The sequence below is a fragment of the Rousettus aegyptiacus genome, unplaced genomic scaffold (assembly GCF_014176215.1).
Source record: "Rousettus aegyptiacus isolate mRouAeg1 unplaced genomic scaffold, mRouAeg1.p scaffold_m13_p_4, whole genome shotgun sequence".
NCBI classification, from domain to species: Eukaryota; Metazoa; Chordata; class Mammalia; order Chiroptera; family Pteropodidae; genus Rousettus; species Rousettus aegyptiacus.
In genome coordinates this window covers 43,624,940-43,697,028 of record NW_023416307.1, presented here as the reverse complement: position 1 = coordinate 43,697,028, position 72,089 = coordinate 43,624,940, and the positions used below count along the sequence as shown (strand labels likewise).

The window sequence follows — 72,089 nt, the reverse complement described above, 5'->3', positions numbered from 1 at the left end:
AAGGAGAATTAGAACTACTAATTTAGACTGCAGGAGAAGGTGTGTTTTCTGTAAACTGGTAAATTTCCAGAACCCTGGCCGTGTCCCATATCTTCATAATGAACCGGTGGTTTCGTGTGACAGTATTTACAGCTCTGAAAGCCAAAGTCTGTATTTCCCTTGAGATCTGGCTTGGTGCTTAGAGTGACTTTTCCCATCCAACTATTCAAGAAACCAGCTCTGTTCAGAGGCTAAGTCAATCCATGTTTCAAGAGCAGATCCTGGAAAAAAGCCTTTTAAATATTTCAAGGTAAGAGGTCAGAGAGACTTCTTGGATGAGCTATCATATGAGGACCCATGTGAGTTAATTCTTCAGGTGTCCTTTGTGCACATATTTTGTTCTATACCTTGTGCCAGGGCCTATGAAAGAAGCCAAAAAGAATCATACAAGGTTTCATCCCTCAAAGAGTTTACAGTCTTGTTGGGGACGTAAGTTCATGTTCATGAATAACTTCTATAGAATGCAGTTTCCACTCCACACCATAGAACTGCCACTGATAATATAGGCCAGGCAGGTTTAAAGGGAAATGAGAAAGATAGGTCACAGTTTTTGAGTGGTCCTGAATGAGAAAGAAATTTTCGAAACTTTGAGTATTTATACTTGGAAAATAAAAATAGCAAGGTGAGGTGGTAAGAAAGCATAGAGTGTGCAAGAAATCCCAGGGAGGAATCCAATTCAATGAGACTCACTGAGCCTGTGGAAGGGAGAAGTAAGAGATTAAAGAGGTGGGTTAGAGTTAAACAGAGTTAGATAGAGGTGGTTTAGAATTAGATAGAGAAGACTTTAAATAAACACCAGGCAGATGTAACAACTCTACACACAAAAATTTGACAGCCTGGATAATATGGACCTATTCCTCAAAAGCTACCACAACTTACCCAATATGACTAGATAATTTGAATAGTCCTGTAATTATTAAGGAAATTGCATTTGTAATTTAAAAGTTTATCAAAAAAGAAATCTCCAGTCCCAAATAGTTTTGCTCAAGAATTCTTCCAAATATTCAAAGAAGAGTTAACACCAATTTTGCATGTCTCCTGGAAAATGGGAGAAGGGGGAACAATCCCCAATTCATTTCATGAAGGTGGTATTGCCCTGATACTGAAACCAGATGAACACAGTACAAATAAAGGAAACTACAGATCAACATCTCCTATGAATACAGAAGCAATTGAAAAATGGAATGGAACAAAATAGAACAAAATATAAAATAGAATTCATCAATAAATAGAATTAAGCAACACGACAAATAGGGTTTATTCCAGAGATGCAAGGATAGCTTGATATTAAGAAATCAATTAATGTTAATCTATTACATTCAAGGTCTAAAGAAGAAAAAACACATGATCATATCAATAGATGCAGAACAATCATTTGACAAAATCCAACACTCATTCATGAGAAAAACTCTCAGAAACCTAGGATTAGAGGAAAATGTTCTCATTTTCATGAAGAGTATCTACGAAGGACTGAATCATTTCCTCTTTTAGATCAGTACTGAGGCAAGGATGTCCACTCTTATCTCTTTTATTCATAGAGTTGGAAGTTCTAGCCAATACAATAAGAAAAGAACATAGAAAAAATAAAGATCAGAAAGAAAGAAAGAAAATTGTCCCTATTTATAAATGATGTGTTTATATACATGGAAAATTATAAAGAATCTTTAAAAAGCACCTCTTAGAACTAATAAGTAAGCTCAGCAAGGTTGCAGGATACAAAATAAAAACAGAAAAAAAATCATTGTATTTCTATATATTATTAATGAGCACATAGACATTGAGATAAAAAACACAATACTACTTATTATTCAAAAAGTGAAATACTTAGATGTAAATGTAACAAAACATGTGCAGGACTTGTACACTGAAAAGTATTAAATGCTAAAGAAAAAAATCAAATAAATGGAGAGACGTACCATTTCTGTTCATTGATTGGAAAACTCAACATTGTTATATTAATTTTCCTTTTCTGCTATAAAAAATTACCCCAAACTTAATGGCTGAAAACAATGCAAATTAATTTTTTATAGTTTTGGACGTTTGAAATCTGACATAGGATCTATTATATCAATGTGTTGTAAGGGCTGGTTCTTTCTGGAGACTCTGAGGGGAGAATCTAATTCCGACCCTTTTCATCTTCTAGAAGCCACCTACATTCCTTGATTTATGGTCCCTTCTTTTATTTCAAAGCCAACAGTGTAGTACCTGACATCTATCTCTCTCTGACATCTACTGGTATTGTCACACGTCCCTTCCTCTGATTCTGACCTTCCTACCTCCTTTTCATAAGGACCTTGTGATTACATTGGATCTACTTGGATAAATCACAAGAACCTCTCCATCTCCAAGTCCTTAACTTAATAACATCAGTAAAGTCCCTTTACCATATAAAATAACACTTTCACAGTTTCCAGGGGTTAGAATGTAAAGTTCTTTGAGGGTTCATTATTCTGTCTTCTTCTCTTACTGATATATAGATTTATTCCAATTCCTCTTAGAATCACTATAAGACTTTTGGTAGGTATCAACAAGATCATTCTAAAATTTATATGGAAAGGCAAAGGAACTTGAATAGCTTTAAAAATTTTGAAAAAGAAGAATAAAGTGGAAGAATCTGTCCACCTAATTTGAAGACATATTATATAGCTACAGTAAGCAAGACTGTGTGGTATTTGCAGAGATATAGACACACAGATCAATAGAACAGAATAGAGAGCCCAGAAATAGACTCATACAAATATGCCCATCTGTTTTTGACAAAGGTGGAAAAATAATTCAACAGAGGAAATATAGCCTTTTCAACAAATGGTGCTGAAGTAATTGGCCATCCATAGGCAAAAAACAAACAAGCAAATAAACAGAAACAAATAAAGGAACAAACCTCAAACTAAGTCTCACACTTTATAGAAAAATTAACTCGAAACAGAAAATGGACTTAAATATAAAATGTGAAACCATAAAATTTTTAGGAAAAAAAAATGAGAAAACTCACTAAGAACTAAAACTAAGCAAAGAGTTCTTAGACTTGACACCAAAAGCACAATCCATAAAAGAAAACATAATAAATAAGAACTTATCACAGTTAGAAAACATTTGCCCATCAAAAGGGACTGTTAACAAGATGAAATGACAAACTACCAACTGGGAAGAAAATATTAGCAAATCACATAACTGACAAGGAACCAATATCTAGAACATATACAGGACTCTTAAAACTCAACGGTTAAAAAATAAACAATTCAATTTGAAATAAATAAAAGATGTGAAGAGACAGCCTACAAAGATTATGTACAGATGGCAAGTAAACACATAGAAAGGTAATCAACATCATAAGTAATCAGGGAAGTGTAAATTAAAAACACATGAGATATCACTATATATCTATCATTGTGGTCAAAATAACAATAACAAAAAAAATAGTGATAATACAAAGTGCTAACAGAAGTATAAAGAGAAATTGGTTCACTCATACATTGCTGGTGGAAATATAAAATGATAATCTCTCTGTAAAATAGTTTGGCAGTGTCTTTAAAGAACATGCAATGGCATACATTCCAACAACTACACTTCTGACCAGCCCAGTGAATTGAAGAAGTATGCTTACACACAATCCTGTACACAGTGTTTATAGCAAACTTATTCATAATAGCCCTAAAGTGGAAACAACTCAAATGTCCTTCAATGAATGAATAAATTGTGGTAATATATATATAGTAATAAAAAGAAACTAACTTGATAAACACCCAACCTGGTTGAATCTCCTGGTAAGAATTATCCTGATATGAAAAAGCTAATTCCAAAAGGTTAGATATGATATGATTCCAATTTATATTACATTCTCGAAATGACAAGATTTTAGAAATGGAAATCAGAATGGTGGTTGCCAGGGATTTAGGAAGGAGATAGGAGCAGGAAAGGACTTTCCTGTAAAAGGGCAACATGAGAGATCCTTGGGGTGATGGAAATATTCTCTATCTTTACTGTATTAACATCAATATATTGATTATGATATTGTATTATCATTTTACAAGATGTTAACATTGGATGAAAGGCATACAGGCTTTCTCTACATTATTTCTTACAATTACATAGGGATCTACAAGTATTTCACAATAAAAAGTTTAATTAAAAAATAATTCAGAGGAGACTAAAACTAGGATGATAATGGTGGTGGTAGGAGTGGTTTGACAGTGAGGTGGTGGAAAAAGGCATGAATGAGAAAAACAATTTAAAGAGCTATTTTAGCTATTCTTATTGCCCCACCCTGATCATGACATGTCTGGGTCGACAGGGGTTATTCCTGTATCTCTGAATGACAGCATCCCTTTTGTTTGCTTGATAAAAAGAATGGTGAGGGACTTCTCCACCTAGTGTCCATTTTTGACTTGGAGTATGTCCTATTCTGATCTATTTCAGTGACTTCTGGAGACCAAAGAGATAGAAAAGGCTTTGTGGGGCTGAACTACCCTCTCATGTGTCTCAGTATCAATATTTGAAGAAATCACAAAAACAAATTTTCTAAAACTCTCCAAGGCAGTAGGGAGACGATAGTAGAGGCAGGATGGGCATGAATTAAATGTGAGCTTGCCTATTAAGCCCATAGAATTAATAAATAACAAAAGGCGAGGGAATGTTGGCTTCCAGAATGAGTGTGAGATTATTCTGTCCACTCTTCTTCACACCATGTCCATGTCCACATGCACACTCCACCCACAGGGATGAGTCAGAGTTAGAACTAGTGTATTATAGACTACTGAGTTCAAGGAGGGAGCTGATACCTTGTATGCTCTGTCCCTGCTGCTTGAGAGAGGTCCTACTGGAAAGGTGACTGTTCCTGGGAAGGCCTGGGGGAAGAAAGCTCAGGAGGGTTTTGTTCTGCTTTCAGCCTGTAGCCTAAGCAAAGGAAGGCCTAATGCATCCTAGTGGCCCAGGTCAGCAGGAATCTAACTGAGGTCTGGGGCCCAGGTCCAAGCTTATGGTAGTAAGCGGCTCCTCACTCAGAGTTTGGCACTGCGTGGCTGCCTCAGGATGCGGCCATGGTGGTTGACTCGAGGGTTTGGATCCTGGATCCAGATTCCAGATGAGAGAGAGAGAGAGGGGCGAGGGGCGCTTAGTAACCTTAACCCCCTATTTATATACTTTTGTTATTTTTTTTTTATTTTTCATTTTACTCCTGTGTCATTTTATTTTAGTTTTGTCTTTTCTGTTTGTTTGATTTGGTTTTGGTTTTGAGTAAATGAGAGCAGATTCTCTAAGTCAGTTCCAAGTCTTTATAATGGCCTACATGATCTATCCTAAACCTCGGCTCCCTAATTCTCCCTCCATCGCCCTTTCTCCCTCTGGTTCAGCCACATCTGACTCCCTAGTGTTCCTCGCACGTGCCAGCAAAGTACCACCTCAGAGTCTTGGCGTTTGCTATTTCTTTTGCTGATGTGCCCCACCCCACATGTCCATGTGGCATGCTCTTTGAGTGTTGACTTAAATGTTACATTTTCAGGGAGATCATAGGTGAACATGCCATGTAAAATTTTCTCTTCCACCCCAACATTTATTATCCTCTTCTCTGCTCTTTTTTTATTCTTCAAAGCACATATAACTTTCTAACATACTCTGTATTTTACTTTTATCTCATTCACTGTCTGAGTTTCTCCATGAGAATGTAAACTTTATAAAAGCAAGGCGTTTTGTCTGTTTTGTTCATTATTTAACAAGTGTCTAGAACAGAACCTGGTATAGAGCAGGCAGTCAATTTCAATATTTAATGAATGAATGAAAAGAGGGAATGAATGAAATTCTTTCTGCTGCTAGGTAGGACATATATGTATATAACATATATTTTTTAATATTTTAAATTAAAAATACTATTAATAACCTAGTACTTATTAAATACATTTAAGATAAATATAGCTTTATATATTTATGTGTTTATGTATGTATGTATGTATGTATGTATCTATGAATTTATTAAAAGTCTGTGACTTTGAAAAAAAAAAACCTTGGGTTAGAGTTTAAAGAGTTAGGGTCAATTCTGGCTTCTTCGAAACAGATCTGACAGGGAAGAAGCATCTCATCTCCCTGCTTCAAATCTGCACTTGTGAAATAAGTATCATGTCCCCTGTGTATCTCACAGGATTATCATGAGAATCAAATAAAATATTGGACGGAGATGTGTAAAAACTAAAGGCAAATCACACGTACACTCAAATCTCCACAAAGATAAAACATTGTTAACATTCAGTTATTATAGAATGAAGGAATTTAGAAAGTGATCTTTGCCATCCTAATGGTGATGGAAACACATAATATGACAAGAGAGCTCTGAGTATTCTGTAGGACTCACTCTTCAGAAGATACTGCGAGGTTCTCTGAGAAACATCTTATGGAACCTGAGTGTTATTTGGGAGCTTATCTGGAGTGTTTCATGAGGGGAAAAGAGAACAGAGCCGGGCCGTGTCATGGAATATTCCTTCCTTTCTTCCATTCCCCTAAACCCTCTGCTGTTGCATATCTGGCTGTGTATTATTGACAGAGGAAATGCTGATTCATGGGTCTGAGTTACAGGAAACCTTATTTCCTGGTGAAGAAACAAGGCTGGTGGTGCTGCCAGCATGCTCCTCTGCCAGTTTCTGCCACATGCCTTTCTCCCGGGCCTGCACCCAGACTGACTGAGAAGGGGTAGGGCCAACTTGGGCTTAACCAATGAGGTCACTTTCCCTTGGAACTGAATTAAGCACAGGCTCCTCACTGTGCCTCTCTCGGCCCTTCAGCTGTGACCCCACGATACCTTTCCAGCTCATTTCCTACCACTCCCTTCTTGCACCCTGTGCTGTGGCCACACATGACTACTCCCAGTTTTCTGTGAACACCTTGTATTTTCCAGTCTCTATGCCTTGGCTCATGATGTCCCTGCCTGGAATGGCCTCTGACCCAGTATCGGCTCACTGAAATCCTACCCATGCTTCATTTCTGCTCAGCTACTGTCTGCTACGTGCAGCCTGCATTCCTTCTATTTACTTTTATTCTTTTTAGTATGGGTATTTTCAAATGTGCACACAAGTAAACAGTTGTATAATGAACTTCTATGTACTCACTTACCTCCCAGTCTCAACAATTACCTGCGTTCTCTTAAACAGCACTTAATACCTACTTCTTTGAGCTCCCCTAGTAGCTCTTATGTTCTGTGCTTAACCTATATTTACTGAATTGAATGAAAAGAAGGTGAATCAGTGCGTTTAGAATGCTCTGTTTACTCACTTCCTGCAATAGGGAAACTGAGGCCCTGGGAAGTGAAATGAAGTGCCTAATGTCAAAAGACAGGTAGTGGCAAGCTGAGATCAGATTCTTCTGAAGAGCTTCACAGTCTGATTGGAAGACGTGAATAACATACCCATAACAAGTACATACTACTGGATCTTAAGTACTGCAGGAGTTCAGGTTAAGTGATTTATAAATGCATGTTGTATGAATAAATTAATCTTTTCTCCAATTGATTAATAATATAACCTCTTAAGCTTGGCACAGAGCAGGCCCCTGTTCTCTCCATTCTAAAATCTGATATCAGCGTGCTAAAGATATTGGAGATATTTGACTTATACGGAGAGAAAAGCCATCTGATTATAAAAGCCAGCAAGAGTTAGTGAAATGTTTAAACTGATAAATATTTTAAAATATATTTTGTGTTATTACTACATGGAGTAGAAAGTAGCTATTCTGTATCTGAAGATCCTAACTGCTCCTGAGTTAATTTGGATTAGAAAGCAGGAAGAAACATTAAAAGAGACTTAAGCTGTGCGGTTTAGAATACTCGTGCATTAGATACTTTAGGAGGAAGGCATGAAGAGAATGTGTGGAAATATGAAGCAGGAAATAAAAGCCCATAGGGGAATAATGGGAAGATATCAGATTGGTCTAGATCTGGCCCGAACCTAGATTTTGGAAGTATAGCAAGAGGTCATCTGGATGTCTAGTCTGAGGGGCTCTGATTTTATTACGTCAAAATAAAAGGAGGGGCCTGGTCATCAGCCAAGAAGCTGTTGCCAGTGACATGGAAAATAGAAAGTATGTGTGAATTTTCTACATAAAATGAAGTTAAAACACAATTGGAGATGCTTTTCTCGAAAAAAATTTTTTGAATCAGATTCTTTCTAAGGGCTACATATTTCCTTAGTAATCACTATATTTCCATGGTAAGGCAAAATGAGCAGGAAGAAGAGAGATGCAGGGGCTCCGACCAGGCATCTACCAGGCAGGCACTTCATCCACACTGCCTCATTGGCCGTTAAAACGTTGGCAGCCGCAAGAACACCTAGGTCAAAGGAGGTTCTGAGCTTCACCAAAGTAATGGAAAGAAAGTGATTTGTAAGCTGTGAAGTGCCTCATTAAGGTCATGACCTCTGCCATTATTAGAAGCACACTTATCACAGTCTGATGACATAGGAGCTGCTGCCCTGAGGCAAGAGGGAAGAATAAGGGGGCAGGAAAGGGCTATTGAAATGTTGGGCTCACATTTCACATTTTAGTGCAGGTCAGAGACCTGTGTAAGGAGAACGTAGGGGAGAACTTCAGAACATATGCTCTTTCCTTACACTTGTCACTGTGTTTGTGTCCCTGTGAAGGTTATCATTAAAGGTGTCAAAACGAGAATGTGGCCTGTATGCTGGTTTTAGAGGCAGAAACTCGAGGGGTAGGTATATGGGAGGAAACAGGGTAGGGAGTAATTTTTTACATTCTATGTCATCTGGTGTTGTGAAGGAAGGAAAATGGGTAGAATTTATGAATCCTGTAGGGGAGAAAAGAGGATTTAAGTTTTAACTGACAGAAAGATGGGGTGTATTCTCATCTGGGCTGCGGGAGTCCTTTTAAATACAGGCAGGAACAAAATACTGCTGAAAAGAGACCCAGGATAGCCATCATCAATAGATAAGATTCCGCTGTAGGAGATAACGATTTGCACTTTGAAACCCATAAGAATACATTTCCTTATAAGGAAAAGTATCTTTCCTTCCACCCCACCATGCACATGCTTACCCATCCACCTGTTTATTTGCTTAAGGAGTCTTTCTTCAAGGGGATAAAAGGTAAATGTGGCCTGGCACTAAGTCAGCATTACAAACTCCAAATGTGGTCCTACGTAAATCTGAATTTAGCACCATCGAGGGGCAGGCCACTTGCTCAGGCCTCTTAGGTACATTAACTGGAACAGAATTTGAGCCATCAAAAAATTTACACCTTAGCAAACTTGCGTGGTTTAGAGCCTTCACAAAAAAAAAAAGAAAGAAAGGCAGGGCTTTCATTTTTTGCCCATAAAGGGATTACCTTCTTCCACACACTTTGCTACTGGACAACAGTATTTCTAAGCCAGAAGCAGGAGTGGTATAAAGGGCACAGTCATTTAGGGCCTGGAAGATTTCCATCAGAGAACTCAGGTGAAGGCCTCAGTCCCTGGAGCCTTCATCACCAAGAGGGAGCCGGGCAGGAAGAAAAGGCTCTGGCTGGGCTGAGCAGATCTCATTAGTGGTGGGGTTAATCCTGAGGTTAATGTATATTCGTTAGACTTTTTTGTTTCTTGGTGTCATGTTTCCATTCCTGAGCTGAGAGTTGTTCTGTAGACTTTCGCATGGATTTAGATGCATTCTCACTGAAATACAAGGCCAGTCTGTGTACATGAGACAACTTCTGAGGTCTTCTCTTAAAAGAGTGGCACTAGAATATTCAGGTCAGATCATCAGGCCCAGAGAAGGTAGAGAAAAAATGAAGAGTCTGCACTGGCGTGCTTGTAAATGTTTAACAAGTGAAAAGAGCCTTATTGTAGGGTTTGCTGATTTCTGTGGAGGAAATAATCCTTCTATAACTGATTTTAAGCAACCAACCTGACGGTCACTGAGCATGGAGTTGGGGAGAAATGCCAAGGACCAGCTCTCATGAGCTGGTAGGAGACGCTCCAGTGTACCATCAGCCGGCCGTCAGGACAGATGCAACCGAGCCTCTCAGAGGAGTAGGAGAAACTGGAACTCAGAGACCAGATGAGGCTGTTAGGTAAGTGTGGGTATGGGCAGGGTCAGCAGCACATGAGGATGGACAGGAGGTGATAGGCCAGGTGGAGTCAGCATCGAGCCAGCTATGATAGGTGATCATCCAAAGAAAAAGAGCTACTGATCACCCAGCAATACTGTGTGTCAAACTCTGTCTGCTTTGTCATTCATTCTCATAACATCTCTGTCAGGGTATTTTTATTCCTATTTTACAGATGAGGAAATTAAGGCCCAAAGAGATAAAATGGCTTGCCATGTAAGCAGTGGTGGATCGAGAATTCAAATCTGGAGTCTATTTCAGGCCAGAGGGAGGCTGGGAGCAAGTCCTGTCCTGGACATGCCAGACAGGATATGTGGTTGCTGGTGGCCAACTATAATTCCTGGGAGGGTTGGCAGCTCTGTAGAAATGAGTGTAGCAGTAGATTATAAAACCAGGAGTTCAGTATCAGGGACAGGATGAGTCACTGGATTTCTGTGCAAGGTCAGAAAAGGATGGCTTTGATAGTGGGTCATGGTGAAGGCCCTCAGCCCTGGAGTGGAGCCAAAAATTAAATTGTGAACTGTCTGTGTGTCAGCCAATCAGGGTATCAATCACCAAGTCCTTGTCTGGACTTCCGAGTAAGAACCTTATATAGAGTGAGTATGGATATCTATCTATGTTTTATATTAGTATGGGATCTACAGTGCTTCCAAACTGTAATATAGTCCATGAAAGCTAATTTAAAAACACAAATGTGTACTTAATAAATTACTTACAAACTGAGGCTATTGTATAACTATGTACCGTGTAAGGCAGAGGTCGCCAAACCTCAGGCCACAGACGGGTACTGGTTGGTGGCCTGTTAGGAACCAGGTCGCACAGCAGGAGGTGAGAGGCAGGTAAGCCAGTGAAGCTTCATCTGTGTTTGCAGCCGCTCCCCAGTGCTAGCATCACTGCTTCAGCTCCACCTCAGGTCATCAGGCGTTAGTCATAGGAACACTGGTCCCTGGTGTCAAAAATGTTGGAGACCACTAGTAAAGCTGGGTGGTCACTGTGGGGATGTACTCTAAGTTAGTGAAGTGTTGCAGAGGGATGTAAAAATATGTCCCAAAATTAGAAAGAAATGAAAGCCTAAGGATGAGATCCAGGAGAGAGGGAAGACTGGGAATTATGTTACAGAAAACCAGAGGAAGACGAACTTCCAGGTGGAAGGTCAAACTATATAAATGTCTAACCAATATACTGTATGCTTAAGACTAATAAGAGAATAAAATTGAAAAGAAAAAGAAGAAGAAGGTTCAGCTCTGGAAAGAGCTTAAAAGGCCTCCAGGGATTTAATGTGGGCCTGCCTGGAAAGGAAAGCCTGGGTGGAGGTGATAAGTTGCTGAGAAATCAAATTTAACTTCGCTGGTTTTTCTTATCTGTAGATAGTTTATGTTCTGATGTTCCTTTCCTGAGTAGGAAAGTTTAATTGTATCACTTAACTCTCAGTATTTGTGTGTTGAATTGCAGTGGCACAAGTCGGGAAAGTAGGCTATTAGGGAAAGATAAGCCAGTGGGAGATCGAAGGTGGGATGCTGTCATTGTGAGTAGCCTGTCTATGAAATCCAAGCCTCCCTTTTTACTCTTGGACACTAGCAGCTAAAGTATGTGCCATCTCATGGGTGACTTCATTTGCTGCCACCATCTTATGAGGTATATTCTATAATTACCCTCACTTTAAGGAAAGGTCACCCTGATAATGAGCGTCAGAAGGAGGTTTCGAACCTCGGCCATTCTTTAGAGCTGCGACCTCATTATTAGGGCGAACCATATGAAATGGTCTTTCTTTTAGATTTTTTTAGATTGAATATTGGTTAATTCCATAGAATGTTATTTCGACCCTCTAGGTACTGAGAGGGTCCTAGAAGTAAACAGATCTTGCTGTTCCAGTGAACAGACCCAATAATCAACATTAGCTGCACTATGATGTCCTGTCTATCTTGTCATATGTGATGCCAGCAGTGACTTTTTTCACAAACAAAGGTGGTGAACGTGTGAGATTTTCAAACTTGCGAAAGTTATTTGAATGGTTTCTCTTTGGGTAAGGGACAGCAGAGAGGGACCTAAAAAGAGATTGTCCGCTCTGGTGAGCTACTTGATGAGAACCAGCATTGTTTCGGGTAGTGTTGAATAAATGGTGAAGAAAGAACTTATGCTTGTGTAAGACTTCACACTAAGATTACATAATAATATGGCTCTCCCCTGCTGAGTACACCACTCACAAATTCAACCTCTTGGCACACGGTTAAAATTTTTGCACCAGAGCAAATGGTGCCGAGGTGAAAGAATCAGCATTTGCCCAAATTTTTCTTCCCCTGGCTGAGCCAGGTGACTTCAGGAGTGGTGCTTACACTCCCTAGGGCCTCTGTTAAGTGAGCTGACTTATTTTTTCCTGCTTTCTCTATAAATAGCTAGAAGGATCTAAACACCTCAGAGAAAGTAAGTTTCTGTGAGCTGAGCTTAGAAAGAAAGAAACAACAACATTGTTGAAAGTAGGAGACAAAAGGGTGAATCTTGTAGGAAAAAGAGGGAGGGAACATGGTGATTAGTTTGGAAATCTGGAATGTCTCTCACCATTAGTGGGATAGTGGATGGGTCAAAGGGGAGAGTGATAAAGCACTCCTGATACTTTGCCCAAATCTGGCCCAGTGCCTGAATATCTGCTGAAGCCACGTCCCCGGGGCCTCTGCGATCTGACTCAGGGCCTTCACCTGCTACAAAGCGTGATTGGTACCAATGCCCACCATCACAGCTGTGGGCTTCCTGCCCCTGCCTGCCCCCAGGGCCTCATTCAGTCTCATTCCTGCCCACCTCCTCCCCTTTCCCCTTTCAGGAACAACTGTGCATAATCCCCACTCCCCTTACTTCCCCCTTCCCCAACACTCCCACCTGCCCCTTCTGATTCTGTGCCAGCAGCTGGTCAGTGAGCAGTGCCAAATCAAACAGATGTGTGTGGTATTGGCCGGCACGTGTTACTAGGCTTTCTGTCCAAGCTGGACCCTGACCAGGGCTCTCTCTCAACTGGTTGAAGGCAGGGCATCCCCTCTCAGGGGCACTGCAGTATCTAAGCAGAGAAGTAGTCAAACAACATTGCCTCTGACCTTCTGTGTTTCTTCCTCCTCCTCCTCCTCCTCCTCCTCCTCCTCCTCCTCCTCCTCCTCCTCCTCCTCCTCCACCTCCTCCAGAAATTCTCTTTATTTCTCTTAGTTTAGCACCTCTTTCCCTTCTTTGTTGCTCGTCTTTTTTGTTTTGTTTTAATTCTTACTCATTAATTAAGTTCATGAACCTTTTAAGGATTACATTGAAAAAGAAGGCAATATACGATCTTTTAAAACAGGTTTTAAACTTCGGGTTCTTCCAGATTCATAAAAAACATCACAACAGGCTAGACATCAGCCAGAAGAATAACAACTGGTCCCCTCCACCTTAACCCAAGCTCAGGATCTTAAACATGTCACTTCCTTCCTTCCTTTCTTAGTCAGTGGCATAAAAAGTCAGGGTAATTCTCAGAAGTAGGTGTACTTGCAAGCATCTTTGATTTTTCTGTACAATTGGCTAATTCCATTCCCTCCCACCTACCTGTCTAAGTGGGGATGACTTGAGAACAACAACAATTAACTTCTGGAGCACTGAAATCACATTGAAAATAAAATTCGCAGGTCTAGTATCAGGATACATAGATTGCTCAGTGTTTTAAGTATATACACATTTTTCTTGTAAAAATAAGTAGTGAAACAGCTTGTATTTTGCATAGTTTCTAGCTGAGAAATAGTCCCAACAGAAATTTTTTTTAAAGTTTAGTAATTTATGCAGATTATTTTTTCCAAAATAATAGTCTTAAAATGTTGATAATAGTTAGTACCTATCTGAATGTCTCAAAATTCCACAGACATGTGTGACTTTTGCATTTGTCAATTGGAAAGAAAATGTAAGGTTACTGAATTAGATCTTGCCTAGGTTTCTGCATATGGCTTAAGAGAGTGTCGGCATTTAAGAAATATTAAATTATAATAATGCGTTTTCCATTTTGCCCTGATCCAGGAAGCACTTAGATGAATCTGATGCCCAATCCAACAATTATATTAGCCTGCACTACTTCTTTTTGCTTAAATCTTAATTTTTGGTTCTATCTTTTTATATCTCAGTATATATCTCTTATGTGATGAATTGCCCAAAATTCTTTCTGAAAAAGAGGATGGTATACTAAATGAGGGGAACTCCGTAAAAATGACTTCTAATAACGATGACGATGATTCATGACACTCCACTTTCTACTTTTAATTAGTTATTTATGTACTTGATGTAAAGTCCTCATTAGACTGCAGATTCCCCCAGGGCAGAGCCGGGCCTGCTGTGTCCCTGTGTCTCCCCTGGGGTAGGTGTTTAGTAAGATTCTGTTGGATAAATACAGCCTTAGGATTAATTTTAGAGGCAATAGAATGAAGTTTCCTTCTCCCTCCCCTTTCCCCCCACTTCTTCCCTTTTATTTTATGCTTTCTTTAGAGAAGACTCTATTGATATAACTTTTGCACTCAGGCAGCTCTGAACTAATATATGGGGCTGCTTCTATGGGACTGTGTGAGAAGTTATTTTCTTCTCTTTCCCTTTTGAAGTCTACCATAAATTTTTTCTTTCTCTACATTGTTCTCTCTCTCTTCCTGCATAATACTCAGTAATGATCTCCTACATAAATAATAACCACTTACATTTACATAAGCACCGGTAACACTGGCACATTCCTTCCAAAAAGGATTTGAGATGGACATCTTAGAGGATTTTTAAATTTGACAGCATACTCTCAGAAGCCGCCGCTGATGTTATTAGCTAATATTTATTGCATACTTACCATGTGCCAGGCTCTAGGCAAAGGCTTTTTGTACACTATCTCATTTAGTCCTTACAGTAATCCTATAGAGGAGATCACTTTCAATAGAAGGAAACTGTGAGGCTCTGAAATTTGCTCAAGGTCTCATAGACAGGAAGGAGCAGGATGAGGATTTGAACCCTGGCCTCCGACTACAAAACCCAGGCTCCTAGCCTCTGAGTACAGATAATTCCTTTGGGTCATTACTTTGACCTAGTGAATAGGCAAAGTGGGGGTGATTAACTCTGCTGTACAGATGAAAGAAGAAGCATCATTTTTTATTGCGTGTCAGTGATGTCCAGGGCACTATAATTCACTCACAATGTCTCATTTGGTCCCTCCAGGCACCCTACAAGGGGACATCAATATGTGTATCATGAATGAGGGGACAGATGCTGTCAGTGTGCAGGTAGTTTGCACAGGCACTCGGAGGAGAAGGCAGGGTTCCATCCTGGGTCCGTTGGCTCTAACGTCCTTATTTTTTTCATTGTACACATGGAGAAAGTGGCCCAAGTTCACATGATGAGTTCACCAAAAATTGGCGCCAAGTTCAGTCAAACTGGAGTTCTTTCAACGTCCCTTTTCAGGTTCTGGTTTCCTTCTGGGGTCCAAAAGTACAGTGTTTATCTAACTCATGAGTGTCTTTTCCTATGTGACTTTGGGAGGGGAGAGAATCTTATTATGACTTGACAAGGCGAATGCAATTGAATTTCCATCTCATTCAGAGCAGAGAGAGAATAGCTTTGGGAATGAGGCTAGTTTGAAACAAGGGCTCCTGAAGCTAATTAAAAGCTAGGCTGGAACTGTGCTTTTCATTCCTTAAGAATGTTCGACCTCATTAAATAGGAAAAAGGAAGTGGAATTTTTTGATTTTTTTTTTTTCAGATTCTGCATGAGGCGGGGACTTTGAGAGAGTGAGACATTTATCTATGGCTTCCAGCCTGCACAGTGCCATGCGGGCAATGGCATCACTATGGTGATGAAGACTTACCCTTCTCGAGTGTGTATCACCCTGGGAGGATCGTAACTTAGCAAAGCAGACATGGAAGAACATCATGACCCCAGCTTCAGGCTCCCAGGCCCCTGTACGATCTCCTCCTGCCATCACAGGGTGTGGAGACAGAATAGGCAAATGGGTGGTCTTTGTAAAGTCCTCCCTTGGGGTCTTTCACAGACACCTGATGCTAACAGGCACTCACGGACACAAGGTTCCAAAAAGAAAACAAACAAACAAACAGAAAGCTTTACAGACTTTCCCTGTGGTCTTCGGATGGAATAGAAGAGCCTAAAAGATTTTTCTAGTGTTCAGACTTAGAGTTCACAGTGGCCAGAAAGTGAGTCAGGGGACATGCGCTCAAGCTGCAAAGATGCCTGGGTGGGACTGCGATACTTAGATACTTAGACTGGAAATCTTCAGGTTTTGATTTAAAACCTCCATTTATGGGGTACCTACTGGATCCCAGCTAGCAGCTTTGCAAATATTGTATCTAATTTTTCCAGCCACCCAGTGAAGTTGATTATTATCTTCATTCTAGAGATGAGGAGCCAGATCTTCCTCTTCATGGTTCTTGGTCCTGGCTAAGTTAATTGAGCACAAGCAAAGGAATTCTAGTTTTACAAAGTAGAATTGGAAAGGATATTAGTGGTCATGTCTACCTTTTGAGGATAATAATGAAAAAAAAAAAATCTAAAGCCAGAAACAGATAAATTTGCTCCAGGACACACAGCAGAGTGGGCACCTCCACCTGGGCCTCTGGGCTTACAGTATGGATCTGTCTTTTCTTCTCTAGATAACAGCCAGGGAACACAGAGAGGCAATTGTCATCTGGATGAATGGAACAAATGTCAAGGCCTGCTCTAACTCTGTCCCTAAACAATGATCACCAAAGACAGGGCAGTTTTCAAAGGGCTTCTCACTCGATCTGCTAGACTTTCTTTAAAAATGAGAGGAAGCTTTGCAGTTCTGGAAGATAACGTAACTTGCCAATGATGAGAATGAACATCTATGTCTTGAAAATGTTTTAATCTCCTCAGAAGGAGCAGAGCAAATTGTTTTGCGTTTTTCTTATTTTCGTCATCTTGTGATCTTAGGTGTCACACACTGTTAAATCTTCCCTTCAACATAGTGACAAGTTTGCTTCTCTCGCTCCTTGGTTTTCTCCAAAGTGCTTGGGGTTCCAGTGGAAAGCTCTTCCAGAAATGTCCCTGTCTTCTCTCTCAAAGTCTCTAGGGAATGTGTAGTCTACATTCACAGCCTTATATAACATAAACACCACTCTCTTTGAGCCACACACAGGATTGCCCAGACTCTGGCATCTCAGAACTCAGAAAAGGTTATGTGCTGGGGTCTGGCTGCAGCACCATGGACAGGTTAGTTAAGAAGCATTAGGGAGGAAAGGGATCTTAGAGGCCATCTCAAACTTCTTTTTTTCTGAACCAAATCATACCTGTTCTTCAGAAATTCTCAGATAGTGAACCTACTGGTGGAGTGATAGGGTCATTTGCAAGGGCACATAATAAATAGCTTAGATGCTTGGTTCTACTTTGCACTTTGTTAAGTGAATAAAATAATGGATGAACCTATGTTTTTAAGCTGAATGAAATATAAAATTTACACACATTTTATATCTCTCCAAGCTAATCTTAGTTATTTTCCCTACATGTCAGCCACTGGATGGCTTGCTGGTCCCTGAGCATATCATGATAATGCTAATTTAAAATAATAACTCTTCAATTTGCCATCATTCCTTTATACTCTTATCACAAAAGATTGGAAACTTTGAAGTTAAACGTTCACATATATTTTCCCACTTCACCTTCAAAAGCTATCTTCATTCTTATTTTGCAGATGAGCAAACTGAGGCAAATGCAGGTGAAATAACTAGGCCGAGGTCACACAGTGTGTTAGACTGTGTGATGGTTTTCGTGAATTCCTATCCAGAATTCTTTCCTCTATACTGTATGAGATAATTGCTTAACTCTCAGACTTGGAATATATGTTTGACCACTAATACTTTCTCCTAAGAAGAAAAAAAAACACCTGACTGTTGTTTGCCATACCATGGTAATGACCACATACCTCATGTGTACTCAAATTCCCCTGCCTTGATTTTGTATGTTCTCTCTGCTGGGAAGAGAGAACACTTTGGAGTCTGAGGGACTCTTAAAACCTCTTTCATATATGAAATGGGTCTACCAGAGTTTCTGTTCTGAGCAAATGTGACTTTCCTTAACTAATGCCTTGATAGCTGAATGCTGGTGTCCGGTTTACTGTTGCCTTAGCCCAGATTTGTTCTTCTAAGTGTCAAAAACAACTTTAGATGGAGAAATAAATTGAGTAGGGGGAAAAATCCCTGAGTTCCAGAATAACAACCAGTTTGCTAATGATTTATCCTATTTCCCTGTTAATTCCGAGTTAAGCAAGAGTGCTTTATATGTCTGAATGACTCACAGATTGTATCTTAATCAAATTAATGTGTCTATAACATAAGACCAATTCAGTGTGCCACTATTAGAATGGCAAATGATACAAAGCCTAAGTTTTCTGTCTCCTTTCTCTCTCGTCTCCCCACAAAACCCTCTAACACGAAAGGTCAAGTGACTAAAAGCCTGTTGTTTTGATGACTGCCATGAGATCCTATTGGTTAGAAATGTGAGAAGGCTGGCTACCTCCTCTCACCCCACTTCAAACCAACTGTATGTGTGTGTGACAGTGTGTGTGTACGTTTTGATGAAAAAGAAAAAGTGGTTAATTCTTCTTGCCGTGTACTTCCTGCCACTGACATTTGTTGCTGCTGCTGTGTAATGAGGTTGAAGCTGGATGGAAGAATCAAATGCAAATGACCTATATATTTATTCCTCAATTATGACTACCCTTCTCAACTACTGTTCTCAGAAAACCTGGAAAGTAGAAAAAGGTGCTGAGGGAAGCCAGCTAGACAGTGTATTGTTCTGAAGAAAACCCCTAGGACTTTAGGTCATCTTAATGGATGAGAAATTTGAAAAAAATATAATTCTGTTTAATAAAATAAAGTGTATTTTTAGATTATAAATCACAAATAATGGTGTTTTGAAAAGACTTTGTAGTTTGAGTCAAAGACTAGGACTCATGTGTTTCTAGGCTCTATTTATCAACTTTTACAGAGCCTTCGGCAATGGTTTCCCATCCTCATCCAATCCATTTTCCAAAAATATATATTAATCAGATCACATCTCTTTCCTGTTTTAAACTCTTCAATGGCTTCCAATTGCAGTTAGTGCTTAGAATAAAGTTCAAAGTTCTTGCCATGGTTTAGAAGGTCCTACACAATATGTCCCTGGCCTTGCCCTCTGATCTTCTCTTCTACCTGCTCTCCTTGCTACATTGGCCACTTGCTCTCCAGCCTCAGAGTCTTTGCACAGGCTGTTCCTGCTGCCTGCTTGCCCCTCTGCTCTTTTCCTGGCTCACAGCATAATGTCACCTCTTCAGACAGGACTTGCTTTGAATCACCAATATAAATTGTGCCATCTTTTCTGTTATATTTTCTTAAACTTCTCTATGTTTTCCCTCTCATCATTGTATCATAAGTTGTAATTTTACTTTTATTTCTGTGCATATTTTTAATTTAATGTCTGTTTATTCATTAGTCTGTACGTTTTACATCTGCTTTGTTTGCCACTGTTTCCAGTTCTGGGCATTTAGTAGGAGCCTAATTAATAGTTATTGAAAGAAAGAATGAGAAACCAATTGACTTACATAATGCTAAAAATTCTTTTGCCACAAAATGGGAATAGTCATCTTTGCAACTAGCTATGGAATTCATTTTCATATTTGTTTTACATTGAACTTTGAGATGGGAAGATATTGGTTGGACATGGAAGGAATGTAAGACTGAGAGTAGTTTTTCATTCACTCCCTCTGTTCAAAGTTCACCGGCTCATGTAGTAGGGATTAGACACAGCCCCGATTCTTCAACCCATACCAGGCAAAAGCAGCCACATCATTGCCACATCACCTTTCCATTAGCCCCTTTGGTCATTGTCTCTGTCTTTAACAAGCCAGCTAAATCACAGGAAACAAGTAAGTCAACAGTTGAAGACTCACTTCTGACCATTCCCTTTTTCTTTAGGAATGTCTTGTCATATAAATAACCTTGGAGACTTTAAAATGGATGCTCGAAAACTATTGGAGAAGATACTAATTGCAAAATGCCACTGTTCTCCCAATCACTTCTCAGGAAGCTCCAGGTTCAGCCTGTCTATTTCCTACTCAGCCTCCCCTTCTCTTCATCCCTCCCTACCCTGAGCTGCTAGACCCTAGAGTTTCTTCACGTGTGTTCCCATAGAACTCATGGCTCTTATTTCTTTCTTGCCCTCAAAATTTCTCTAGTGTGGACATAGAAAAGTGAGAGAAGGTGACAATAAAAAGAATTAAAAGGAGATACAGATCTTTAGGAAAGCCAATGACTAGTTCTGAATTTTAATTTATCTATAATATGGGGTTTAAAAACACTAACCTTACAGGGTATCTAAGACTAAGTTAAATCACATATGCAACATTATTTTTACAATGTCTGATACTCAATGCTCAATAAATGTCAACTGATTATTAATCTATCACTTTCCCTTCTCCTTGCTATATATATATTTTTTTTTTTGGCTACTCCAGAACCTATGTGATTCCTAGAGTTTCTCCAGCGCAGGATGAAAGGAGAATATTATTATTATTCTGTTTGTCAAGAGAGTGAAAAAATGAGTTGAGTTTAAAAGATGAATCAGCTAGGAACATTGATCTCATGTTGGATTTTCGATCTCAGCTCTATGTTTGTGCTAGATATCAGGCTCTACAATTCCAGTATGTGAAGGGGTTTCAATGGTAAACAAATTCAACCTCCCCTACTCATTCATAACTAACAATGTAGTGAACAAAATAGTCTTGAGTAGAACTACTCCACTGTCTGATTTTGCAAATATGTTCCATTTCCACTTTTCAAGGGAGAAAATTCTAGAAAGAATATGAGATGACCAGAAGAGAAACAAGGAAGATGCAACCTAGAACTATTGGCAAATCCTACCATCAAAATAGAACTTTAATCTTATTACATTGGCCTTGAGAAAATTTGTTGGGGGTTCTCAATCAGAAAGGTTTTTTTTTTTTTTTTTTTTTTTTTTTTAAATTAGTTCCCGTAAAACAAGTAGCGCCCCTGACCCCCAAGAAGCTAGTAAATGGCAGACTTGGAAAGATGCTTAAAGAAGATCAAGGATTTGCCTTGACCAAAATGATGCTTGTCTGGAAGACATGACTAGGCTGGCAACATTTTGGAAGCAGTGAGAGAACCTCCTGGTTTCCAGCTACTTTTTTCCACTGCTGTGCGCTTTCTAGTAGAATGACTTTTTGGTCCTGCTATTTTGTTGTTGTTGTTGTTTTTTGTTTTTTTCCCCCCACATTTGCTTTGCAAAATTCTGTTAAGGTTCTCAGGGTAGGAGAGAGCTTCCAGCTCTATGCCAGACTCCTCTTCTGGGATTTCCACTCCTTGAAAGACGCCAGCCTAGAATCAAAGAGTTGGCTAATTTGAGTTGGTAGATCTGAGTTCATGTGCCAGCTCTGCCATTTACAGCAGTGTGACCATAGCCAGTGGCTTTGTCTGTCTTTGCTATGCTTTCATATTGATAAATGGAGGAAAATGGTGTCTATCTCAGTTGTTAGGAGAGATTGCCTAAGACAGTGAAAACTGCCTGACACTTGGTCAACAATCAAGGCTAGTTGGTTCCCTTTCTTTCCCTGTCTCCCCACACAACCAAAGTCTGTTCTGGCAAAGGAGCCTGGTAAAATCAGGGACAATGAGAAAGATGAAAGAGAAAAAAATTCAGATAGACATGCCTCAGGGACTTTAGGAGGGATGTGAGGATTTCTCTTTATCAGGACAATTTTGTAAATGAAGGAGTTTTATCTTTAGAACTTGCACCAAAGTTTCATTGTGCAGGACTATGACCTGAAAATAAAATTGAAGCTATAGACAACTTTCCCAGTCTGGATTTATGGTGCTATTTCAAAATACACCTAAAATCCCAAAGAAAGAATTCTATTTCAAAAGTGTGTGTGTGTGCGTGTGTGTGTGTCTGTGTGTATACACACACTATATATATATATACACACACACATTTTTATATACATATATATGTATGTATGTGTGTGTGTGTATATATATATATATATATATATATAGCCTTTTGCTGAAAGTAGTCTTTTTAGTAAAGGAATAGGAGCACTGAAGTTTATCAGTTAAAAGACTCATGTCATGTTAATATTAATGCAAATGAGAGAGATGTCCACTCTATTTCCGCTGACTTCTCAGCAGAGATGACGGAACATTAAATAAACAATAACAACAAATTGAGCAAGTGCTCTCAGAGGGGAAGCACATAGTACCCTGAGAACACATGGCAGGGACACCTAACCTAGTTTGGTAGTGGAGGTATGGGGGTGGTGGGGGTGGTGGCAGGTGTGGTCAAGGAAGGCTTCCTGGAGGCGTGGCATTTAAATTGAGATCTGAAGTGTGAGTAGCGGAAATTCACATGGAGAGAGTCAGAAGAGTGTTCCAGGTAAAGAAACCAGCATACGTAAAAGACTCGGGTGAAAGCGCATAAAGCAAGGTAGGGGACTGGAAGAAGTTTGGCTGGACTACAGTAGAGGGTAGTAGGTGAAGAATAGTGAGAGAAGCAGCCAAGGTCCTTCTATGAGCATTCTGGGGAGCCAAGTTGAGGGGTTCAGAGTATATCTTAAAACCATAAAGTGTTTTGCTCAAAGAGTAATCATAATCAGCAATGCTCGTTGCTAGGTGGGGCATGACTAGACACATGTTGAGCAAAAGCTGAAGGTAGCCTGGACTCAAGCAGTGACCAAGAAGAAGGGGAGAAGAGGAGAGATCAAGACATGTTTAGGGACATCATTGACAGGATTTGACAATGGGTTAAATATGGGGAGCTCAAGGAGGAAGGGGATGTCAAAGGTGATATCCAGGAATTCGGCTCTAAGTAAAGTTCAGTGAAATGGTAACTCAGAGCATGAAGCAGGTGTTGGTAGAGAAGGGGTAAGTTTCTGTGTGAGCTGGGTTGGAGGGTTTATTTTATAGACAAGAGCGAAGATGGAGATCAAGATGGGGGGGCTGGTTTATCAGCATATAGATCCTTGTTTCTCAAATTATATTTCAGGTACTACCTGTGTCAGACCCACCTGCAGCATTCAATAAACAGAGATTACTAAAGAAGGCTGAGATAACAGCTAACGAGTTAAATATTTTGCCCATGAAATGAGCACGCAGAATATAAATTTGAACATTCTTTCAAAATTAGTGGCACTTAAAGTAATAGTGTCCGAATATTCCTGATTTAGATTGATGGCAAGACTGTTGGAGAATTGGGAAGAGTTCCTTTTATTATTCCTCTTCTCTCCTCTTCTTGTTATCTGTTCCCCTCACCTTTGCCCCCAGCATACACCAATTTTGTTTGTTTGGGGAAGAGAAATGGTACAAATGAAGCCCAACTCCATTCTTTTTTTTTCTTTCTTTTTTTCCCTTTTCTTCCTTTTTGAATCTAATTCAGGACCAAAAAAAAAAAAAATGTTTTCATAGAAAGAACAGATGTCATCTGCTTTGGTCTTTTGTAGTGGTTTTATTTTATTTTATTAATTTTTTTTTTTTTTTTTTTTTTTTACTGCAGATGAGGCTCATTTAAACATAATGATGAGGCAACAAAAGAGCTCACACAGAGGCGCTGGGCATTGGGTTGGACTCAGGGGAGGGAGACCAAACAAGGAGATTCCCTGTCCATTTGGTTCCCTTCTGCAGGGCCCCAGCAGCTGCATTTCAGATGCAAATGGGAGGGGAGGGTGGCGGAGAGGAGAGGAGGGTAGAAATGCCCAGGAAGCTGACGTGCAGGTGTTGAGGATTCCAGACATCGCTGCCACAACAGGCTCCTGAGAACACAGAGCTCACAGACAGAGCAGGCTTGAGAGCGCTTACTTGGAGGGCTCAAGTGGACCCGCAGCTGCACTGGACATTCCTTTTCATAGCCATCAATGGGCCCTGTATTGAGAATATGAGAGCCAGCAAATGGCATGTTTGGAGAAAGGAAACACTTTGGAAAGGGAGCACACACTAGGCTGAAGGGGCTTCCCTGTGGCCGTGCTCATTATTTAAATCCATGTACATGCATAAAATAGATATGTGATACTTGACTCAGGCATCCTGAGCCTGGAAGGAATCCACAGAACCATCCTTTTCATTCTATAGATGAGAAAATGTGAGCGGGGGGTGAGTGACTTGCCTCAGGTCACATAGCGTGTTGGTGAAACAGAACGCAGAATGGGGGCAGCGGCATCTAGTGAGCCCTCTCTGAGCTCAGCGATATTTTATGTGCGTAATTTTGTTTAATTTGCACAACAGACCTAAGAGAGAGCTTTTATTATTTCCATTATTAATATGGAAAAGTTGGAGTTTCAGTGAATTCAAAACTTTTTCCCAGTCAAAAAGCTAGTAAGTAATAAATAGTTAAGATTCAAAACGACACATTTTATTCTTGAATCATGATCAAATATTTTCCCTCTCTCCCTTCATTTTTCTCTCTCTCTGTCTCACGCACACTCACCTAAAAATACGCAGATATTGTTTCTATTCCCATATACGTAAAATGCATGAACATACATATATATTTAAACCTCATAACATGAAACATTTGACTTCAGACTGTATTAAGCTATAGCACTACTGGATTTAGCTATGAAAGAGTTATGGTTAAGATTTATGACAATTCCTTGCACTGTGTCTGGCCCACAGTATGTACTCAATAAATACATGGATTTGAACTGTCCCTTTATATTTGAAGAGGTGCAGAACCTAGTGTCTACCAATAGTATCACTTCTATGAATCCTGCACACTTGTATTGTGTCTGTGCTTATGAGCCACATTCATATGCATTAGTTCATTGCATCTTGGTAATACCTATGTCAGGAAGGTAAGCAAGGCCACTTGTCCCATTTCATAGATGAGAAAACTGAGGCTCAAGGAAATAGAATATTTTTCCCAGAGACATCTGAAAGGTGAATCAGGTTTGCTCATGCCAGCATACTGGCAGAAGCTATTCAGCAAGGGGGCAGGCTGAGGATGGAGGTCATAGGAGGAGAGTCATCACAATATGAGTGCACCTGTCTCGCCTGCTGAAAGATACTGTGGTCTACTGCATAAAACTCCAGATTTGCAGATAGACAACCTAACACTCTATGAGTATGTGAGGGTGTGGGTAGTACTGGGAGGTGTGGGGATCATGGAGACAGTGACATGGGGGAGGTGAGACTGTGTGGGTGGCTTCCTTTGCACAGATGTGTCACCCTCTGTGCCTGCCTGAAGACTGTGACAATGCCTGTGTTAGTGCCCACAAAAAAGCACCCATGTGGGCAGACGATACCCATGACTGTGCTGGGGATAGGGCCAGAGTCCTGGTCTGCTGCCATATGGGTCCTGAGTTCCTGTATCCCTGTGTAGAACGCTGTCTTTGAGCAGTTCTGTGACTTTAATTGGAGCTATTGAGACCAGCCATTATGCAGTGTGGGTAGACCTACCATCCCACTTCTTCCTTGGGAAAAATAACTCAGCAATATCTCCTACTAATGAGTGGGCCAGAAGTGTGAACTGTATATTTGAAGGATAATGTAGTATAAAATCTGAGGTTGTTAGAGTTGTAATGTACCTGGATCAGATACCTATTTTATGGATCCTAATATATGGAGGATCAGAGGACAAAAGTGTCTTTATTACTTCATTGCCTGTCTTTGATATTTCATTTATTGAAAAAACATTTGCTGAGTAGGCAGTCTATGGGCGGACTTGCTTTCAAGGATCTCCCAGTCTATAGGAGAGAGACATGTATAAACCAGAAGTCACAATGCCAACAGGAGCTTAATAAGATTGATCATGTTTTAAGAGGGCTCAGAGAAGGAGCTACCAACTCATTTCTGGCTTAGAGGGTCATACATTAAGGATGACATCTGAGCTGAATCTAGAAAGATAAATAATTTTGCCAAAGGCAAAGAGTGCTTTGACATGTTCAGTTCAAAGACCCAAAGGTGGGAGAGTGAGGTGTGACTCAAGGACTCTGAGGGTGGCTGGGATCTAGGGTATGTCTCTATATGTATGAGTCTGTGGAGTAGGATTAGCAGGCATATCTAGGGTATGTCTCTATATGTATGAGTCTGTGGAGTAGGATTAACAGGCAAAAACAGAAAGCGAGCAGGCGCTGGATCATGGAGGGCCTTATACACCAGACAAAGGAATCTAGACCGTTTTCTGTAGGAACTGGAAAAAACACTGAAGGATATTAAGCAGGGTGATAATAAAATTACAAATGAGGTTTGAACATATTATTCTGCAGACAGTCTGGAAAATGGACTGGAGAAAGACTGGGGTTAGGGAGACCAGTTAGAGGATACCTAAAAGTCATCATTAATTACAACAGAGGCCTGGCCAGAGTCAGCTGCTGGTGGGAAAGAGAGAAGGACATGAATGTGAGAAATTCAGGAACTGGAATTGACATGGATATTAGAGTGATGGGGAGTATAGGTAAAGGCAGGACGCAGATGTCTCACGGCCTAGGTTGAGTGATTGGGTAGATGGTGGTACAGCCAAGGAAGACAGAGCTGAGGGAGGGAGGTACAGAGGGCATCACGTGTTCAGTTTTAAATTTGTTACATGTGCAGTGTTTGGGGATATCAGTGTGGTGACGAGGCTAGTAGAGACAATCCGAAGCGTAAGAGAGGGACCAAGTTTGGAAATCAGGTGGCTGTCAGGCTTAGAACCCATGAAGACTGATTTTGGTGATATGGGACACTTTTTAAAAATGAGTTCACCCAGAGTGCTGTTCAGATATGTTTCAGTACATGAGCCGAAGGACCCCAGAAGGTAGAAGCATGCTGAGCAATTACTCTGGGCCAGTAAGAAGTTCACTATGAAGTAAGGTAAAGGAAGTCATGGAAAAGCCCTCAGACTCTTCCTAGTTTATACCATGTCAGGGCCAGAAATGCACCAGGGCCAAATCACTTTATCTTGAAGCCATCCTTTATCAGATTTAGTGTTCACTCATTTCCTCTCCAGCCCTCATGCCCTTCCCACCACCACCTCCTCACTTTAGTCACTGAGGCTGAGTCATCCTTTGAGCTTATTCCTGTCACCTCCCCTTCATCAGGACAGAAAGGTTTTGGACAGGAGCCACAGGGCATAGGTATTGCCATCTGCTGGTCAGATAGGAATAAGAGGAAGGGTCTCAGACTCTGGGTTCCAGTCCTTTTACCACTGTTTGCTTCTAAGGAGGTATAGGGAGGAATGAGGCTAGCCAGTCTCTGTGACTCCCTGGAAGGAAGGAAGAATAATTGCTGATGTGGATGGAGCGCCTCCAGAATGCCAAGAAAATGCCAAATGTATTAACATCTATTCCCCAAGACAATGGCCTTAGGGCAGTGACATTATCATCAGATGGGATACCTGAGGCTCGTTAGGTTAAGCCATTTACTCAAAGTTACACAGTAGATATGTCTGAATGATTTCAAAGCTCACACTATTTCCCTTATGTTGCTCTGCCTCCTTATATCATCTCTGGGGAAAGATGACATTCAGTCAACTCATGGTTGAGTACCTGCTATATGCAAAATACTGTGTATGTGCTCAGGGAGTAGTGGAGATGGGGATAGGGAACAAGAAATATTATTCCAGAAAGATGGCATTAACAAAGAGGAGACAGGTGATATAACAAGCATTCCATTGAAATAACAACGGAGGATAGTCTGGAAGCTGGTGGTACCTTGTTGGGGTTACTGAAGCCACACCCTTGTGTGTGTCCTAGGGAACAGCAGCTGAATCCTGGGCTTGGATCTTTCAGTGACTTCTACTCCTGGGTTTTGCTCTGTAGTACCAGGACCTTTGTGTCGAAGCATCTTCATCTAGAAAGTGGAATAGAATATACCTGTGTACCTTTAAGAATACTGATACTAATAAGAAATGACAAAATAAAAATCTACAGACATTCACAGGACAAACTATTTGGAGTTGATGTAAGAAGTCAGAAAAGAGTCTCGAAGTGTTAGACACACACACGTACACACAGCGCAGGACTTATTCTCGTCAGCCTTTAGTAGGTGTGATTTTCACTTCCATATCCATCTGTTTCTAAAGGAAGAGGAGGGCTTTGAAGAGATGCAGGGCACTGACACCACCACTGTGCTTCTTGGGATGCTCCTGAAAAGAGAAAGCTGCGTTCGTTTTTCTTAATGTCTAGTACCATTTTTCTTTCTGGTCTACAAAGGGGCTTTGGTTTTGAGCCAAAGCACATGATACACAAGGATTAGTGTCTGAGCTGGGAGTAGAATCCAGATTTTGCACCACTAAACTGCCCACTTTCTGAGAGTTGAAGCCCTGGCAGAGTTTCCCAGTTTGTCTCACAAGAGCCTAAGAATGCTTAGACTCTGCAACCTTCGGAAACAAATTAAGCAATGTGTACATGTTATTCAATAAGTTGCCATTCCTGAGAGCTCGAAGAACAGTGATAGTCCTCAGAATGTCAACTGGCATTTTGACCTTTTAGCCTGGGTTCTGTCATGTATTGGTTTTGTGACCTTGGGTCACGATTGCTTTCCCAGCCTGAGGCCCTGTTTCCCTCTCTTCTAAACAAGGTGGTAGCTCCAAGATATTTGAGTCTTTGTAGCCCCTAACACACTGTTTCTAGGACTTGAAGCTCTCATAGGAAGACTCTGGGTGGTACTTAATCTGGTTTTGTATCACCATTTGCCTGTTTGTTATCCGTTAAAGGCTTGCTCTCTTGTTTTGCTGTTGTCTAATTACTTAATCCCAACCTGTACATGAGTTTTCTCCACAACACTTTCAGTGCCCATATTTCATGGATGGCTTCTACATAATTTCAAGATTCTCTGTTGATGAGGGCACAGTAATTCTGAACTGATGCCAAATTAAGTTTAAGTTAATTTATAATACAAGCAATTCAGTAATCAATCAGGGTAGGCCAGGAAAAGATGATAGATGGCGTGATCGGGGATAGCCAGGATAAGGCTGGGCACATTGGTTTGCTCCAATAAAAAAGCTTTCCCTTTTGTCCACACTACCCAATGCTCCCTTTCCCGGCTCCTAACTGACAATGAACCTCCCTAAAAGTTAGAAGTTTGCTTGTTAAACTTGATAAAGTTTAAAAGTATATATTTAGAATCACACGTGTGTATATGTGCATGTAAACACATATGGGAAGTGGCAAAAGCTTTAATGTTATAAAAAACAACCTATTACCGGGGAGCTTCCTCATCTCTCCTATCTTAGAAAATGAGAAAGTAGACTCTATTTTCCCAATTTGAATCAAGGCAACCCCCAACTTGTATCTTTCTTCGGATGCTCATGATGACCCCATGAGGTAGAAAGCCTGAATGTGGAAAAAGAACAGAAAGTCGCCCAGCTAGCAAGCTGCAGAACTAGAACTCAACTGCTACCTTAAAAATATATAATGTGTAACTGTGTAAGTCTCTCATTATGCACATATCAATCTGATTTTGTAGATGAGGAAACAGAGGCTCCATAACTCATCTCCAAAGTGTCCTCTAGTTTGTGATTTGGCCTACAGAGAACTTTGACCGATTCCCATCACACGGCGGTGCTTCTCATTGTTCCATTATGATGCTTACTGCTCTGGAAAGACAATTTCTGTCATTCTCTTTCCCTTTGAAAACCCATTTTGTAGTCTGGTAGAGCAGAGTTTCATCCAATAACATTTTGACTTGGTGGCTTAAAAGTGTGGTGCCTTCCTCCCTCCACCTCCCACAGTCTGGCTTGGGGCAGTAATGCTTAACACTCTGGTAGTTAAATTAGAAACAACAATAACACCACAGTCAAGTTTGGTCCAATACCTTCACAATTCCCCAACTTAATGCTATGAGTGGAATAGGTGGAAGGAGATGGATAGGTTTGTGATTCTTCCATAGAATTCCTGCCTTGTTCTTCTACAGTCAGACAGAGTAAGAAAATCCATTTAGCCATGGACCAAAATACTATCTCATGGTTAAAAAAAAATGGCTTTGTAGACCACTTCTTAAGGTTTGATGCTAATAAGCTGAAAATAAACTAGAACAACTAATTCTAAAATTATCCCCAAAGACAAACCTTTTTCCCTAAGGTCCAGGTTGGCTTTATGTCTGGAGTATGTGTGATTTGAGTTTTTCTTCTGAACATTAATGAAGTTATACATCTAGCTCTAACCTCCAGAGCTCCAGTGTCCCCAGAAATGGACTTGCGTCTGTCCCCTTTCCAGGTTAGCCCTTTCATGAGTACCCCGCTATGATGAGGCAGTAGACTTTCAGAGTTCAATACCCTCAGATGCTCCAACCAGAGCAGCTTGGTTTGCGGTTTACCTCAGGACAATGCAAACTGAGCTATGCATTTACTGTAATTCTAATCAGATGACTCTAAAATTGGAAGAACACCAGTGGCATTCTGTCTTCGGAGTCTTCTCCATTAAGCAACTGAATAAGGGCCAGGGGACCTTTGCTTGTCCCAAATGCAGGTCCTGATAGAAACTTTGGGATCTAGGTTCTATGTTCCCTTCTGTAATAGGATAAAAGTCTTTATTGTCTCTTGGTGAGATTCTAAATTAGTCTGGAATTGGCACATCATGTGTATAGCAGTCATTTTCCCTCTACTCTCAATAAATTCTGGCCAATTGCTCTTCTAACAGTGAAGAACAAATGAAATGAACAAAGTATGTATGCATGGGGAGTGTCTGTATTTATGCTTAATGACAGTTACTAAATATTTTACGTAAACATTTTCAAGTCAGATCATAATCATATGTGGCAATGGTTGCCTAAAATAACAAGAATAATAATCCGAATTTCTTAATCTCTCGGGATACCTCAATTAGAGAAAGAAAGTAACAGTAAAGACAAATGTATTGAGGAACCAGTTTGTGGTAAGAAGTTTGCAAAGTATCGTGCAGCTTTGGGAAATATAGAAATGAATCAGATCTAGACCTTGACCTTGAAAGGTTCATAATTTGGAGGGAGGGGGGTGCTAAATCATGCTTATAAAAATTATGATCCAAGATAGAAAGTCCAGGACCTGTGCCATTGAGATTTAGAGGAAGAATGATCACTCCCTGGTGGGAAGATCTGGATTGGCTTCTTGGCAGAGGTGAATTTTGAGCCAGACTTCAAAGAATGGGAATAATTATGTTCAGGGAAATAACAGGGGAAGAGATCATTGCAGGAGAAAAGGTGAGAGGGGAAGCGTCAGGAGGCGAGGGACTAGTGAGTGTTGTCTTCAGGGAGCCAGCATAAGTAAGGACTTTACCACACGGATTAGGAATCTGGGCCATATTCTTTACATCAGTGTTTCTCAACCTTTATGTGCAAATTTTTTGCGATCTTATTAAAATACTGTTTCTGATGCATTAAGTCTGGGTGGGGGGCCTGAAATTCTGTATTTTTAATAAACTCCCAGGTGACACCGATGCTGTTGATCTATGAACCACTCTGAGCAATAGGGAATAACTGAGAATTTTAAACAGCAGGGAAAGAGTTTCCTGCTAAAACCAGCTTATGCCTTTGACACTCTAAGGTTGTACATGCACGCACAAGCGTGCACACACACACACACACACGCACGCACACACACAGAGCTGGTATAGCAAGTGGAGTTCATGTTAGCTTTTACTTTATACCCTCCTATCCTCAGTAGTACTAACTCAAAATTAAAAATCTAGTTAGAGGGTAAAAGTGGACGACAGGCAGAAAGATATTAAAGACCTGGATTCTAGAAATCAGATACAAGACAAACCACAATGTAAATGCTGTTTTGGTTTCAGAAATGGTTTCTGCTTAACTGTTTATTGAATGGCAGAAGTGAGCTGGTGAAGACCTTTATATATAAACTGATTTTGATACTGGCCCTCTGGCTTGGTCATTAATATAATTTTATAACAAGATGATAATATTTTAATAGTACTATGGAGAAAGAACCAGAATCAGGAGATCTGGCTGTAAGTCCTTCAACCTCCCTGGGCCTCGCATGAAATTCCTCATCTAGAACATGAGAGGATAATCTTTTCCCTGACTAACTCTCAGTTCTATGTGAAAATAAGAAGAGCTGATGGGCATGAAAGTGCTTTATAAACTGAAAAGTGGCTTGCGGGTATAATGGACACCTCTTATTACTACAGATGGAGACATCAGTCTTTTCTCTGCTTCTGGGAATTGCTGGAAGAATGACTTAGCAACTATTGGGAGGAGCATTTGACAGCTTCAGGGGCAAAGCCCAGGTGTGAGAGATCCTCCTGTGAAGGTTACTTTCCCCAGAGCAGGATGCACCTGGGGCCGTGGGTCAGACAACCTTGCATCTGGCTGTACAGCTTCCTGTGATCTCTGGGGAAGTGCTATCAGCAGCAATATTGCTGTGCAAAGCATCCTCTGTTAGTGACTTGTGGGGTCAGACGCAGGTGCCCGTGAGTTGTTTCCTGAGTTATGTCCTGTGTTCTCTTCTGCCCAGGGAAGGCTTTTCTGGCCCTATCCCCAGAGCAGGTAACAATGGCCTATAGGGATAGTTGTTAGATAAGGGGGGAGGCAAAAGAACTAAATCTATAAGAAAACAATCAGGACCCCAAAACAGTCTTTCAGTAAGATAGAGAGGAAGGTAAACAGGTGGCAGTTAAGGTGTATGGGGACAAAAGGCAAGAACTCCTAAGAGCCAGATCTGCAAAGTCAATAACCTGAACCAGAAAGCACACTTTTAGAGAGGATTCTACGGCATTTCATACTTGATGGTATTAGGTGTCTTAAAGCAGCAAGCATTAGAAATGACCACAGAAGTTGGGTTTAAGCTCCTCATTTTATATGTAAGAAAACTGAAATATTTGACAGTAAGGGGCTAACCTTGATTTCTAAGGGTGAATAAAAGACCCCAGGCTGAATGCCAGGTCTCTTTGTTCTCTTCCTATGACTATTGGAGAAAGGGCTACCCTTTATGCCTCTCCTGGTCTCAGTTTCTTTATTTGGAAAATGAAGGGACTAGAAGAGATGTTCTCTCCATTCTATAATCATCCAGCTCAGATATTTGGTGAATCCCAGGCACCCAGATTTCCATCTAGGCCCAGAGTCTCTTCCCATCCAGGCCTCGTTCGGAGGAACCATACCCTCCCCACCTCTTCTCCCTAGGGATTTTGCAATAATTCTCAGTCCCTACACCCATACTCACTTTTACAAGAGGAAATCAATAGATTCTATAAGTAGTGGATCCACAGGATGATGCCTAGGCCTATTTTGTCAACCAGATGGCTCTGATGAAGGAAGTTGTATGAGTCATTGTCGACCAGAAATGTAAATCTGGCCTGAGGCTTCCCTTGTAGCAAAATTTAGGTCATTAATAATAGTGAACGTCTGTACAGCACGTTACAGTTGCAAAGCACTTTACATATCTCATTTGATTATTACAACTATTCAGAGATGTGTTATTGTTAAACCCATTTTACAGGTGAGGAAAATAGACCCTGGAAGTATGCTAACTTGCCCAAGGTAACAGGAAGTGTGAGTGTCATACCCGAGATTTAGTTAAGTCTTTGCACTTTACAATCCACACTCTGTACCACATCTCTTTGTATCAAGCTTCCTATTGCCTGCTCTGCTCCTGGGAAGAAACGAAAGCAAGGAAGGTCAAACAGCTCAGAGTCATTTACATGGAGGTCAGTTTCTGAAGAAGGGATAATTGTAGCATCAGCAGGAGTATGGTAATCATGATGACAGGTCCAGGTCCGGGAACGGACCTATGGAGCTGAACACCTCTGGCCACCCACCTTGCTTCTTTTACTTCTCTTCCTCAGATGTCTGATTCCCAAACTAAGGCTTTTTCCCCCTTCTATTTTGTAAATTATGAAACATAATTCAAACATGTGAAAAAGGATGATGAGAATTATAACAAACACCCGTTGTAGTAAACTTTCTTGCCATTAGCCAAATATTGCCAATTCTTTCCACTTCAGGCCTCATGGAGAAATTGTACTTCCTGGCCTCCTTGAGCAGGGTAGGACCATACAACTAATTATGAGAGGAGGCAACTTACGCCACTTCTAGGCTGGAACATGGAATTGCTCTTTTTTTTTCCCCTCTGGTATAGCCAACAGCACAGAGGTGGTGGCTGTTCTCTCAGCCTTGACCCCTGAGTGACAACAATAAGAAAAACCTCTCTGCTGATTCACCGTATACCAAAATAAATAAATAACTCTCAGTGTTTAAAGTTACTGAGATTCAGGGTTTTTATTACCGCATCAAAACCTAACCCATCCTGACCTTTATATCATCTTCCCACCATCCTGACTTTTAAGAATATTAACATCTCCTTATACCTGCTTTAGCTATTTAAAGAAACAAACATTATTTTAAAAAAAGACTGAGTCGCTTTGTATCTCCCCTCTTCCCAGTTCTTTTCCCTTTTCCCCAGAATAACTGCTACCCCAAAGATGGCAAGCCTCTGTCCTGTCTATATTTGGAACGTAAGTATGTGTCCAAGGTAATATATGGTTTTGTTTTATGTTCCTAAAATGTATATGAATTATATAATACTGATTTATTCTGCAAACTGTTTTTTATCAATATTATTGTTTTAGTGTAACTATATTGGTATATTCATTTTAGTTCATTCACTTTAGCTTTTATGTCATATTTTTTAAATAAATGTGTCATGATTTGTTAACCATTTCCCTATTATTGTGCTTTTACACTTATTTTCCCTCTTATAAACAATAATATAGTGAACATCTTTGTACAAAGCTCTTTGTGTACATGTGCAGGATTTTCCTCAGTTGTATAGCAGAGAATAGAGTGGAATTACTGTGACACGAGAAAAGGTAGCATCGAATTTAGTAGATATTGCCGTATTTCTCTCCCAAGTGTTGTATTCGTTTGCAAGTCTATCATCAGCGTGCTTGTGCTTTGCTGTCGCTTTATATCTTCACATAAAAACTTCATATTGCCAGATTAAAATTTTTTTTGCCAATCTGATAGGTGTGAAATGGCATCTCTTAATTATGAAATTTCCATCTCTTTGATTGTTAGCACAATTGAGCATCTTTCCACAGAGTAAAGGTCATTTCTTTTTCTGTGACTTGCATGCTCATATAATCTTCCAGTTTTTTTCTATTGTTTTTTTCATATTATTATGGATGTGTAAGATCTCCACCCCATATTCTTGGTGTTAAACATTTGTCGGTTACAAAAGTTGTAAGTGCATCTGTGATTTGCTTTTCATTTTGTTCATTGCCCTATTCTCATTCACTTGAAAGCCACTGGCTGCCTGCTTTTGCACACACTTGATTTTCAGATCACAGCAACTACCTGGTGAAAATGGCTTGGAGGTATATTTTGAAAAGCTAATGTGACTGAATATCCCCTGACTCGATCTGTAGTAGGCTAAGGAATGTTTTTACAGGAGAATCATTAAGGACCTGTTTTGCTTACTCACGGATCTCATTTGCTAACACAATTGTGTGATGAAAACAAAAGAACCAGGTGTAAGTGGAAAAAAAAAAAACCTTAGTCACTAAGGGTTGTTTGGGTTGCTGGGTGCTGAATATCAACCCAACAACCATGATAAATCCTGGCACAATTTGCCTTGCTGTTTTGACATTTTGTAGACCCAAGATATGGAGGAGATGCCTGTGAGCAGTTTCATACTCAAGGAGTCTCTCCTCTTCTCACACACACCTTAAGAAAGTCTTCACGAGGGTGCGATGATGGGGAAGCTGGGGCACATTCTGCAGAAGGTAGAAAAAAGCAGCATCTTGAAAGTGCTTTTAGCTTCCCAATGGGGAGAGTCTCTTTAAAGCTTTGTTTATCTCTCAGTGCCTCAGCTAACCCCAAGAGAAAACCTTAGCTCAGGACAGGAAGCTCAAAGCACCCAAAAGGATGACTACACAACTCAGGACTATTTATGTCTGCTTCTTACATTTCCCTCCATGTTATTTCCCAGGGAGTCGGGTTGTGCTGATGCTCTAAGGGAGCATGAATAGACCATTACTTCCTAGGAAACCAACGGGTATTGCAGAAACCAAGCTCTGGGATCAATTATGCCGGTAAACCTATGGAGGCAAAGGGTGAGTCAGAAGTGTCGTGGCTTAAGAACTACTTGCTGAAAAATGACTTGGTGTTCCCAAGTAGAACCCAGTGGCACCAGGGGAGGTGACCCTGGATGTCTGGTCAACCGCTCAGAGCTGGCCCTGAGGAGCTGGGACACACCTTACATTTTATTTGACTCACTTGAGTGCCAAATTCTTTTCTTCTTCTCAATATTCTCCTCCTCAAAGAGAATTCATAAAGCCCCCAAATGCATCAGCACTTGGCCAAGTGTTATACTGGTCCATTAGGTAGACACAGGCCACAGCCCCAGAGGGCATGCCAAAAGAGCTGCAGGATGGCAACTGAGACCTGTTGACATCCCCCAAGACTGCTCTGAAACACTTTCAATAAAACCCCCCAGCTGTGTCAGACTGTTTGTGTGTGGGTCTCAGCATAATCCCCTCGCTTTGGCACACTCTGTTCCCTTTGCCCTGGAATGCTCTTCCACTCTGTCTGCTTAATACACTAAAATTCGAATCTAGACAGAATTGACCAATCTGAATTCTCTGTATATCATTGTTGCTATTGCATATACAACTTAATGCCAGAACCATTCTGCTTACATGTTTATCTCCCCAAATGGACTCTGAATTTCTTGAAGATGGATTCTCTGGCTTATTCACCTTCATTTCCCCAGCAGGAGTTTAGTAGGTGCTCAGTAAATGTGCACTGAATTAAACGCAGCAAGGCAGACAATTCATACTTTTCTTCGATTCTACCTTGTTAAATGACTGAAAGCAAGTCATATCTCTCTCAGTCTTAGTTTCCTTCTCTGTAAAATGAGAAGAATGGCCTCTACATGGTTTTCTGTCTGGCTCTATTGTCTATGATTTTTTGAATTCTGGTCTCCTAGTAAAAATCTGAGAGTTCCTAATAACTCTTAAAGACCAAGGTGATGTTTTCATTCACATGTGTTAAAGGGCCTAGTGTCCACCTCTAGTCTGCCACCTTTAGTTTTAAAAAGTCTATTATTCAAAATTTTTCAACTCTCCAACTAGAGTTTTATGGGATTGATTGATTATAGGAACTGTATAAATTTTATCTTCCTTGGGGAATAAAATTGTTGAACTAATCGATTGTTGGAAAGAACTTTCTAACTATATTTTTGGAGAGATTCGTCAGCCTGGATTATGTAACCGTGTGTGTCATTCCAGCATCTCTCTTCTCTCTAACGGGAGCCATGCTGCATATGCCGTGAGCAGTGGCACCTGCCTCACAAGACCCATGCCTTTCCTCCTCTACCTCTCTGCACTTGAGTAACAGGTATGGAATGTCCTGCCTGAATAGGATAGAGTACCCTTCATCTTCCGAGAACATATTTATAAGATGCTAATAATGCACAATTATAATCTTCATAACCAGCCTGTGAGGTGAGGAAGCACAGAGGTTATCACTGACCCCTTTGCAGAGGGAGTAAAACTCAGAGAGGTGAAGTGACTTGCACAAGGCCACATGGCGAAGAAGATCTTCTGAGTCTTACTGAGACCTATTTATTCTCCACTGTTCTAAATTTCACTGATGCCCATGAAAATTATTTAGATTGCTGCTTTATTGACTGGCTTCTCTGAAGCCTATTATTTGGTGAAACCAGGGTAAGGTGAATTCTATCAGAAGGGAATATGGGGTCCTAACCCACTACTGATTTTGTGGGACCAAGTGGCTGCATTTATTAGTGAAGAGGGAAGTCAGATTAGTTAAAACTGCCTATTTGGTAGTTTCTATTATTAGCATCTCACTATGCCAGTAAGTGAATTATTGAAGCCTAAAGCAGGGCCTCCCCTTGAAAGCTTGAGAGGACTCCAAGCTGCAGGGCATGGCGTGGGGACATCTCAGAGCAAAGGGTCGGAGTGCCCTCCCTTTAATTCTACAAATCTAGCTCAGAGAGAGTACAACTGATTAGCACACCTCTCTGAGACTCGGTTTTTGTATCTAAGACATTAAGATAATAAATCATTCCCAGCTTACCTCAGGGGGTGCTTATGAGGGTCACATATTATTATGGACGTGACAGTGCTCTGGAAACTGAAAGTGCTGGCAAAAATCAGGCAGCATCATTTTTACTCTTGTTATTGTAGTTGTTTAACTATGAATGGGCTAAGTGGAAGGAGGTAATCCCAGCACAGTGTTTTTTCCTAAGAGTGCCCCCCAGAAACATTACGCAAGAGGACACCGAGCTATAAAAGTGTGAATAATCACAGTTCCTGTCCTACCTACCTGTCAGAACACTGAGGAGGGTTAAGTTGGATAATGATGTAAGGGTATTAAAAAATTATAACAACGCTATTAATTATGACATATTCATTTTCCTCATAGGTTAAAGGTATCTCTTAATAACCTGAAAGGAATTTATCCAAACCCTCCAAGATGCTATTTATGTTGGGGCTCTGTCTCATTTTGGAAGTGAAGAGTTCCCCGTGGATGAGAAGTAGGAAAGGGGCTGGGTTGGAACTTGTCTGCTCAGATTCTGTTCCTGATACCTTTTGGATACTCTTTGTTGTTGTTGTTGTTGTTGTTGTTGTTTGTTTTTAATGTACTTATTTATTTTTTATGGTGACATTGGTTAATGAAATCCATAAGTTTCAGCTGTACCCTTTAACAGTAAGGCATATATATGTTTACACCGTGTTCACCTCTCATAGTTAGATTTCTTTCTGTCAACGCATATTTGACCCCCTTTATCCTGTCTACTTCTATCCTCTGGTAATCACTAGTCTATAGTTCATGTCCATGAGTCTTTGTTTGTCTTGTTCATTTGTTGCTTTCGGGTTTATATCCCACATGTAAGTGATATCATGTGATTTTCGACTTTTTCTGCCTGGTTTATTTCACTTAGCAATTATCTCAAGGTCCATCCATGTTATCACAAATGGCAGTATTTCATCTCCTCTAATGACTGAGTAATATTCCATTGTATATAGGTACCAATCATCTATCATAGGACACTTTGGTTGCTTCCATGTCCTGGCCACCATGAATAATGCTGCTATGAACATCGGTGTGCAAATATCTTTTTGGATGTGGGTTTTCAAGTCTTCAGGATAAATACCCAGTGGAGGGATTGCTGGATCATATGGTAGACCAGTTCTTAGTTTTTTGAGGAACCTCCATACTGTTTTCCATAGTGGCTGCACCAATTTGCAGTCCCACCAGCAGTGAATCTTAGATGCTCATTTCGAGTCAATGGCTCTAGTTTTTATAATAATCTGTAAGCTTTTGGCACCCTTATTCTAACCAGTCCTTAAGGATCAATACCCTTTCTGAAGAGGACTTTTTTTTTTTCTCTTTTGTACCTGGGGCAAAAAAGTTACTCTCATAGATTTTAAAGAAAAACTCCTTTTTAAGAGCTTAAAAATGTTTGAAGTGGATAAGGCCTAATCTTAATAATGTCAGATGAAAACATACATACTTTTTATTTCCAACGAGAAGTGGAAGCAGCTTATAATATGAGACATACACTGAGGATATTAAATTGTAAATCAAAAATTAAAGCTATAAAAATGTCAAGAAAGTAATATGTTAGTTATTGTAATTGAGCAGTAAATATAACTCTGAGTTTCCCGGTAGGCAGAGCAAAAAAGTAAAAATGATGACTTACATAATTTTCTTTTTCTGATTAAAGGGAGTGTCTTGATTCCTTGATTTTTTTTTTCCTGGTACTAATTCTGAAAAGAAATTTGATACTGAGTAACCTCAAAGATAATGAATATGTCTTTAGCAAGAGTTTTACATCTCATGCAGGAAAGTTTTTGTATTTCCATTATTGCCCTTTCGGAACTGTAGACCCATATTAACTAGTGCCTATATTTCTTCGCCTGGATTCCAGACTCACCTCAAACTGAACATATTCTAAAATGAACTTGCTAATTTCTTTCTGAAATTATTTCATCTCTCTGTGTTCATTTTCTCAGTTAAAGCATCACATAAAGAAGCTGCCCTTGCCAGAAAAATCTCAGGTTGTTCAGATGACTCTTTCCCTAATTTCCAACCCACATGCAATCAATCCCGGACACTGTTTCCTTGATTTTGTTTGAATCCCTCCTCTCTTCTCCATCCTCATCACCACTACCTTCTGCCAAGGCCTCAACATTTCTCACCTGTGCTATTGCAATGACTTCTTAACTTGCCTTCTTACTATTTCAACCTGTTCTTCATACCACCTCTCTAGGTACTGATCTATAAAAAAAAAATGTAAACCTAATCTTTCTGAAAAGCTTCCAAAGATTACCCATTGCCTTCATGGTGAAATCTAAACTCCTGGCTTGGCAAATGAGGTGTTTCACCTGCTTATTTTCCAGCCTTATCTGCTGCCACACCTATTATAAATTTTCTAACACAAGCACATGTCACAGCTCATGCCTCTGCACTTTGCACAGGCTGTTCCTTCTGACTAGAAATCCCTCCTCCCTTACAAACCGGGTGTCCTTCTTTCTGGGAATCTTTCTCATCCCCTTTCAACTTCCATTACAGGTAGGTTCTCCCCTCCTGTTTCTCCCAGTACCAGGGTATGTCTCGGTTATATTTACCAAGTAGTGCTATAAACTGTTTGCTTTGTTTCTGAATCTTCCAAGAATGTTAACTCCTTAAAGACAGAAAGGATACCTCACCCTTCTTAGATTTCCAAATTTATGTATATGCCTGCCATAGTTGGAGCCTGATGAGTGTTGACCAACTGGGCGGATGAAAAGAAAGAACACTGTTTTACATGGTCCCTTGAGGTCTAATGTAGGATGTGCTGAATAGTGGTATTGGGATAAACAGAACTTTTTATTTACGATATCTGGAAGTGTGGGTAGATAGACAGTACTTTCGTTAAACTTCTCTGAAATTATCATTCTGTCCTAACTTTTGGTAGGAGCTAGTGGCAGACAGTGAATTATTTTGCTCTTTACAAAGGACTCAGCGGCTGACTTTCTGTATGCCTCACCAGGAAATTCTGTATGCCTTGACCACCCTCTGTGTGGGTAAGTGGGTAGAGGCAGTAATATTATATTAATGGAAAAAAGGAGTTCAGCCAGAAAGTGTATTATAAGGGTGTCTCCCTGCACACCCAGGGTTTCCATTAAGAGGTATTGCTTTAATCAAGGACCTGGCATAGCATCAATGGAGAATCTTTTCCTTGTCCCACTCCATCAAGTGTCACATCATATAGAGTTTTTGTCAAGTGCATTTGAATTAACTACGGCACTTGTTTAAAATACAGTTTCCCCAGGTCACATCCCAACCCTCAACACGCACAGATCCCTGCCTCCAAGATGGCCTCAAAATTGGCTGGGGACATTTTTCAAGCAGACTCCCGTTGCCTAGCTCCTCAGTGGTACTGCTACAGTTCTAGATTGACAGAGTTGGGCTCAATCTTGTTTTTAACCTCCACGGGCCATTTGGTGTAAAATACTGTGGGTGCAAGCAATTTCCAACATCCCTAGGCCTAGTACAAGAGAGCCAAGTGGTCCCACAGGCCCTGGAGGCCATTCTCTCCATGTCACGCAGGCCCCACCTGAGCATGGCTCTACTTACGTTCCAGAGAGGATGGGAGCTCCCGTGTAAAGCTTGGCTAGTACAGCATAGATTGATAAGTAATAAGATTAATAAGTAATAGATTAATAATGAATAATAGATTAATAAGATTATTAGATTAATAGATTAAATAGATTAATAAGTAATGAATAATAATATCCAGTAATCAATTTTGCGAAGTAAATAATAATTCAAAGCCAAATAGGATATTGCTGTTCTCCAAATTCTTGTCACATCGGTAGCTTGAAATCAGGCACGGTGCAAGAATTTTTATCATAGAAATCAGCAAATGCTATGACTCAGGGCTTTTTTATCCCAGAGAACCAGTTGTTAAACACTCATCAGCACACCACTGGTTACAGCTAACAGCAACTGGCACAACCTAAGAGTTTGAAAGGTCTCCTCTGTCATCTGCATGAGACCATTTTCGGTGTTGACTTTGCCTCTAACCACAAGTCATACTCCATTCATGAGGCCATGCCATTCCTTAAATGGGAGACTTTTCATCTGAGCTTGCAAAATCAGATAGATGGGTTTCTAAATAGTCTCTCATATTTATGTACTTTGCAAAGTATTTTCACATCCCTCATCACTTCTGAGCTATGTGTGGTCTGTGGAACAGATGCTTTATCTCTTGGTAGAGAGGAAAGGCCTGAGGATCTGACAACTGATGTGACCACCCCTACGGTTATAGGCTTAGCAAGTGGCAGACAGGGAATTGAACTGGGTCTTCTATCCCCTTGTTCTGTTTTCCTTCCCCTTGTACCAATACTCCACCCACCACCCCTTCATTTAGGACACTTGCAATACTTGCAGTTCATGCTACTGTCTGGAGCATAGAGAAGGGATATCTAGTAGCATTTGTGTAGCATTTTTCTTATCCTTTGACAGAAAAGGACAGGTATACTAGCTTGGGAGTATCTGCAAATAACTGTCAGCCCCACTTTACAGATTCCCTGCAAGGAAAGGTGTTTACTTTCACTCCTCCTTTGTCCTTGGTCCTCTCTTTGACTAGTGGTGTCCGTACATCCTTCACTCACTAGCATAGCCCCTCCTCACATGCATACCTTAAAAATCATTTATGAGGACGTTGTATCTTTGGGTCCTGTTTTAGGTCCTACCCTCGACAAGAATTTGGAGCCTCCTGAGTGACCTGGCATTAATGCTCAGCTTCCCCTCTTGCACAACTCCCAGCTTCTCTACTGCTCGGTGATGGAATTATCGATTGGTAAGCATTTCACAACACATTTTCAAAACACACTGAAGGTCAAGAATTAATGACTCAGTCACATTTCTTTCTGCCTTGGCCCCTCTATATTATATTAGTGAGGCTGGTTAACGTAAGTCACTGAAGAAATTGAGGTAAAAGTTAACTCTGTCCAACACTAGCCAGCAGGACTATTCAATGGCTTGAAAAAATAACTCTTAGTCTTCTATTTAATGATTGAATTTGCTAAATCACTTTGGTTTTTAATACCAAGTCTCTTGAAGAATATAAGATGGAAACTGAAGAATTTCAGGGCTGATTTTGCTACAAATTGTTCCCAGAGTACCAGACAGGTACACAGCTGAAGAAAAAGGCTAAGGCGATATCTGGGGAAGATGTGCTGTTCTGATAGCCTATGATTCTATATTAGTCCTTTAGAGAATAAGGACTTCACCCCTGATCCAGTCTTGTAGATTCACTTCTCTGCTTGAGGCCAATGAGAGCTCTCTGAGGGATACTGTGGAATAATGCCTCAGAGCATAGTAGCAGAGAAAGGTCCAGATCGTGAGGCATGGGATTTGGGTAAACCTGCAATTTTTCCATCTATTATTTGAATACACTAACAAGTTGCTAGACCCATTAGAGCCTCAGCTTCCTCACCTGTAACATGGAGACAGTGACAGTGCTCTTTCAGAAGGCTCTTTCAAAGATTAAGTGAACTTAATGTGTGTGAACATTTTGGTACAAATTTTAATGTGTGGTAAGACCTACAGTATGGTTCTACCCGGGCTGGTTTAAAGTGTTGGGGGAAAAGAATATCAAGACGGTATCTATCTATTTTTTCTTGATATATTTTTTATCACTTATTTTTTCCAAAAATAGAATCTAAATTACATAATTAAAGTTTCTGAATGACTTTTTAGGAACAATCATGGGACTGAGAATTTCTTAAGTGTTCTGTAGGTTTTTATACTTTAAATATCTTGAAGGTCTTTTAATTGTAATATAATATAATAACTGAAATAAGAAATGTGATGGAGTCAAAGTAATTAGTGGCATCTGCAGCTTCTTTACTCACAAGTATAGCCGTCTCCTCACGTATATGCCTGCATATTCACCCTCTCCATGCTGGTGTGAGCAGCACCGTTCCCCTTGCTCCTTACTAGAGAATGATCCAATAAAAAAAGAAGTAAATTCAGTTTTGTAAAGAAGCGGTCCCCAACCTTTTTGGTCCCAGGGACAGATGCTCCTATTAGAATCTAATGCCTAATGGTCTGAGGTGGAGCCAAGGCAGTGATGCTAGGGCTGGGGAAAGGCTGCAAATACAGATGAAGCTTCGCTCCCTCTCCAGATGCTCACCTCCTGCTGTGCGGCCTGGTTCTTAACAGGCCTCGGACCAGGTACTGGTCTGCAGCCCAAGGATTGGAGAGCCCTATTGTAAAGCACATTCTGAGCAAGGAAAGGCAAGCAGGTGTTTCTATTTGACTAAAATGTCTTTTATTTTTAACTGCTTTGTCCTCTGATCAGGACACATCAGAATGTATAGAGACTTCAGCAGTCACTGCCCTCACCTTTTCACTGCACAAAAGAGCAAAAGCTGAAAAATGGCTTCCCCAGGGTCCCACAGTCAGTCAGGGGCAGGATCAGGATTTGAGTTCCCATTTCCTGGCTTCGCCTGTCTTCTCTCTCTGTTACCTCAAATGTGGGGAGAACACGAAGAACATAAAAGAAGAAAAAATATTAAATCTTTGTTGAATTTCTTGGGCTTTTGGTTTTTAAAGACAGTTTTATGATTAACAGCCATGATGCCTCAAATCTATGGTAGCTAGTTTGACTTATATAATAAACATTTACCACAGAACATGTGTCATCAAACACCTGTTAGATCTGAGCATTGGCACCAGAGCTGCTTTCATTGTCAAAGAAAAGAGGAGGAAAGGAAGTTGGCTGAATAAAGCTGGAAGACTTTTTACTAGAAAATTCAGTGGTAATTTCTAGAGGAACAGGATCACATTTCTAAAGACTTTTAAATTTTATTTAAATGTGATTGGGTAGGTTTAGTAGTTTAAGAAGTAAAGGGCACTGAGCACCATCTGGTGCCTAAGGCCTCTTTCAGACAGGTTTCTTCTCTCTGCCTTAGTCACAGAGCCCTGAAAGCCTCAAGGTGGGCAGGCTTAGAGGTTGCCCAGAGCAATGCCTGAGGTTGCTCTTTTCCATCTAGACTCCCATACAAACACGTACCAAAGCACTTGTGGTTCTCACTGGCATCTCTTCTAATTGCAGAACATGACCAAAGTCAGAGACATGGACCATTTATCTCTGAAAGTGAGACCATCCATACAAAGTGGATTCTTTGGCCTATTTTGGAGGTCAACTTACATTAACAGAATAGGACAGTTGCCAAATGCATGGTCACTTCCCTTTTGCAACCCACAAATTTTTGAAGTCCAGGATCCACTCATTTATTTACTCATTTAATAGTTATTATTGGAGAGCATTGGACTAGAAAACCTGTTTCATGTGCAGATGTAACAAGCTTTCTGAAACTCAGTTTCCTCACCCTATGATACTATTTAATGTCTGCCATGCAGACCTCACCTAGTTATGAGCATCAAATAAATGAAATGTAGAAGTACTGTTTAAACTCTAAAGCTTATTATGAGTGTGAAAGATTTTTGCTACTACTCTATGCCCAACAGCGTGCTAGGCACCAAGGGGGTTACAAAAGCAATGAAAGAGATGGTCCCTACCATCCAGGAACTTATAACCTTGTGTTGGGAAACCAAGATATACCCAACCGAAACAGATATATAACACCTCAAGGTTGTGTTTACTACTTAAATGATAGCTAAAGATTCTGAGACCTCTAGGAGTGTAGAGAAGGGGAGATCATTAACAGGCTGGAGAAGTTGGGAATGCCTCCTAGAGGAGGAGAGGTTTGATTTGAATGATGAATTAGAGAAGAACAAGAAAGTCTTTATGGATATGGCAAAACTGAGCCAATTAGTAGAGGGTTTTCTTGGTAGATTAATCTACCTGGAGTTAGAACCCCTAATTAAGCTAGAATTATGGATTTAAGAATTTGGGGAGAATTAAAAGAAAGGGAACGTCAGAGCAGTTTTGAGATGAATGATAGATTTTGATGAAATGATTAGGGAGGGCTCCTATGTAAAGGATGGATTTATGGGGAGGTATAAGAAAGAAAAGGACTGCTGCAGGAGTCCAGGCTGGAGGTGATGTGGTCCTGGACCAGACCAATGGGAACGATAAGAGAGAAATAGGTATAAGTAAGAGATAATTCGGTTTGCAGGGGGAGAAAAAGTCTTTTTAACACTTACTTCACTGTTGGTGTCTAAACTTTGAAATTTAAGTTAAATGGACAAAGAGGGACAATAAAGAGAGAGGATCTTTCTAAGTACATTGAAAGACTCTTGAAAACCCAAATTGGTCTCCAGGTTTCCATCTGTCTGTCTATTAAAAAGGATTCGAAGTTGCTGGCTGATCTATAAAGTTATAGGTTTTCAGAGTTAGACAGGACCATAATGGTCACCTGGTCACACATATGGCCAATTTCAGAATTTATACTCCAATATTCCCAACAAGGGCTTATTCCTCTTCTTCTTGAACCTCTCTAGTGATGGGAGTTTGTTACTACTTGAGGAAGAACTTCCTTGCTTGAATGTGTCTGTAGTGTCACAATTTTTTTTTTATTTAGAGTTTTTGTAAATTTTCTGCATTGGCCCCCAGGGTCATACAGAACATTTTAAACTCCTCTCACATCTCCTTTATTCAGCAATTCAATTGAAGATGCAGGCTCTGTCTTCCTGAGTTATCATTAACACCCTCATTTATAAATTATCTTTTATATTGAATAAAGTGTAAAAATTCTCATCTCTTCTATTTTTATTTATCACTTGACCTAAAGACATAAGAGTTTGATTCTGGACCTTATGGAAAAAAATAAAATAAAATGAAGAAAAGAGAAAGATTTGTGGGATCCTTCTTATTCTTTTTCTTACTTCAACTGGGAAATTTTTTTGCCCTTTCAGAAAAGTCAGGTCCCATGAATCCATGAAATAGGTGTTTTCATCTCTTTTCTTTTATGACTGATCAGCTGGATATCTTTCCAGGGATTTGTTGTCAGAAATCAAATCCAATGAGTGGGAAGTTTGACTATATTCAGAAGTCTTGCCAAATACCCAAGAAGAGGAGTTGAAGTCAGGTCAACTAGAGGGGGCAGCAAAATTAAGGCTTAGAATAGATATTCCATATATTTGGAGCAGGAAAGGGCTTCGGTCATGAGTTTAAGTGTTTCATTGCATTAGTCAGTAGTAGTTGATACTAACAAAAGCATAAAAACAAACAAAATAATGATAATAGTAATCCTCCTCCTCCTCATCATCATCATAACATCAACCAGGGAAACCCTAAAACTTCTGAGTGATACAGAGAGAAAGAAATTTGTATAAACACACCATTGTCCTAGAAGGGTCTTTTATGGTTGCCTAAGCAAGTTATATTGCCATGGTCTATTTCAGGCTGTTGCAGAAAAACGTTAATACTCACTTTAAAAGTTTAGGGTAGAAAAGATAATCTTTAACAGAACATAGAAAATGTTCCATCAGATCAAAGCAAACAAGCAAACAAATAGAAGCAGGTCAGTTTTCTTTTTTTGGCACCGTGTAGGACCATATGCTTCCAGAGATGAGAATTTAAAAATAGCCTGTCACACAGCTCACATGTAGCTCTGGGATATGGTGGGGGTGGGAAAGATTGCCTCACAATAATAGTGACACTTCATATTTATACCAACCTCTTCTCAAAGTAATCAAGAGTACTTTCTAGTTATTTTTTCTTTTTTAAAAATCTATCCTTCCTGATGTCCTTGTAAGTTGAGTTGGAGGTGGTATAATTCTTCCCACTTTACAGAGAAGATGACTGAGGTATCAGTAAAAAGGCACTAACTCAGTATTACAGAGTGACTCAAGGATTAATTCTGTGCTGTTCAAAACACATTGGGCTGCCAAGTGCAGCAATATCCTGAACTTTGAGAACCATGAGTTCATAGGATGTTGCACAAAAAGAAAGCTGCTTCCTATCACTTCTGTTTTGAAATACACTTGCCTTTCATTTCAAGCATTTTATCGGTCTCCAATTTTAAGGCAAATTGCTTATAAGCCACAGTGACCTATATTTGCAGACCAACTTACAAAGTTATAATAATAAGGTAATTTTTCACATCTTCATAATTCCTTACACTTGAGATAGTTTTATATTCACCATCTCATCAATCTATGTAACAAGTCATAATTTAGGCAGGGCCATGGTCATGATAAGGAAGAACAGAAACTGGGGGTATGAGGAAACTTTCTCACCTGGTAAGTGCAACAGACACTGACCACAATCCACATCTTCTCTCTGCATGTCTGGGGTGTTTTCCTGCCAGCCACACTGTCTCCTAGGTCTAAGCAATGTGGTGCAACTTGGCTTCAGAATGTGTGCTACTAGGAAAAATGTCCCCTCTGTGCTCAGGAGTGGCTCTTCCACCTAGTTTGGTGCCCAACCCTCAGTTTGTAAATGGTTGCATAACCCTGAAGGGTAAAGTACTATATGAAGCAAAAAAAAACAAAAAACAAAAAAACAAACAAACGAAAAAAAAAAACAAGAGAAGCCAATAACAATCTTTTCAAGCTAAGGAAAATTCTTGGTAACTGACGGTCCAGGTGGAAAATTTGGAGGCATGTGGAGTCTGGTGTGTTTCTGACTAGCTTTAAACCTTATTCCAACCCTAACTCCCTCTGCTGTGTACCATAACCGCTCTTTTTCCAACCACTCCAAATTCCCTTGCTGCTCTCTCCTTCATTGGGCAAAACTCCAATCCTGGTGAAGTGTAATGATCCTTTCTCTCCTCCTTTGCTTTCGCTGGAACAGCAGAATGCTCTTAAGAACTTTGCAGACCGTGTTGACCAGCTCACTTTAAATTTATGACCACAACCCTCAAATAGACCCTGCCAGAAGGCCCTTTACCATTTCTAGAAAATTTGCTTTTTCAGTTGCTGGATTTTTCACACCTTCACCTCCCTTCTAAAATCTTTTTTATGCTTTACCCTCTTTATTCCCCAGAATGGTAGCTTTCATTCCTTATTATCAAAGGAGAATTATTCCATCTTTCCACCAGAAGCTCCTTTACTGTATCTGCCTCCCACCTATTACAGAGGTTATATCACGGTTTCTAAGCCCAGCTTTTCCATTTGTCCTCTGAATTCTGTTTCCTTTCATGTACTTCTCTCCTGCAATGTCATTTTGTTCTGTTATATCCATTCTATCAACATACAAATATGCCTGTATAACAACCATTAAAAAATAACAACTCTTCCCTGATCCTATGTGTTTCTCCAGCTACTACTACCCCTTTCTTTGACGCCTTCAGAAAAATCTTCAGGAGTAAGGTCTGCATTTCCTGTTTCCACTTCTTCAGCTCCCATCAATTCTGCTTCCTCAGCTTTGCTCCACTTTTCTTCCGATTCTATCACGTCCCTTAAACAGTCCTTATCAAGGTCACTAAGGATCTATATGTTTCCAAAGCCAAAATGTACTCAGTTTACTGCACTACTCAGTGGAATTCAACAGTCAATCTTTCCTATTTTTTTGAACATTTTCTTCTCTAGGCTTCTTTGATTCTACGCTCGTCTGGTCTGCTTTTATATTTTTGTCTCCTTGTCTGGCTTTTCCATCTCTATTATCAGATTTTGGAGTGTTCTGAGTTCCTGTTTCTATTTTGTCTATACTCTTCCTAGATAATTTGAGTCCCATGGCTTTAATATACTATCTATTTGCAGATAATTCCAAATCTCTATCTCCATTTGACTTCTCCTTTGAACTCCAGATTTGGTAACTCTAATCATATATCTAATAGGCCTTTCACATAAAGCATGACCCAAACCAAACAATTAATCTATCCTTCACCACCTCCAACTCCTTCTCTTGTCTTTCCTATCACAGTAAGTTGTACTGAGCCTCCTAGCTATTTGTTCAGAGCAAATAGCTCAGAGTCATTCTAGTTTTTTTATTTCTCTCAAACTCCATGTTTAACCCATTAGCATGTCCTCTTGACCTTAAATCTAAAATATATGTAAATTTAGAATATTTTTCATCATCTCCACTGCTGATTATCTTCCAAGCTATTATGATACTCTACTTATCCAAACTTTTGCTCCTTATTGTTAGCTTTTCATAGAGCAGACAGAATGATGTTTCTAAAACTGTATATTATAATGTCACCCATCTGCTAAACCCTCCTACCATGAGCTATAAAACTCGATAGCATCTGATTTTTGACTACCTGTCCAGCATCATTTCCCTCTGCTCAGCCTTGTCCATAAAGTTCACTAGTCTTTTTCTTCCTCATTGACAAATACTTTCCAATATGAGGACCTTTATCCTTACCTTTTCTTCTGTTTGAATTCCTTCTTCCGAATCTCCAATGGTTGCCTCAGTTTGTCATTCAAGCCTTAGAACAAATGTCATTCCCTTAAAGCACATTCACCTGACCAGTGTTGCTAGAGTATTCTTCTTTAGGACCAAGTAAATAAGTAAATAAGTATTACACCTCCACCTCACCACCCACAGGATGAATGTTTTCCTTTAGTTGAATTTCGGTGGATTATATGCTCAGTTTTTCTAGTGAGTTAATATGAAAGTTGACATTGAAATTCATGGCTACACTGTTCCTTGTGTCCAAGGATATTATTTGATATGTCACTCAGTAATCTTTTCTACAAAGCCCCATATGAGAAATTCTTTTAAGTCCAAGCGCTAGAAAAGCTTTGCTTCCCTTGAGGAATTGGTAATAACACAATTGATTTTGCTTTTTTTCCCCTTAATTTTTTCTTTCTCTGTCTATCTGTCTGTTTTTCTTTTCTTTTCTTCTTTTCTTTTCTTTTCTTTCTTTTTTTTTCCTTTACTAACACAGAGTTCATAGCCAAAATTTTGGCCGAATTATTGCAAATGTGTGGGACTATAGTTACAAGCCTAGACAGTTTGGTCCAATAAAACTTTCTACAAACATGGGATTTGTCTGTTTCTGCAATGTTCAGTGAGTAGCTACTAGTCATATATGGCTACTGAGCATTTAAAATGTGGCTAGTGAAACTGAAGAATGAAATTATTTATTGTATTTAATTGTAATTAATTTAAATTTAAATAGACATGTGTGCCCAGTGACTACTATTTTGGACAGCAAGGGTCTAGATTTATCATTTACTGGATTTCCATTAAATTGCTTCAATTCTTTGTAGCTGGTAGGAAGAAAGAGAGGAAGAAAACACATTAAATGAGTAGTTGACTTTGCAGGAAAGGTCAGCATGTTTATAGGCTTGACTGACATAGCCTGTGTTAGCAATGAGTCTCAAATCCTGTCTACCTTTGTGAGCTCTGGAAAGAACACCATCAGCAAGTCTGAGATCAAGTTCTAGTTTTCATTTTGCTGTTGAACATGATGTATGGCTCTGAGTGAACCAGAAATTCAGTATGTTCACATGTAGAATGAGACTTCTTGATCGATAATCTGGTGCCTTTGGCATCTGGAATGCCAGATGTGTAGCCACTGTGCCCATTCCCTTGTCTTCTGAAGAAGCTAAGGAAGATGACTGTTGGCTATCTACTTAGAAAATGAGACAAGCCTGCAGAAGATCATCTCCTCCAGGCCTGTGCCTAAGACAGAGTCATTGAAAAAAATAATTTAAAATGAATATGAATAGTCCTATCTTACACCTGTTCTGCCCTCTCTAGGATGTTGTGTTTTTTATTTTGTTTTGTTTTGTTTTTACAGGCCAGAACACCATTGTTTTTCTGGTCAGACAAATTGTCTTAATTCTTTCAACCAAAGCTTTCTAAATCTAGGCCCCCATGGGCACAAATGTTGTCTCCCTAGCCCTTGGAGGGCCAGGAAGGGCCCAGTACAGCCAGGACTAATAGGTCAGTGGCCGCCAAGCAAGAACAGCCTTGTTCACTTGTCCAGTATGCCATATAAATAATACCACTTTTTAAGTAGGCTGTGATATGAAAAATGTTGGAAAGCATGTGGGCTTAGACATATGTCATGACTCACCAGCAGAGTTTAGCTTGGACTTTTCACAAGTCATACCATACACATTTCACAAGGTTCTATCCTGAGGAAATGCTTTATCCCACAAATCTTAATCATTGCTCCACAAAAATGGGGTATCTCAGTCATCCCTGGATCTCCAACATATCCATCTCAGAAGCTGGCCCTAAACTGATCTTAAAGAAAGAGGTTATTTTGTTAGTTGATACAGCAGTGTCCCTATGTTGGTTAGAATCCTAGAAAGTTAGAGCCAGAGGAGCTTTAGAAATTTTAAGTTCAAACCAAAGACTCTATAGAGGATTTTTCTCAAGTTCAGTGTCAAAGTTGGAAACAAAATTCTTGTCTCTTTCATGCTCAGTCTAGCACCAACCCCACCTTCCACCCCAACTGGGAGTTAGAACTACTTCCTTGGGAGCAAAAGCAGAGAAAACATAACTGAAACTTCATTCTGCCTATGCAGATACCAAGAACAATGGACCCCAGTGGTAGGAGAATCTACCTCCTGTGGCTCCATCAAAGGCTACAGACCCATGAGAACCATCCAGCCTAGCTAGAGCCACATGCCTAGAGGCCACAGCAGTGTGCAGGAAAGTGAGAGGAAGTGGAAATGTGCAAGCAGAGGGCTCAAAGCAACGGGCTCACCACCGGAAAAAAAAAATAAAAATATATACGCTCAAAAATAGTGTAACTGATATGCAAAGAAGATCAAAACAAGGGTTTTAAAATATCTTGGCTGCTTTAGAGGAGGTGGGGGTGGTAAATGAAGTGAGGTTGCAAATGTGTGTTAGGGGCGGGGGGAGGTTAGGGAGATGGTTCGCTGCAGCCTGCCAGGCCATGAGAGCCTGGGGCCCAAGAATATTTTAGATAAAAATGTGGGAGGTAGAAATTGCCATGGGTATCTCAGAGGCAGGCATAAACTCAGGAACAAGAACCCCAGAGTCCCTCAGCCTCAAACTTTTCCCTCCTTCACGCTCCCCTCCCCGCCCTCCCTGCCCTTTCCACCCCCTCCCCCACTTGTTCCATGAGATGCTAACTCATTTAGAGTCATGGACATTTGTCCCAGGGCAGTGTGCTAAGGATCAGACAAGGCAGTGAAGCACCTGAAAGTCCACACAACGTGCCTGAACCTCAAGGCTCAAGTAGCAGTTTGGAACCAATGTCCAGGGCTAAGAGCTAGAGCTGAACAAACTCATGGAAGACAAATTCCACTGTTCTGAACAGAGTGGTTCCCTTTCTTTTCAGTGTGTTGTGAAGAACAGCAGAAATGTTCTCTCTTTAAAAAAAAAGTTTTATTTTGAATCTGGCTCCTGAAATGGGAAACCGGAAAGTTAGTTATGGCCATGCTAACTGTTTATAGCTCCCTTTGCCAATTTAATCGTCTCTAATAATAGCTTAAAGATCATGGGACATTTCCAGCATTAGAGGGCCATCAGTCAACAACATAGGTACAAAGGGAGCATTTATTCCTCTATAGTTCCAAAGGATCTCATGGATTTTAGCAGAGGAAAGACACTGGGCAGATGTGAGAAGGAGGAGGTGGCCTGGGTTTTGGTGCTTAACCATCTCTCATATAGGTCCAGCATTTACACTCACAGAGCACATTTACATCCATTATCTAGTGAGATAGTCTGGGCAGGGGCGATCGCCCACATTTCACAGTTGAGAAAACTGAGGATTCGATGTGAAAAGGTCCTGGGACATCAGCAGTGACCCACAGTGCTGGTGCTCTACTTTTAGGGCTATGCATTCATCACTGGGTCCTGAGGAGCCAGAAATGGGAATCAGGCCCCTTTGCTCTGAACTTGAGCCATCCCTTTCAACCCCTTCCTCCTCCTCCCCAGTCTTCCTCCTCCTTTGGTAAAACAAGGCACATTTAATACTTTAATGATAGAACAGAAGTTCTTACTTTTGATCCAACATTTTCCTACTGTTTCTTGTTTAGTCATGAGAAGGCAAGCCCTACCCCAAACTCTTCTTGAACCTAATATAGTGATGCATGTGACAATCCTTTTCTGACATGCAAAGTCCAGCTGAATCAAGGGACAGCAGGTAGAGTCCAACTTCAATTCCTTCTGATGCAAGTTTGCTCTCTGGGTCCAGAGAGTAGTGAGGTTGACATAGGCTGTGGAATTTCACAAGAGAGAGTTCTCTGTGCGGTGCTGGTGTCCAGGGGGAGACTCCTAGCAGGGGTTAACTCTTAATGAAACAGCATCTTGAAGGATAAATCTTGGTTGAAGCATGAGGAGGTCTAGAAAAGCAACAGGATAAAGGTCCAAAGGTTTAAAAAGTGCATAGGACATTTGAGGAAACTAAAATAGACCCACCAGGCTGGAAATGGTGTTGGAGAGACACTTTGGAGCCACACTGGGGAGGGCTTTGAAAGATCAGCTAAATCATTGGAATTGTATCCTATAGGCATTTAGGAGTGTAGGAAGCTTTGTTAAAGCGAGTAGTCTAAAAAGAATGGTGTTCTAGAAAGCTACATGTGGCTGAGTATGCAAGATGAATGATGAGAGGAATTGGGAGAAAGAAGATGACAAGGAACACTGGACTTGGAGTCAAGAAGCTGGCTCTGCTGCTTTCTAAGTACACAAACTTGGTCAAATCGGCCCCAGATATATGCATGAATATATATATATATATATATATATATATATATATATATATATATATATAAAATGATCTCCCTTTTATGTGAACACCTGCTTTGCCTATCCTTCAGGGAGGTCTTAACCATCACATGCAGTGAGTTTAAAATGCTTTGTAAACTACAAAACTTCAGTACAAATATGGGAGATAATGACCCAGGCTTGTGGGTTGATGTGGAAGCATGAGCTGGTTGGTGGCCCCAAGAACGCATGGTTGGGAGAGGGAGGTTGAGTTAAAGGAAAATTTCCATTTCGGATAATCTTCCCTATGAAGGGACACCTTATTGCCTCCTTGGCATCTGCTGTGTCACTGGCACAGACTGAAGGCATAGACTCGGGCATAGCAGAAGACGAAGGCATGTTGATCTGATAGGAGTTAAAGAAATCCCTCAGATCCCTAGTAACTTCCTTAAAGGAAAGAAAAAAATACAAAGGTAGCTTTTCAATTTCAAGCTTGAAATAAAAATAAACAGTTGAGTTACTGTTTTGCATTGTTGCTGAGTAATTGTGAAGAGCAAGGAAGAGTTGGTTTGCACAAGGTGATTGCACAATGGCAAGGTCTTGCCAATGGAAGTATCTGGGAAGGTGCAAGCAGAAGTCAGCTCAGCTGTTCTCAGGGCTGCTCATTGGAAGGCAGGCTTTGGCCTCATGGAGGAGAAGGGTTAACATGAATAAGGGGGGTGAAACTGCTGAACTGAGACTGGGTTAGGAGGGTTGGGAGAGAAACATCTGGGCTTTCAGCCAACCCTGGGCTTCTAGTAGAAGCATTTCACAACCTCCTCTTTTCTTCATGGGTTATGTCCTTGGATTGAACAGCCTGTGGGGTCATCTTGGGGAGTGGACAGTGCACTGGAATGAGAGCAAGGCCCAGTGGTGTGACCCTTCCTCTTAGGGCCAGGTTAAACTGGACTGCATGATCCCTTGGGCTCCCTTCAGATCTAGACACCTGGGAGGTGTGGGAGAGGCCAGCCTGGCTCCTTAGTTTGGAACCCAAGAGGACAGCTACTGTGAGTGAACTGACCTACAGCTTAGAGTGACAGGACTTTAGCTCTGGTCATGACAGCAACATGTGGAATTTCAAATGAGGTCAGCTTAGGGCAGAGGCAACTGTGTTCCTGAGAACCAAGGCTTGTGTTTCAGGTGAATCAGAAAGCTAGGGACCCCTCTGAGTCCATCTTCATCAAGCTGTGGAGCTCTATATAACTAGGACTCCTCCTAGTTGATTTTTCCTAATTGATTTTTCCTAATTGATTTTTCCTAATCAATTCCATAGATAGAGGCAGCATCTTCCTTTTGAGCCTAAAAGAGCATACGCCACAGATTATTCTGCTCCCACTCCCATTTTCCTTTCCCAAGTCTCAAAAAATAGAATCTCTTTCCTCTCCTCCCATTTCCCAAGCAGATTTTTTCAGTGATAAATGCACCACTTTTTCTCTTGTACTCATTTCCTACTATTTTTTCTGGTGACTGAGAACAACCCTGGTCTAGGCTTTGGGGCAAGAAGGTGAAGTTCATAGAGCTGACCAATTGATTCCTCTAGCTGATGTGACCTAGAGGAGGAAAAGGAGGCTCAGAAAGGTAAAGGAACTTACCCAAGGTCTTTTACTAAGCAGTGGAGCTGGGAATTGTTCTCAGATTGTCTAACTACCTCCCGTTTTCCAAGACACAACACTATACCATCTCTGTCTTTATAAAGGGAGTGTTGGGCTCTCTGTATGTACTACATACAATCCTGTTTAAGATATTTGTGGTGAAGACGGCCATTCTAAGAGCAGTAAATGGCTGTGCTTATTACCAGGCTCTGGATTGAGCCAGTCTTTGCTCATGCATTTGTTTTCAGTGAGGTTTAGCAGCTTCCATCCACCTTTTCTAGACAGTTAGCTCCTGTGGGCAGGGCGCTGTCACTGTATTCCTAATAATAAACACTATGCTTGACACGTAGTAAGTGCCCCAGCTTTGCCACTAACTGTGGGACCTCTTTCTTGTTTTTTTCTTTTTATATCAGAGAAGATTGATTAGATAATTTTAGGACTTCTTTTACTTTAACCTCTCTCAAATCTAAGTGCTAGGAGCTTTGTTTTAAAGAGAGCAAATGAGACATGGTTTCCTTATGTGGCATTCTTTTGTGGCTTTCCAATGTGTAAGTGCCACCTGAGCTGAGCTGAGAGGTAGCACAAGAGTTACTATTACACTCATTTCACAGACAAGCACACGGAGACCCAGAGAGATTAAATGAATTGACTAGGATCACACAAAATAAAATGGAAGAAGTGGGATTTAAACCCAGGCCCCAGGATGGCCAAACCCACCTGTAGGGGTTTACAGGGTCTCTTCGGAGCTCTTGGTCTGGTTTTTCTTGTGCGTTCCTGAGATTCAGGGCCACTTTGACTCCCAGAGAGCTGCAGCTGGGCTCTGGGGTGACTCCAGTCCGGGAAAACTGGGCTACCACTTCCCCTTCAAATTCCAGCTCCTCAGACCTGGTGCCATTCTCCTCTCTACCAATTTATTGGCGATAGTAGCTACCAGCAGATGTGTGGTGAGTGACCCTCCAAATTCATTCTTCCTTCTTCCCTTCCCACCTATCTAAGAGGTTGACCTTAATAGAGATCAGTAGGTTCTCCTGCTCTCTAGTTGGATTCGGCCCAGCACTAGTTAGGTGATTGGAGGGCGAGAGAATGGAGAAATGAGGATATTTCTTCTCTGCTAGCTATAGATTGGCAACGGCCGTGCACCTCTGTCAAACACCACAACTGTTATTGGCCTTCTCCTAGCTTACCAGCACAGTTACTCGGTGCTGGTAACTGCCTCTGCATTTGCCCTTTCAGTCTGAAAGCTGGTAACAACTCTCAGTTGTTAGCCTTAGGTTACATCACTCTCTCATGGTTTTCCTTTACCCTGCCCATGCCTTTGTAAGTTATCCTTTAATTGATCTCTCTTTGGTCACTCTCTTTTGAGTGTGCCCTCTGCTTTCTCCCCTGACAATGACTAATATGTGCTGCCTCTTTCTTCTTTGTCTCTAGTCTTCTACTTCTTTAAAGCATCTATAATCCCAAGCTTTTAACGTGAATATCTGTAGATCTTGCTCTTTAAAATGCTTAACCAAAACAAACAAACAAACAAACAAAAACAAGCTTGAAGGAGAAACAAAAGGTTGGGGTTGCATAGAAGTATGGTAAAGGGCACTAAATTTGGACCTGGAAACTGAAGATCCAAGTTTGCTACTTAGTAGCTCTGTTATCTTGCCAAGCTACCTGGCTCTTCCATTAAATAGAAATAAAAATCATGTTTGCCTTATCTTTCCCATGAGCCTCTTGGGAAGATCAAATGAGGCAATGTCAGTGGAAGTACTCTGCAAATGATGAAGCATTTTCTGAGCATTAGGTGTTAACTCTTGTTGTTTTTATTGTACAGGGCGTGTGGAAAAAAAATCCTCAAAAGGCCATGTGCTGCATTTTCCAATGCACTCAGATTTCCCTGTTGCCTCTGTGTTCCTGGATTAGAAGGCCTGGCATTTGTGGAATCCAAGATTAATATCCAGGGAAGCTTGGCCAACCATGGGCCACATGAGCATAGCTAAAAATACCTGTGACCTCAATGGGAGCATCTCAGTCCTGAAGGTGGTGGATCTAAGGGACAGAGAGTGTGTGTGAGGTCTATGACTTCCATCATTCATCATCCAGGGTTAGGAGAGGGCAGGGAGAGAATGGCTGCTGCAGATGGCCATCCTTTCCAAGAGGCAGTGGGAAAGCAGTCTTTATTTCTGTCTCTGTCTCTCTCCTCTCGGTGTGCTTGGGTGGCAGATGAGGGCGAAGGGGATTTTCCTTAACCTCTTGTACTTTTCTGTTAGAGTAAAGGCTATTCCTTAAGGCTCTTTTTCATGGACAAACCTCTTAGGAATTTTCCCTAACTGTCTTGTGGAGATGATAGAGAACTATAGCCAGAGAGAGTAAGAAGGAGGTAATATTAGGATCTTGGTGTGGAGTTGATTGCAGCTTACTTCAATTAAGAGAAGGAGAATCTAATTATGGAACCTTAATTTAATATCTCCAGAAATAGGCAGTGGTGAGTCTTAGTTTCTCTATCCTAAGCATCAGTGGTACTTAATGTGATCCATGGATCACAAGCATTGATTCGAACAGTAAGCATGTGAGAAACGCAGAATTTCAGGTCCCACCTCAGACCTCTAAATCGGAATCTGCATTTTAACCAGATCCACATAAAATTTTGAGAAGCTCTGTTCTAGAATCCCTCCAAAGTTTCTGAAGGGTCACTAATAGGTGTTTTCCTTTGCCCCATTTTATGGGGTCTCATAAAACAGCGGTCCCCAACCTTTTTGGCATCAGGGACCAGTGCTCCTATGAGAATCTAATACCCGATTATCTGAGGGGGAGCAGAGGAGGTGATGCTAGAATTGGGGAGTGGCTGCAAATACAGATGAAGCTTTTCTTGCTTTCCTGCCTCTCACTTTCCACTGTGCAGCCTGGTTCCTAATAAGCAACTGACTGGTACTGGTCCAGTTTATGCCCTTGGGGTTCGGGACCCCTATCATAAAAGATAACATTTTTACAAAAAGAGTTCCATTTTCATTGAAGACTGAGAAGGAGGAGGAGATGGCAGAGGAGGAGGAGGAAGAGGAAGAGGAGGAGGAGGAGGAGGAGGAGGAGGAGGAGGAGGAGGAGGAGGAGAAGAAGAAGAAGAAGAAGAAGAAGAAGAAGAAGAAGAAGAAGAAGAAGAAGAAGAAGAAGAAGAAGAAGAAGAAGAAGAAGAAGGTAGAAACCAAAGTGGTCCTTTCTCTCCTGTGGTAGGAAAGGACATTCTACTGATGTTAGGGTCCTGCACCTTGTCTCTCTTTCAGGGCCAGGTCCCCCACTGCCCTGTATTTCTCGTTATCTCCTCAACGTCCAGCACAAGCTTGGCACAGGGAAAGCCCCATAAAGAAGGACTGTATTAAGTGACTAGTAGGACATCAGATTGTTTCCTAGACTCGATGAGGCATTTTGATGAGGCACTGATAACAAAAAAGGAGCTTGTCATTAGCCGAGAGTTTAGGACTCAGCTTCGTTCTTTGAAAGGGGAGGGCGGAAGGGTGCGGAGCTTCCTTCTCTGTAGGTGGAATTATGAGAGGAGCTTAGTGTTTGTTGTATGAAGAACAGCTTGGCAGGAGCTGAGAAGAGATAAGTCAGCTTCCAGCTGGGATCTGGGCACAGCCCCATGGCAGCAGGTTTTCAGGATTTCCAGAGGGAGTGCTTGGCGGCCCGCAGCAATATCTTTTCAGTCTCAGTTTTTTGTAACTATAAATATCTGTGATTTGCATTCCCTTCACATCCTACCTTGAAGGAGCTCAATACATTTTGCTATTGCTTCTCCCTGCCCTGCCGCTACACAGGTCTCTTATAGGCAAGATTCATGGCTTCCAAACTATAGAAGCCACACAAGAACACTGCCTATATCTAGGCTGATCTGGCACCTGTGGACATTGGACAGAAACACCCACCTTAAACACAGCCTGAGTCTCCCCAACACCAGTCCCAGACTTTCTGGCCTGAAGTCAAGCCCCTCCTCATCTTGCATCCTACCCTCAGCCCACACCATTCACTCTGCTTGCCTACCTTGAACACCCAGCTCCTCTCGTTTGTGAACACGTTCCCTTCTCCACCCTCCCACCTCTACAGCAGATACACATCTTTGCCACTGTGGTGACATGCAGTCCTCCTTTGACTGGAGCTGAAGATGTGTCTCCTCCCAAACCCCCTCTTCACCAGCCTTCAAAACCTTGAAGGCAGTGGTATGTTTCAGCCGTTGGTCCCAGAAAATGCTCTGTAATAATGACGGAACCAAAAGACAGGAACATACGAGCTAGTGGATAAAGCAGAGAGAGAGTATATTTCATAGACTCTCCTGGGTGAAAGAAGCATGCCATTAGACAGTTCTGAATGAAGCCGCAACTGTCTAATAAAAAATCTCCCTGTGATTTACAAAGGTATTAAGCACTAGTGTGGCACGAGCTTGTGATTCGAGATAATTGAGTTGTCTGAGTCTCAGAGTGTGTTGTTTGTTTTGTTTTGTTTTGTTTTACTTGAAAATAGGGACACTTAGATTATTTACCACTTAGGTTGTTATGAAGATGAAATAAGATGAGGTACGTGTAAAATGTTCGGTGGAGGATTGGCATGTCGAAGCCCTTGACACTTGTCAGCTAGTAGGATATATCTTCCTTCCTTCTTCTATCTTGGAACTCACTAATGCCTGAAAGAAGGGTGATAGGCAACCCCAAATTTAGAACTGAGTTTTTCTTTTCAGGACATAAATGCTCTGGATCTTAAGAAATGGTTATTCAGGATTCTAAACCCAATGTTTAAAAGAAACAGGATTTGATCCAGCCCACAGTAAGCTCTTCCTTAGTTCCAATTATGTAATTATTCACCAATGATTCAGGAGTTAAGCAAGCCCAGCCTCTGGGCCAGTGGTGTCCATTCTGTCTTTAGTTTGGAGAACCAGGGATATGGGGTGGAAAGGGGCCTGGCCTGGGATCCGTGAGACCTATATTTGTCCTCTGACTCACCTTGTGACCGTGGATCATTCATTCCCTCTCTCTTAATGCCTCAGTTTCCTCATCTGTCAAATGCAGAGATGAACTAGATGCTTTATAATGGCCAATCACCTTAGATCTATGGTGAAAAATAGAAATCCCACAATCTCTGCTCTCTAGGCATCTACATTTCTCTTTCTTCTCTCCATGTCTACTTATTCCAATGAGTGGGATCTGAGTTAATGAGAATAATAAGTCTATGAAATAGTGTGTTCCATATTCAAAGTGCATCCATACTCACTTAGCTTATTCTAGCTTTAACAACAGCTCAACAGAAGCAGGTAAGGTACATGTCATAATACCTATTTTATAGCCATTGAAACAGATGTTCAGAGAAAGAAAGAGATACAAGGTTACGTTGTTCAGTAGAGGCAAAGCTGTGCCTTTGCAATCACATCTCTGATTTCCTCTGCCAGCAGCTCCCAGGACTGGTGATGGTTACACTGCTGGGCTGGTTTCCTGTACCAAAATGAACCCCTCCTGGTACCTCTCAATCTCTCTCCCCTACTCAGCTTATGTCACCTTAGTCCTTGCTTGGCTTCCCAGTAAGAGAGGGATGTGCTGGAGCTGAGTCCAGGGATGGGTAAACAAGATAAAGTCCTATGAAGGTTCCATTTCACTCCCTCTGCCACTTTCTGCCTTATCCTGTGCTAACGTCCTTGTCTGTGTTTCACCTTCTGATTGAACCTTGTTGTGAGGACATGGAAACTATTGTTCTCCAAGTATGCAGACGAAGAGTGCTGAGGACAGTGCACAGGAGCAATGTAGGCAGTGAGATTTTTGAGCTCCACGGTTGCCCTGCAATGATGGGTTGAAGATAAGTAATTGGGCAGAAAGCCATGCACCTGGAAATTAAAAAGATAAGCTTCAAAGAAGGGCAGGGAAGGTAGTATGATGCCTGCAATGAAAATAAGTGTATAAATTGAATTAAGGAGAATTAGTCAAAGAGATTTGTAGGCATGTAGGCATCTCAGTTCAAATATCCATTCCTTCTCTTCATTCTCACTGCCACCATCCTCTCATTCCTCACCTAGAAGGTTGCAAACACCTCTCATCTGGTCTCTCTCCTCCAGTCTCCTGCTCCATTCCACCCCAACATGGATCCCAACCTACCCGTTGAGCCATATTTTTCAGTGCTCTCTCTGAACATGCAGCACTACAGCCCAGGTGAGCTACTCACTCTTCCTGGTCCTGTACTTTTCCATCTTTGGACTTTGCTAATGTGTTTTCCCCCCCTTTTGACCAAATTTCCCTGTGAGAGCTAACCCAGCTTCATTTTTTTAAGCCCACTTCAATGCCATCTCTTTGATATCTTTCCTCGTCCTGCTTCTCCCTTCTCCTGGGAGAATGAGCCCTCATGCCTCTAAGTGCATGCAATACTTGATGGTTCTGTCTCCTGTTTAGGGCTTTTATTGCTATTTGTCTGGTATTATAATGATTTCTATACATGTCTTATCTCCCCTACTAGACTGGGATCACCATGTAGTCAGGAAGGGGATCACTTTCAGGTTTGTATCCTTCAGTGTCTTGGTTGCTATTTAGTTATTTGATAAATTAGTGAAGACCTAAGCAAATTAGTGCTTGTTGGAACAGGAGATAGAAGGGCTCTCTCATCTAAGCTTCAAATAAAGTTAACCATAAAATCAAAATGAAACTGACAATATCATTTTGAGGCACATGTGGATAGAAATGCAAATAAATACATTCAAAGGGAGGTGGATCAGAAAGATGGCATGAGAATGCAACCCAAGGGACTAAGAAGATAGGTACCAGGGAAAAGACAGTGTTTATTTTATGCCTGGTAACAGGAACTGTCAACAAAAGCTGGAAGAAGCATCTTAGGGTGGGACCAAATGAATCATAACACTTTGTTTAAACCTTAATTGGCCCCATATGCCTTCCCCATGATGGAGCCACAGGAAAGAAAAGTGCCTGGCACAGCAGTGGACATCAAGAGTTATCGAATGCATTTTGTGTTTTCCTTGAGCCAGGCCAGTAAAGGATATCAACGTGTGCAGCATAGAGTCCTTGCTTCTAAAGAGTTCACAATCTATTTGGAAAAAGGTGAAGTGTTCCAAATCATCAGGACAAAGCATTCTATCGAATGTGTACGTGTATGTAAAAATATGTGAGATATGTGCCATGGAATGATGTAGGAGGCAACAAGATGAGGGAAGACATATAAACATATCTGAGAAGCAGAGGCTTCAAGAATGGGATAGATTTCTACCAGTCTCCAGATGTGAGGAGGCATCACAAGATGAGTTAAAGTCAGGAGGTTGTCTGAGGAAGGCAAACGTGACTAGGTCAAGGTACAAGGACTATAATGCCCAGTTAGATACAGTGCTGGCCTGTTTTTTCCGAAGACCAATGGGTATTGACTGACCAGTGTTTATGTTTTAGAATGATTAAAAAAGTCCACTGTTTGTGTGTGTCTCTGTGTGTGTCTATATATTTGTGGTGAGTAGGAAAGCTAAACAAAACTACAAAACAGAAAACTCTACTGAAAAATGGAAAGTAATTTCTCCTTATCCAAGCCAAGTCCTTTCTACCTGTGCAGATGGAAGGTAGGATTGAGTCCCTGAGGAAGAATATTTGGAAAGAAAGCCTCATCGTGGCGGTTCTTTGCTTAGGGAAAGTGAAAGGCTAAGAGAAACGTGAAGAGCGAGGGCCTTTTCACTTTTTGCGGACCTTGTTTATTCATATCCTCATCTGCGTATGTAAATAGGAGTGGTCAGCAGTGCAGGAGGAGGCAGCTGTAGCCGTGCACCTGCATGGAGAGGCTCTAGCAGTGGCAGTGGCGGGGAGTCCCCGAAGCCACTCTGGGCTCCCTAGCCCACACTGTTTGGGGCTGAGTGGAAGAAAAGACCGAATAATGTAATGAAAGATTGTCAGAGAGGAAAGGGGCCTTGGTGCCATTTTGCCTAAGTCTTCTATTTTACACAGAGGGTAACTGGAATCAAGAGGGGCAATGTGCTTGTTCATAGTCCCCTAATCAATGACCGTTGGGACCTTGTCTAGCACCCACATCTCCTAACTTAAGGGCTAGTGCTTGTTGTGTCCTGTCCCCTTGTGAGACTGTGCCAGAGGAGAGGGACAGACCAGGAAAATGACTAGGCATGAGGAGCACAACGGCACTCTCTTGACCAGCTGTTCTCTGCAGGTCAGCTTCTGCCTTTATTCTACTCACGTTTCATGCCACCATTCTACTGGGACCACAGGAAGTTTAAGGGACATATGTCCTCTAAAAGAAAGAAATTTGCAATTTCCATGAAATTTGGAAGCTGTCTGTTTTGTGTTTTTAAGTTGAGTGGTATCCTTTTAAATCTTTTCAGTGGCGCTTTCATGGGCAGAAAATTTAGTCACCAATTATATCTGAAGGTTTTGAATGGCAAAAAAAAAAAGTGAGCATTAAGAAATTTATGCTTATTCAACAAATTTTACTTTATGTTTCGAAGAGATTAACCTCAATTTTATTTTAGGTTTTTAAGGTAATTAAGCTGAGAGGCAGCTATGCTCTACTGAGAAGAGCACTAACCTTGACAACAGAAAACCTGGCCTCAAATACCAGCTCTCTGCTGTTTCCTAACTTTTTAAATTTTTGTCAAGTCAGTTTATCTCTCAGAGTCTCCACTTCCTTATCTTTAAAATGGAAATAGTAATGGTATATCAATATTAATGATTTTTAATATTAATAATTTTACCTTGCTCATTTAAATTCATTTAACCCATATTTATTGAGCCCTTATTATATGCCAGGTGATATTATTGAGACTGAGATAAAATCATGAACAAGATAGCTGAAATCCCTGCTCCTCAGAGTTTATGTTGTAATAGACATTAAATGGGAAAACATGTTAATGAGTTTAGCACAGTGCTTGGTATGTAGTAGCTGCTTAATAAATTATAAAGTTAAAACTTTCACAGCATTTGATGCTGGGAGAGTTGTTCTAGTTTTAGTTGTGCCATTAGTCAGTTGGGAGAGCTCGAGAATCTTGGATACCTAAGTGTAGTGCCCTTTGGCTAGAGTGACCTTCTTTAGCACAAATACTTAAAGACCCTCCTATGTTTCACTGTTCTCATAGGGTTTTCACAATCAGAAAACTCCTTCGCTCATGTAACTCCCATTAATGTAGAGGCTAGGCCAGGTCGTTGGCCCTAAATATGTCCATCGAATGGTCCTTGTATCAGTTTCAAGATCCAAAACAACATTTCTGACTGTTCTTTTTGTTTGTTGCTTGCTTTCTACTTAATAACTTTTCTCTAGCCATTAGTAAGCAGCTTAGCTGAAAACGAACACAAATCTGATGAAATCTGCCTTGTCCTTAGATGAACTTCCTTTCACAGGGAATGGAGGTAGGGGAGTTAGTGACCAATAATCATGGTCAATAAAATTTCCACCCACTTGTGTTGGTCCATCTCAAGGGACTAGTAAAACATCTTTCTAGTGATGGTATATTAAAGAGAGTTTCTGAAATGGATTTGGGTACCACTGGTTAACTAGGTTCATGCCAGAGAATCAAGGACAGAAGGGAGAATAAATACTATTTTGTTCAATCCCTTCATCTTGCAGTTAAGAGAGTTGTGGTCCATTATTTGCAATAGCCAAGACATGGAAACATTCTAAGTGCTAATCAATGGATGAATAGATAAAAGTGTTGTGTAGATAGATAGAGATAGAGATAGAGATAGAGATAGAGATAGAGATAGATAGATAGATAGATAGATAGATAGATAGATAGATAGATAGATAGATAGATAGATAGATGATAGACAGATAGATAGATATAGATACACACGTATACACACATATATATATACACATATATACACATATGTATATAATACATCTATTTATCTATTCATCTGTATATACACACACACAATGAGATATTTTTCAGCCATGAGAAAGTAATCCTGCCATTTGTAACAACAAGGATGGACCTTGAGGGCATCATGCTAAGTGAAATAAGTCAGAGAAAGACAGAGAAAGATAAATACTGTAGGACCTCACTTACATGCGGAATTTTAAAAAGCCGAACTCATTACAGAGACTAGAATGTAGTTGCCAGGGACTCAGAAACACAATGTTATATGTCAATTATATTTCAATAAAGCTTGAAACAAAAAGAAGTGTGTGTGGGATGGAAGATGAATTTGGTGTTGGACATACTGAATATAAACTGCCTGCCGGACATGAAAATAAATATATTCAAAAGGCAATTGGGAAATGATTTTGAAGACTAAGGAGACATAGATGTATAAAAAAACCCTAAAAACTGTAGTCCAGAAATGTGAGGTCACTGTTTTTAATATCCATTTGCTAATTAGTGGCAGATCCCATGGCACAGACTTCATATAAACAGTCACACAGAAACGGCTGAAACCTACGGCTCCTGATTTATAATCCAAAGAACAAGTGTTTCTTTGGCCCTCTCGAAGCTGTAAATGCCACATTATACTCTCCTGTTGGAATTTTGAGAGTTCCCCTAGATAATTGCTGCCTAAATATGATTTCTGTTCTTGACATTGACATCAACGAATAGAAGTAAGAGCTAGATTTATATACCTGAAGGGATGGATAAAAGAAGCCTTCAGATTTGTTGCATGGAATCTCATAGGCAGAAATTGAGCCAAAAAGGAGATAAGATTTTTTTTTTAAACCTAAGAAAAAATTCTTTGGTATGTAGAGGTATCAACGGCTGGAATGATCTGCCTTGGGAAAAGTGAGCTCTTTGCTATTGGAGGTGACCAGGTAGATGCCCATGAGGTTGTAGGTTGAAACAGGTGACCTTTTAAGGTCTCACACATCCTTAATAAACACATGTGGAATTTATGAGTATTTATGGCATTTAAGTACTCCCTTCTTAAACCGACTTGTCCATCTGCACTCCCAGCTACTACTACCTCTTGGGCTCGTTAAGTTTACTACCTACTATGTAAAGTAGTACTTCCTTTCATTTGCTCTAAATTGAACTCTTGCGAACTTTGGGGTAAGGAGAGGTTGGGATGGTTTTGTTTTTCTGAGATTTGCTGATTAAGTACACAGTTCCATTCTAGCAAACATTGTTGTATCTCTTCTCAGCCTTCTCTTTTTTTGATTGAGGAAATCTAATTTTGTCAGGTCTATCTTTATACCAACAAGCTCCATCATATTTGGTGATTTGAATAGTTCTCTATCCTTCCCCCATCTCCCCAGCTCTGCTGAATTTTCTTGAAGGTCCACGAATAGAACTGCCACATTTTCCCAGAGCCCACACACTGCTTTCATTTGGACATGGGATGATGCCTTTTGTCATACATACTTTTTCTGAGGAAACCCAACTTTCCTATGAGTGTCTCAGCTTAAGCAGCTACTGAAGTTCAGATTTGTCAGTCAATCTTATTGTCTGCCCTACCACTTATTAGCTGTGTGACCTTGGACAAGTCACTCATTTTCCTTTGTAAAATAGGCGAAATAATATTCCAAAAAATCATGAAGAGACTCATAAAAGAGATCCATGCAAGCGGCCTGCACAGCACCTGGTACAGTGTCTATGCTCAATACTTGTTTATGGAAGTGAAATGAAATAAACTAAAATGCATTTCCTGAGTTGTGGTACCTTAGAGTCCATTGTTTTATAAATAGAGATGGGGCATATTTTACCCAAGAGCACTGCTTTATATTTGCCCAAACAGAAGCTCGGGTGTTAAACTCCTCCCTCCACCCCTGCCTTATTCTCCTGAGATTTAAATTCAAGAGACTCCATTTTGAATCCTTTGTCAACAGTTTATTAACTCCACAATTTTTGTTCACCAACAGCTCTAAGTCCCATTCCTCAGCTGTAACACTGAGATAATAGAAATACTTGACCTAGAAAAACAGGTTTTGAACCCAAGTAACTCAGTATTCAAATTCTAACTCCACCAATTTGTAGCTTTGCGACCGTGGGCAAGTTGCTTATCCTTGCTCAGTTACCTAGTATGCAGAAAGAAAAGATAACGTCTACATTAGAGAGTCATTGTCATAATTCAGCAAGACAACTCTGTATAGTTCCTGCTCACACACAGCATGGGATGACAATTAGTTGTTTTTTTCCCCATGTCATGGAGTTGTCCAGATGTATTATAACTTCTAAAAAGGTGTGCAGACAGAAATTGTTGTTTGTTGTCGTATTTCTTTACTCAGAAGAAACACTGTCTTGTGGAAGGAGCACTGGATTTGGAGTCCAACTGGGATTCAAGAGGTATTAATTTTGGAAAGACATTCTGCTCCCTAAATTGTTGGTTCCTCATCTCAAATGAGAACGCTAGACCTCTCTTTTTCCTGCCCACACTGGAGCACCTTGAGTATCTGATGAGATATTAATGGTGAAACCAGTAAGATAGTTTTAAAATGAGGCACCATGATGAATAGAAATGTTCAGTGACATTTGTAAAAGTGAAGATTTCACTATTCTATTACTTCATGTCTTTATTAAAATGTGAATTAAAACCCAATTCTGGGTGCTTTCTGATTTCTGGAGACCTCTTTGTTAATATTCGCTTTGGGGGGAGGTTGCAACAATATTACCATATTATTTCCATGATCCTTGTGAAAGATGATTATAGTACTATGTCAAGCAATTCTGGAATCGAATTGCTCTTTGACGTAAAAACCCAATCATAGATATTTGGATCTATGAAAATTGAAAACATTGTGTTTCAATAGTCCCCCTACCTAGACTCTAGCCCTGGTCTCTTAGAGAAGATTGGCTTGTAAAGTCCTTTTGTTTTTTTTTTTCCCCCGCAATAAGTTATTTTTGTTACATTTCCATGATCCCACTCCTTATGACTTCCAGACATGGCAGTGAGATTTAGTTGCTTATAATTCCCAGGTAGCCCTTCAAATAGGTGAAAACACATTGGTAGTGTGACATCCCTCTGGCTTAGTGGCCATTTATAATAACAGGATGTACTTTCTGGACAAAAGCACTACAATTCTACACATGACTTATTCCAGAATTCTGAAGTAAATGCAATCTGACTCAAGTGATTTGTTTATTTAGTCTGTCCATTCTCTTTAGTTGGGGGATGGGAATGGGGCAGGGCAGGATTACATACTATGGAACACTGACTTGAGAGGCAAGAGATTTGAACTTTTGCCCCAAATATGCTACTACTTTGCTGGATGAACTTGAGCAACTCATTTCTCTCTATGGCTCAGCATCTTCATTTGAGACACGAAAGATCTGAATGAGGTGATCTCTAATATCTCCTCCAGCTTTGTCATTTTGCGATTCTAAAATATGCTGCCATTTATAGTTCTTCCTGGCAGGATCCTTGAGGGGTAAGGCTGAGGTAACCGAAACATCTGATAACACATCTCTCTTTCCTTGCCAGCACTCAGAAAATTCCCCCTTAAATAAACTCTAGGTGAACATCCCTAATTAAGCACACTGAACTCTGTGGAACTCAGCAACTAGAATGGCAACATAGATCAGACAAAAACTCAAAAGAGGTGACTGAAAATCATATGTGTTAATTTTCTATTCGTCAAGTAAATTGCAAAAATACCCTTAAATGAAATTTAGAGAGAAAACAAAAAGGAGAACGGAGTTGTCCTGCTTGTTTCATAGTGCTGACATTGGAACTATATCTACATTAAGACCTTGTGCAGAAGAAAGGGATGTGAATCAGACAGTCCACCAAAGTCCATCCTGATGGCATTCTCTTGCTATGTGACCTCGGGCAGGTCTAACATTCTCTTTGAGCTTTTATTTCCTCCACTTTCTAATGAGCGTCTTGGGCTAAGGTAGTGTTTCTCAAAGTGTAACATGCATGTGAATCATCTAGAGATCTTGCTAAAATGCAGATGCTGATTTTGTAAGTCTAGAGTGGGATTTCAGATTCTGCCATTCTGACAAGTTTCTTGATGCTGCTGCTGCTTCTGGTCCTTCACTCATTGAGAAGAACAGGATTAGATCATCTTTAAGGTCCTTTATGGCTGTGAACACTTCACGATTCAAAATAGTCCCTAATATCAATGTGTGAAGCAGAATAAAAAGGCCTGTGTAGATGGTACAACACCTATATTAAAATATCCTTTTGTTTTAGAAAGGTTTAAAAACAGAATTCCTAAGTCAGCTTAAGCAAGATGGAAGATGAGCACTGATGGAGATATTTGCTTTAAAGCCTAAGACAGTCTGAAAAGGTATTGATGCTTGAAAGGATAAGAGAGGAGAGAGGCAGAAAGTTAGCTTGAGCAGATAGGAAAGTCAGGGAACAACTTTCCATAGAAACCACAAGTGATGGTTTGGAAATAGTCATAGAAATGTAATAAAGAGCTTAAGGCTAGTTTTACAATGATACATGATTGGTCCTGTGCTATAATCTCATGTACCCTCACAGCATTCCTCCAAAGCTGAAGGGGAACAGTAGGGCTCACTCCATCAGAAAGGGAAACTAGGAGGAGAGAGAGAACAGCTGAGGCTGAGAACCGTGGGAGAGGGGATCCCTCTGCCATCCAGGAGACAGGGCTTTGCCTCTGACATCCCACTGATGAGACTGAAGCCGGGTGCATCTCTGCACATGCTTGGGAGTAACCCATTGAGGCTCTCCCCATGTCACCCCTTTGGAGCCACCCATGGGCAGTGGAGTGGGGGCAGGAAAGTGTCTCAGCAGAATCTGTTTCGCTTCCTGCCTCAAACAGAGTCATTATATAAATATCAACCTCAGCAGCTGCTACTCTCACCCCTCTTCTCGCTATTACTCCCAATTCCCAGCTCTCAGGCAGGGCGCCTGCAGTCTCTCACTTTCCCCTGGTCTCACAACCCTTATATCAGGCTGGCCAGGTGGGCGCCTGAGGCAGAAATGAATCACAACCTCTCTCTGGCCCTCCAGCCAGCCATGCCCTGTGGCTCTCACTAAGTAAGGGAGGTGTCCTGACCAGTGGCCCACGTTAATCAAATTAAACCTCACTTACAGATGTGACAGGGAGTCAGCCCATCTGTAGAGGCCACAGAATGCACCATCATCCCTCATGCTGATAGAGGTAGGGCAAATTAATATAAGTATACTTTATTCTATGAAACAAACTAAAATCACCAAAACTTTCATATGTGTTTTAAGTCAAGAAAGCAGTATAGCATGGTATAAGAATAGACTGGAATGAAAAAGCAAAAATAGTTTCAGGTCTCTACTCCACTATGAATGAATAAAATTCCCTACTAATCTTCAAACATAAGAAACTCCCCTTTAAACTCCTCTCATTTTTGCTTATTTATTTTATTTTTGAAGATAATATTAAAAAACAAATAAAAACAAAAATCCCAGGCATGCACATGTAATCTCTTTGAGCCTCAATTTTTAAAATAATGACATGAGCCCTACTTCTCTTCCAGGGTTGTTGCAAGGAACATATGAAATTTGAGCTATCTTTCTCTCTGCCTAGTGAGCATATTAATTGACATGTAATAGTGCATGCGTCTGTGTGTGTGTGTGTGTGTGTGTGTGTGTGTGTGTGTGTGTACCAGAGGTTTGCAAATAGAAAACTATTATTCCAAGCTATTTTAAGTACTCTTGTCTTAACAATGTTATAGCCATGGCCATCTTAAAGACAAAAAAGCTCAGATTAGTCAGAGACTGGTAAAACAGCTTCACTGAGCCCTCTAAACCATCAGTGGAAAGCAGTGCTTGGGAATCTCAAAATCTATGTATCACTCAACGGATCAAATGTTGTCAAAATATATTCATTCTGCCACTTGATCCACTTCTGACATGACTGGATATTTGGGATTTATTATTAAATTATAAAAATAGATTACTAAGCAGTTTATTCAGTAAGAATCCATTGAAGAAATTATATATACATTTTGAGAAAAATACTAAAAAAGGATGAAAGTTCACTAAAATAGTAGCTATGGTAATCTC

General features: G+C 40.6%; 1 long non-coding RNA gene across 3 annotated transcripts; it reads left to right on the top strand.

Moving 5' to 3' along the window:
• Positions 1-23,828: 23,828 nt before the first annotated feature.
• LOC118601653 lies at positions 23,829-46,795 on the top strand. 3 transcript variants are annotated; one of them, XR_004950458.1, is made up of 3 exons: positions 23,829-34,514; positions 35,990-36,113; positions 42,764-46,795. It is a non-coding gene; the product is annotated as an uncharacterized LOC118601653 (long non-coding RNA). The 3 variants fall into 3 exon arrangements; XR_004950456.1 differs by lacking the exon at positions 42,764-46,795 and adding an exon at positions 37,290-38,679; XR_004950457.1 differs by lacking the exon at positions 42,764-46,795 and adding an exon at positions 38,449-38,679 and having other exon boundaries at positions 35,990-37,398.
• The last annotated feature ends 25,294 nt before the right edge of the window (positions 46,796-72,089 follow it).